This window comes from Cupressus sempervirens, chromosome 2 (genome assembly GCF_028749045.1).
Source record: "Cupressus sempervirens isolate cs-2001-9-10 chromosome 2, ASM2874904v1, whole genome shotgun sequence".
Taxonomy (NCBI): domain Eukaryota; kingdom Viridiplantae; phylum Streptophyta; class Pinopsida; order Cupressales; family Cupressaceae; genus Cupressus; species Cupressus sempervirens.
This window is the reverse complement of record NC_143119.1, coordinates 166,643,903-166,715,991: the sequence shown is the minus strand read 5'-3', so window position 1 is coordinate 166,715,991 and position 72,089 is coordinate 166,643,903. Positions and strand designations below refer to the sequence as shown.

General features: G+C 32.0%; 1 protein-coding gene and 1 pseudogene across 1 annotated transcript; one reads left to right on the top strand and one right to left on the bottom strand.

The window, feature by feature from the left end:
- Window positions 1–36,742: 36,742 nt before the first annotated feature.
- Window positions 36,743–39,807, bottom strand: LOC149571576 (transmembrane 9 superfamily member 7 pseudogene; annotated as a pseudogene).
- A 15,377-nt stretch (window positions 39,808–55,184) lies between these two features.
- Window positions 55,185–57,713, top strand: LOC149571575 (LEAF RUST 10 DISEASE-RESISTANCE LOCUS RECEPTOR-LIKE PROTEIN KINASE-like 1.3). Its single transcript, XM_089813081.1, has 3 exons — window positions 55,185–55,946; window positions 56,078–56,164; window positions 56,420–57,713. The coding sequence occupies exons 1-3, from the start codon at window positions 55,205–55,207 to the stop codon at window positions 57,568–57,570; spliced, it is 1,980 nt and encodes a 659-aa protein (XP_089669207.1). The 5' UTR covers window positions 55,185–55,204; the 3' UTR covers window positions 57,571–57,713.
- Window positions 57,714–72,089: the final 14,376 nt, after the last annotated feature.

The window sequence follows — 72,089 nt, the reverse complement described above, 5'->3', positions numbered from 1 at the left end:
CCATCTTGATTCTTTTTCTCTATAATAGTGATGTTGTATATCTTCTCCTCTATTCTACAAACTAATTATGCAATCCTATCACACTTCTAAGTCACATTGTATGCTTACTGATCAATTCACCCCTTTTCACTTCCTTTAATTCTTTACTTGCATTAGTTCCTCCCATACATATTCACTCATACTAAATTATGTGGTTTTGTCTCCCTTTAAAAAGACTTTGGTGGCTTAGGGTTAGGTATGAATCTACAATTGAGATTCATTAGTTTTCCTAGTTAATTCTTTCAATTTTTCTAATTGGTTGCATGTTAATCACATAGGGAATCCGAATAGATTCAATCTTATCGTTAAATCTTCAAGATCTATCCATAAGTTGGCTCAAAAATTGTTTACATAGTTGTTTGTGCCATCACAAACAACTAGGTCCATTCTATGTTACTTGGGACTTGATAATATTAATGCTTGACACTTACTATAATTTTGTCTTGCTCAGCACTTGAACTTGCTTAGCATCAACTATTCACTCAACTCACTTGAATTTATTGGCACATGAGTGACTTGACACTTATTGCAACTCAACATATATACATATTATACTAGGCATATGTTACGAGCTCGGCATGAACTTGGTAAATATTTTATGTGTGTTGACACTCAATTGTCAAAACCAATCAACACCTTATTTATCATCAATTCCCTTAACTCTAAATGAACTTGAGATATTATTTTAAATATGAAAATAGTTGCATATTATAGTTGGGTTTCTAACAATTTTACATTCTCATTGTAAATACAAGAAGAAGATCAAGTAGTGGCTAATATATCTAAAAGGGCATCTACCTTAATACCTAAGACATCAAAAATATCTTGAGTTACTAAAAATGAGGTGCAAGAAAATACAATCCTACTCTCCTCTTGAGGAAATTTCTTGAAGGATAAAATGGGTATGAAATTCTATCATTTTATTTATCATTGTGTAGAGAATTTATTTGGTAACATAATTCAAATGGATTGGAGAAAGCAAGATAATGCTATGAAAGACCAACTTTTTAAAGATGTTGTAGAAGCATTTGGAGATTCTGGCTTCAATGACAACATTATTTTGGAAATCGCACAAAATTACATTCATTCCAAATTAGATAATCTAAGGAGCAAGCTAAAAAAGGACTTGAGATATCCACATCTAGCTTGGATCACAAACCTAGAGTCATGGGATGAACTTATCAAAGATGCCAAATTCAAGAGGAAGGTGTAGGAGAATCCAAACTATTTTCCATCTACACAAGGAGGATCTAAAAGATTCCTTTGAGGTACAAAAAAAGAAACTCAAACTAGGGTGTCAAAAATTAGATCCCATAGATTAGGATGTGGTGGGTTCAATAGCATTCATGGTAACTTAGTACTTGAATATTTTCATCTTTAGTATTTTCTATTTCATAAAAAATTATTGGTAAACTTGTGAATTGATTGTGTCCTATGGGTAATTAAACCTTCTAAATTTGATTATATTTGTTTTAAGTAGGTTCACTAATTTCACAAGGAGGCTTCAGAGGAGGACTTAAAATATCCCTCATTACATGGTTCCCATGGCCTTTGTCAACACTTGCTAGACCAAGGGGAGAAATTAGTCACTGTTCAAGAAACTAAGGTAATTTTTTTATAATATTCTTTGACATGCAATAATTTAACTACAAGTATTATGTTATTTTAGTAATTAATTTTTTACTTTTTATAGGAACCCCAAAAATCAAACTCATCCAATAGTGAACATGAAGATGAGATAGAGGAACATGTTGAATTTTTGGTTACACACAATGATCCAACTGTTATTCCTAAACCTCAACATGAAACCATCCTTGAATTTCACCAAGTTTGGAAGAGACAATAATGATGATGGTGTTCAATGTGATGAAGAATTCATGCCCATAGTTAGAATAGTTCCTTATAGAAAGAGGACACAAAGGAAGAGGATGGATAAAATACAATTCTAATTTTAAACATCATGTATGTAGTAAGAAGTTACTAGAATATGTCATGTTTTATAAGCTTCTTGACTCCTTGAACTTGAAGATAGATTGTATGTTTTCTAATATATGTTATTGTCACAATTTTTCCCTCAATGGTCTATTTATAAGAAGCCTTTCTTTTCATGAATAGGTTGCTGCTTTTATCAAATAGATTATTGTTCATTGGTGTGCAAAGTACTATAATTATATTCTTCTTTTCATTCTCTTCAAAAAATTCTTTATTCTTCTAATCTGATCCTTTTGCATCATCTTTCTTCCAAGCTATCAAATAAACATGAAGGATGTAAAATGCTTCTTGTTTGGTTGAAAAATCTTGTTGGGCAATTGCATCTACAAGTGTTTATTTTAGATATGCGATGCTGAAAATAGGATAACATCTTTAAAAGGAATTATTTTCTTATAGATTTATTCATAAAAATATATATTTAAATAACAATCATCAATTCAATAGAGATGATGGGTTTTTCCAATTACAAGTTGTAATGCAAGCTTATGCAAAGATACACATGCAACTGAGAATAAAATGTTTATCATATAATTTTGAGTTTAAATGTTCTAATAGTAAATCATAGTTCTATTTTATTATTTTCATAAATATTGAATGATATCTTGTTGCATTATTGTTTACTATTTAAGCAACTTGTAATGTCATGTACGAGTTCTAGCATTTGTAAATTTTTACTTATTTAGAAAAAACTTATAAACATTGGTTAACTATCTTAGAGAAAGGAAGATCAAAAGATGGTAGAAAAATCTTGCTTCATGTATGCAAGAAAGAATAGCTAAGAGCATTGAATAGCAGGATATCTTTGCTTGAAAATTTTTATCCAAATTTACCTCCAAATTCAAAAACTCTTCCTGTGAAAGGTTAGTGCTTTTTTCTCATTTTTGTTACATTATGTGATTTTTTTATTTGTTACTAGTACTATGCATGGTTAAAATATTTCCATCAATGATATAAACAATTCTTACCCTATCATTTGATAGATTTGCTGCATTTTGGGAAGGCATAGAGGATAGGCTACATGAAACTATGTAAGTTTTATTCTAATCAGCATCGAACATTCAAATATTTTTATCATTTTCCCTATATGTTCTTACTCTACTAGCAGATTAGTCATTCAAAAATGTTTACAATTCTAGTGTTTTTTTAGTTGCAATTTAAATCTTCTTACATAGTTAGATGAGAAATTTTCCAATTAGACCACAAACTATTCCAGCATTTTAATTATGGGTCATATTCCTATGCAACTCTAGCAATGACAAGAAAAGTGAGCAAGAGTTGATCTCACAAATTAGTGTTTTCTATAAACAATAAAGCTCCACATGTGGTAGTGTATGGTATTTGATGTACAAACCATTATTTGGTACAACACCACAACTCTTCCCATGAAACGTTAGTTCTATTTTATCATTTTTGTTGCATTATGTAATTTTTTAATTTCTTGATAGTATTATGCATGGTTAAAATATTAACATCAATGATATAAATCATACTTACCCTATAATTTGACATATTTACTACATTGTGGGAGGGCATCGAGAATAGGCTGCATGAAACTATGTAAGTTTTATTCTAATCAGAATTGAACTTTCAAATCATTTTATCATTTTTGTTGTATTTTCTTACCCTACAAGGAAATCATTCATTCAAAAGCCATTACAATTCTAGTGTTTTTTTAGTTGCAATTATCTTCTTACATTGTTAGATGAGAAATTATCCAATTAGACCACAAACTATTCCAACATTTTAATTATGTTTCATATTCCTATGCAACTATGGCAATGACAAGAAAAACGAGTAAGAGTCAATCTCACAAATTATTGCTTTCTATAAACTATAAAGCTCCACATGTCATAGCGTATAGTATTTGATATACAAACCATTATTTGGTACAACATCATAACTCTTCCCATGAAAAGTTAGTATTTTTTTTTATCATTTTTGTTGCATTATGTGATTTGTTTATTTCTTAATAGTATTATACATGGTTAAAATATTTCCATCAATGATATAAACAATACTTACCCTATCATTTCACAAATTTACTACATTGTGGGAAGGCATAGACGATAGGATGCTACATGAAACTATGTAAGTTTCATTCTAATCAACATTGAACATTCAAATCAAAATATCATTTTTCCTATATTTTCTCACTCTACGAGAAAACCAATCATTCAAAATCCATTGCAATTCTAGTGTTTTTTTAGCTTCAAAAATATTCTTACATTTTTAGATAAGAAATTATCCAATTAAATCACAAACTATTCTAGCATTTTAATTGTGCGCCATATTCCTAAGCAACTAGACAATGACAAGAAAAGTGAGCAAGAGTCCATCTCACAAATTAGTGCTTTCTATAAACTATAAAGCTCCACATGTGCCAGTGTATGGTATTTGATATACAAACCATTTTTTGGTACAACATCATAAGGTATGATTTCTTTATCATCTAATTAAAATGTCATGATAGTTTCCATAAAATACATTGGACTTGTATTACATTATATTCAAATGAATTGTTTAACATCTTTGGTTTATTATTTGCATAAAAAAAATATCCAAGTCATTTATTCGACAAAATTTGGTTTGCTAGTGTAGAATAATTTTTTCTTATTACAATTTTATAATTTGTATCCATAGGAATAGCTTATGACCAACCTCCCTCTTTTGTAATGCAAGAAACTTAAACAAGTGACCTTCTAGCTAAGTAGGAAGAACCGTGACTCATTAAATCTGTATTATGGTGAATGATAAATGACTGTTAAAAAAAATTTGATGTTTAGTGCAAGATTGAAGTTTCCACACTCAATGAGGTGAAAGGAATCAAGGTTGAATCTCTTCTAGTGTAAATTGGTCTCCTGCATGGCTTAAATACATGAATTTATGATGATAAGATTAGAGGAGTGCCAATTTTTTAGAGGAGGGTTTCAATAGAAGTGGATGATATATGACCCTACAGTCTTTCTCTTGGATGAACCTACCTTTGATTTGTACAGCACGGTATCTTTCAATGTATTAGAGATGCCACATGGTAAAAACTTCCACAATAATGTATTTCAAAGAAAATGTATTATGTTCTAGAATTATTCAGAGGAATAATCTTGGATTTATTTTTAATGTTTCATATCCAGACTGACATGTACATACTAAAATGAACTGTAGTGATACATAATTCTTTAACACTAAACTTCACGATGATATATGCACAAGAAAGCCATTGGTTTTCTTGCCATTGTTGTACATCATTTCATAAGAAAAAAATTAACTATTTACTTTATATTGGATTATTAACTCTTGAAAGCTTTATTTATTATTAGATTATTATCTATTGAAAAATCCTAAAAGTATTGTCATAATTCAATATTCCAAAAAAGAGATTGGAAAGAAATCTCATTTTCAGGTTGTATGAAATATTATGGTGAAGTAATAAAATTTTCAATTTTGCATTCTAGGAATATTAGAGGCAAGATTGAGAGTATTAAAAGAGAGGATGGGGTGGTTGAAGACAAAATTTGAGACAAATTTTCAATAAATTGTCTTCATTTGAGATAGAAAGAAGATTGTATATTGTCTCCAATATGTCTTACACTGAATGTCTTAAGATGTCATCTTAATATATTGTCTCTATAAGACAATATATATTTCTCTCAAATTTTGTCTTCAACCACCCCTCTTTGTATTAGTGTGATTTTAGTTTTCCAATTCTAAAATTATACTAATTAAAATCAGTTGGCTCATACAAAGGGGAAACTAACATTTAGAAAATGCTCAATCTAGATTGTTGAAATAGAGAAAAATGAAGCTAAATCTTTAATGCAAGAGGTGAATTCCTAGGTCCAGATCCTCATCACCATTAATGAATCTGAATGAAAATAATAAATAAATCCACTCCTACTAGACTTTGTTTGGCTCCTATTATAGTCAGATTTTCACAATGATAGTTGGAAATTAATTTCTATAGTTTGCATGAAATGTCAAGTGGGAAGAATAATAGTTAATGTATAAGCTAAAACTAGTTGTCTAAAATAATTTAGGCATGAACTTACATGGCCATTCTAGATTTTTTCATTTGGATGTAGAATTGCATGATAAAATATTCAAATCTTTGATATTTTCAAGACCTATGTATATATTGAGGTATTTGTATGAAGTTTTTATTTATAATCTATTGACTAGTTTAGCCTTGATCACTAAAGATATGTGTATAATTATTGTTAATGAATAGAATGTTTTATAAACATTTTGATTCATTTATTTTTATATTTCATTTGTTTTATTTGTTGTCACAACCCTTTTGATCATGATTACATGGTGCAAAAATTTAAATAGAAGAAGATATAGGTGCTACAATAAAAGAAGAAAATAAAAGTTAATGGAGTTTCCATTTTCTTCAAAAAGGAAGTCATTGTCTCTTGTCATGAGAAAACTACCATAAAGACAAATTGTTTTTGCATCACTCACCATTTGTGAAGAAATAGCTAGTTTTAAAAATGAAGTAGTCCAAGTTGAAAGGACAAAGATAATCTTGTTATCAATGGAGATGTCATCTCTAAAAAGGTGAATTCAACTATCTAAGAAGGAGATCAAAGAATCCAAAAGGAATAATTTTTTGATAGTGTCAAACCACGTCCATGAAAAGATAAAACTAATCTTCCTAGGAGGAGATTAAGGTCAAAGGAATTAGCAATGCAACTAGAAGACTTGGGGATTTTGTATAACCTCATGATTAATTAAAAACATTGTCCAAAAAAAGGAGATACAACTTGTAAAAATTCATGGTCAATAAGATTAGAATATTGTCATCTTTAAAGACAAAGTTATTCCTACAAGTTTTAAGTTATAGAAGGATTACATATCAAAATAACTTGATTTATATTAAAATAAAATCTAGGTCTTATAAAAGGCTTGAAGTAGCTAGAAGCCAAGAATTTTCCATTCAGATTGACGTTGCCACATAATGCATCATAGTAGGAGAGTATCTCACTAAAGTTGGAATAAAATATAATTAATTTATATTATATGCATCAATGGTTAAAACTAAAGGGTGAAGTGTTGGAAATTGATTCGTGTTCTTTCATGAAGATTTTGAAAGAATAATAGTTAAGGCCTAAGCTAGACCTAGATGTCTATAAAAACAATTGAATGATTATTCAAGAATTTATGATTCACTTGAAGAATTGCACAACAAGGATTGATAATATTTGATGTATTCAATGCCTATATGACTGAAGGAATTTTAATTCATTTTTTCTATGATCCTTTGATCAATTGGTCGTTGATCACTTAGTCAACAAGTTTTTGTAATTATTTTAATGAATGGAATGATTGATATTATTTTTCATAAATTTGTATGTTTATTTAAATTTCTTCAACCATAACTATAACCACTTTTACAATCATTGTTATTTTCATTGCAAATTATTACTTTTTCTTCTTTATTAATGACTAATTATAAATGAGTTAATTTTAGTGACAGTACATTACCAATTGATGTTGAATTTAGTTTTTCAAAAAGAAATGTGTATTTTCTATTAAAATATTATTTATATTCACCTAAGTTACAACATTTTAGAATATTAATCTTTTGGACTCTTGAATTATATTAAAGAAGCTTTACTTCTTTATATCTCTCAATTCTCTCACTTTTGAAGCTTTTGGCTAACTTGTAGTCCTTACATTTTTTTGTTCTCTAGTAAAGGAAATTACTATTCCCAAATTTCAAAGTTGATTGTGGAATAGCCATTTTATCAATGACTACTTTTTCATTTATGATATTGAGGATAAAAATAATATGTTCAAATATTTCTTTTCTTAGATGACATATTGTATGATTTTTTGTTAATTTCTTCAACACGTTGGTTAGATCATTTTAGTAGATATTGTGTTGAAATGACCTTGGTTTAGATGTGCATTATGGTGCATAGATTATTTTCTTCAGTCAAACATGATCTACATGTTCATGTCAATTATATCGGAATGACTCAGGTCCTTAACAATTTTTACATATGGATGTGTGATAAAAATGACTTCTTAAAAAATGGTTTGTAACAAGATCTATTAAATTTTGAGTTGCACCATCTAGGTATTCAATAAACTACATATTTGGAATGTATAAATTGAGTAATATGAATTCTATTATTGACATTTTTGAGATTCAATCTCTAAGTGTTTCGAATGTTCTTGTTAAACATGTTGAATTTGAGAACAAAAAGAAAATGGTTCTAGTTTTTGGCCAAAAAGTAGACTCAAACTCTTGTTGGCACCATCATTTTCTCTTTAATGAAAATTTATTTCACCTCTTTTAATGAAGATTATTATATTATTAAATTTCTTCTCTCCAATCCACTCACTATTCTTCTCATACTCGTATCTTCACTTCTTAAGATATCCATCAATTTCCTAATTCTTTTCTTAATAAATTTATTTAAAACAAGCAAAAACTCATCTCAAACGTCTTAAAGAGTTTCTATTCTACACAAAAAGTGTAAAATAAAAGAGTTTAAAAATCTAGGAAACATACCAAATTATAAAATTATGACATTTAGCAAATTAAAAAAATATTGCATTTATATGAGCATTATTACCAATATATAAGACCACTGTCATGTTTTATATTAAATTTTGAAATGTATAGGATAAGAGGTGAATAAGATATATGTTAAAATGGATGACATTAATAAATATAAAACTAAAGTTAAAAGTTAGAGAAAGAGGATAAAATCTTAAAGATCGATTCTAATAGTCATATTCTTTAACCCTACTTTTTAAAATTTCAATTTAATTTATATTTTTGTTTCTTTATTGGTCATATTTAAAGTGGTTATCCAATTAAATATAGAGGTGTAAAATCCATTTATTGGTGTAGGACATTTATGTTTCAAACCTAATCTTTAATAATCTATTTTTTACAATATTTTTCTTACTTCTTTGGTCATAGTGTAAGTGGCTACCTTATTTATATAAAGGTGTAGTGGTGGCTTATAGGTGTATGAAAAGACATATATGTAATAGTATATTTCCAAAACTTTCATGATCAAATAGTTAAAATTATACATTTGTTTTGATAAATTAAATTAAATTATTTTATAATAACTATAAATTTTTTAACCATCATCTATGTATACATCACATAAGTTGTGATAATATTACTTTCATATTATAACAAAATCACACATATGCATAGATTTATTTTCTAGAATTGTCTGTGTAGATACACACACACACACACACACACACACACACACACACACACACGTATACATGTATGTATATATACATGTGTGTGTGTGTGTGTGTGTGTGTGTGTATACACATACATGTATACACTTGTATGTGTGTATATAAGATTAAGATAATATATAAATGATTTATAAGTTATAATAAAGAGAATCAAATCTTTAATATCAATCATTTTAGGTATATATTTCAACCCTAATCTTTAAGGTTTCATTGATTTTTCTATTTTTCCACTTCATTGATTGTATTGCAAGTGGTCATACCATTAATTTAAAGATGCAATGATGATTTACAGGTGTAGTATATACATGTTTCAAACCTAATCTTTAATATTCTTTTATTTTTATTTTTAAATACTTGCTTCATTGATTTTTTTTAAAGTGATCATCCTATTAATATAAAGGTACAATGGTTGTTTGCAGGTGTAAGGGATGTATGTTTCAATTGTAATCTTATTTATTCTAGTTTGACTATATTTTCCTTGCTTCATTGTTTATATTCTAAGTACTTGCCCCATTAATATAAATTTGCAATGGTGATTTACAGGTGCAAGGGTTGAATATGTATGTAAGGGTGACTTATCAAAGGCTCAATAATCAAATAACTAAAATGCAAATAGTGTCAAAAATTTATGTTTTTAATGTATTAGAAGTCAAAAGCTTATGTTTTGTGGGTACAAATGTGAAATTTTAATTAATCAAATGTATAATTATTGTCTTAAAATAACATGTTATGACTAAAATATTAATGAATAGTTTCTTCTTTATCTACAGGTGCCACGAATCTTACTAACATATTTATCTTTAGATAAAAATTACATATTTGGACATGTATTTAGAATAGGAGACAACCCTCGACATAATGGAAATTATAACAACTAAAACAAAAGTTGATTGTGTTGTATTGTGCCCATTCTATTTTGTATGCTGTCATTTTTCATAAATCAATATGATTTAAATGACATAAACATCTTTAAAATGAATGGTATCTCTTAACATGTTTTACTTATATTATTTATTTATAAAAGACAAAATATAGTACCTATCATTTGAACATTAATTTAAGATCTTACATATGAAAATTTAAAGACGTGCATACAATTTCAATCTCCTAGATATAGTTTTCGATGAAGATACTGGTACAATTGCAATTCCTAGACCTCGATTAAAGGAAGTTTGAATTTTGTTTAGTGACCTTTCTTAACCGTAGCCCAACACCCTCCATCTTGGAGCGGGAAAATTATAAGAAATGTTTGACAGTCGGCTTTCCCCTACCTAATGTTTCATCATTATCTACCAACGAGAGGTAGTCTGGTCTGACAAATGTATGTGAACAAGGGAGGTGCCTCCCAAATGCACTAGGAGAGGCTAAAGTAACCAACCCTTAGGCGCACCAGTGCAAGATAATAACAATAAAAACTTGGGGCAATTGCTACCTCAACGTCGTTTTTCTCTGGTACAGCAATTTCAAGCCGAAAGTGTTTGCCGACGCACACAAAGTGGTTTCCCTGGTACGCCTCCATAAATATGAGTTGCTGACAGCGTATAATGATACAAGGTTTTGAATATTATCTAAGTTGCTAAGTGATGCGGAGCGCACAGTGGTAAGATTAATTGAGTCCAATTAAATTATAAAACACTCTATTAAAAACTATCCAATTTCAACAAAATTTGATATCAAGAATCGATCAAAATAGATTCTTCAATGTTGATTCAAAACAGCAAATACTATAATAGATAAATAGTTTCAAGACAATCCCATCACCATTTTCATTATTTTCTTTTCATTTCATCCTTCTGTCTCTTTACCGAGACTTCCTTCCCCCTTTCTCCATTCTTGGTTTCCCATTAAAGAGATAAATAACTTTTCCACACCCGATAACCATTTTCTAAAACTAACCTTCAACTTCCCCTATTCCAACATACTCCAAACCGAATCAGTTAATTACTAACCACATGATAATATAAACCCTTTATTTATTATATCTAGATTATTTAGACTACTATGATTTTAACTTACATAACCCCCAAAGACATGAAATGGCTTTTTAAGCCACATTACAATGCATAATAACAACATATAGTCTCAAAATATTATTAATTGCCGGATGCTCCCGCATCATATTCCCGAAGACAGAAAAATTCAAGTACCGTTGAATTGTTGTGATCTTCTTCCGAGTTCTCCAATTGTATTTAGGTAATGTTGTCACCATAAGAAAGACTGAATTGATGTCGCTCCCCACAACATGTTGATTCCAAACTTTATAAGGAATACCCTTCATGGTATCTTTGTTGAATCCTAGAACAAATACATTTGCCAACTGCATATCACCTACATAAAAATACCAATCTACATGATACACAATCTGATTTTCTTCCTATTTATATATCTTTAGAGCATCACATTTATCAACAAATACTTCATCCCTATCATTAATAGTCTTCTCCTTAGCCCGTAATCTTTGGACTATGTCCATTATGTCTTGATCATTTTTGTCAACATCTCCATCATCTGGGAAAATCATTTCTTCAACCATACCTATCACCAACTCTCCCTCATCCACAAGAACCTTTTCCTCACAAGCTTCAACAACAACCTCTTGTTGTTCATTCTCACTCTCACTCTCTACACCAACATTCATCTACTATCCATGCCCTTCCAATGGAATGTGTACCACTTCTTGATCCTTGTCTTCATCAACAACTTCATCTTCATCTACTGCTTGCTCCAAAAGCAATGATATCCTCTCCCACTTTGCAATACTCTTATCTAACTCTTCTCTAAGATTCTTGTAACTTTCTTCTTCTTGTTCTTCCAAAACCCTTCTTAGGCTTCTCAACTCCTCTTGTCTCATCCATTCTATTTCTTTCTTTCTTGCTTCTTCTTGCTTCTTCTTTCTTTCTCTTTCTTCTCTCTCCTTCTTACCTCCATACAAGTACTCCTTCAATGCCTTAATCATTTCTCTTTCACTCGTCAAAACCATATTCTCAAACCAATCTAGGGTTCATTAGATATCCAGACACCACCTTGGAACACTCTTAGAGGATAGTTCAACTCCAAGCGTCAACATGGGACTTTCAACCTACCAATCTGATGTAGAGGGATTCAAACAAAAATTCAAATCTACATATCTCAAAGTTATTCTTTTTAAATATTGATTATATATTCAAAAAAAAATTCTACTCCAATCATATAATGACAATAACAATATTGAACCCTTGCCAACTGCCTTCACACTGAAACACGAGGCTTGATCTTTTTTTCCATTACCAAATGGATCTTGAATTACATAAAGGCAAATCCTACAACTTGGAAGTTTGAGACATCGAATAACAACAATCACGAACTACAAACACAATGGACTTCAAATACATCAAAACATTAAAATAAAATAGAATTTCCTCTACCAGTTTCCACCATTCCATTTAGGACTATTATGGGGCCGATTTTATTAAACTAATAAACTTTTTCATTATAACTTGTTAATAAGAAATCCAACTAATCATAGAAGGAATATCATATGAAAATATCGAATGTATTATTATTCATCTCTTTGTATTACAATGACATCCCTCTCTCCATCGATTTATTTTCCCCTCTCTCTTCTATTCTACCATTACTACTCCCGTCTCGCTTGTCCCTTATTGATTGCCTTACATTATTTATAACTTTGCAAAGACTAAATAAACCCAATAACTTCCTACATCCAACTTCATAACCACTATAATAATAAACTAAAAGAAACTAATATAAACTCTCTATTTATTATAACTATGAACACTTAGACTATTATGATTTACCCTTCTAAACCCAATTACATCAAAATAAAATGGCTCAATATAGAATAATCATTTATTATCAAACTATTGTGATGTGGAGCTCATAGTGGTAAGATTAATTGAGCCCAATGAAACTATAAAACACTCTATTAAAAACTGATCCAACTTCAACAAAATTTGATATCAAGAATCGATCAAAATAGATTCTTCAATGTCAATTCAAAACAACAAATATTGTAACAGATAAATAGTTCCCAGACAATCCCATCACCATTTTCATTATTCTCTTTTCATTACATCCTTTTGTCTCTTTACTGAGACTTCCTTCCCCTTTTCTCTATTCTTAGTTTTCCATTACAGAGATAAATAACGTTTCCACACCCGATAACCATTTTGTAAAACTAACCTTCAACTTCCCCTATTCCAACATACTCAAAACTAAATCAGTTAATTACTAACCACATGATAATATAAACCCTTTATTTATTATATCTAGATTATTTAGACTACTATGATTTTAACTTAGAGAACCCCCAAAGGCATGAAATGGCTTTTTAAGCCACATTACATTGCATAATAACAACATATAGTCTAAAAATACTATTAATTGTTAGATGTTCCTACATCACTAAGCATGCATTGTCTTATTTTATTTAATATTTGTGGCAAACAATAGTGTTAAATATAAAGGAAGACCTGTAATGGAAGTCTTATTAAACGATAATAATTGCTTGTGGGGGTTAAAATATTTCAACATTTTCTATCATTTCCTTCAATTTTTTTTTAGCAAATTTACGTCTATGTAAAGTTGCCAACTTTCATTGGGAAATGCACCCAAGAGATAATCAGCTCGCCAGAGGCTAAAAGAGTTTGGAGATTCTTTATAGTTGTAGTCAAAAATAAAAGTAGAGACAGATCAATGGCCTTCTATGGACACTTTGCATTTGCGACAATGTTGTTTCTTATTACTCTCTCATTACTTCCGCCAACATTCTGTCGTGGTTGCGACAAGCTAGCAGGAAAACGTAAGCTCTAATCTTCTACTTCTTAATTTCACATATTTTGAATGTATATATTTCATTTAGAAATAGTGTGAAATTTTAGTCAATTATCGAGTCTAGAAGAATGAAGCAAGCACAACTTCTTTTTTGCTTCTTAATTCCAAATGTTTTGAATGTATTCGTTTTGGTAATTTAGATTTTCTCTGCCTGCAAGAAGTTAATATTTCTAGTTTCATGCTTTTTGCTATGTGCTGCATCATTTGACAGGATGGCATTATGTTTTCCTCTCAGCATGAACCTAGCCGAGGTGGTGTAGTTACTCTCTTGTCATCTCGCCTTCATTCTGCTATTATTTCACACGGTTCTGACCCCATGCATAGAATTATTTGGCTTTTTCTTTCCATTCACAATCATTCTTTTGGAGTCATTAATGTTTATACCTCCAATGATGTTGTGGAAAGGTCCCAGATGTGGGTTTGGCTAGCTGACAACTTACCTCCTACTACTTGGGTCTTGTGTGGGGACTTCAATATGGTTGAAGTGGCATCTGAAAAAGATGGCATTCTACCCCTTCGATGGATAGCTAGGGAAAGAGAAGCCTAGTAGTACATACAAAATAAATTAGGCCTTTTTGATCCCAATACAAACTGCCACCAGAGTAGTGGGGTTTGGCACACTTGGTCCAACTTTCGAGCTAGCTCTGACCATATTTTAAAATTTCTTGATCGTGCTATGATCTCTGCGCAATATTTTTTCTTTTTTTGTGAAGATCGTGATTTACCTATCATTCCCCTGATAGATGTGACATTATCCTACCACTATCCCATCTATTTTTTCATTTCTTGGTAAATAGTTGTCCCCAAGGTGGCCAAGTCTCAGTTCTTCCTCAACACGTCTGTACTGCTTCATGCTTCCACCATCTCGCACATCCAACATGTCTAGAATTTGGAGCCATGTCCGCCATCCCAGCAGGGATGGATTCAATGGTGGAATGAGGCCATTACCAGAACTACTCGATTCCTGTAGATCTATGGGCACCAGCTAGTAGTTTTCAAGAAATGCTCTTATGAAGCCAACACCCTTGCCCTCAAAAAACCCTTTGAGGCTCTCACCTTCAACCCCTTTGATGTGGACTTACAAATTCACCTTGCCAAGCTTCACCATGACAAGAAAATTGCTGACAACTATGCTACCTATGGAGCTCAAATCAAGGCCTATCTCCACTGGTTGGAGGTTGGCAATAAAGCCTCGAAGGAGTTCTTTCAGGCTCTCTAGTTCTGTAATACCAACGTTGGGATTAAAAAGATCAAACAGGGCACAGGTGTTCTATCTAGTCTCCGTGACATCCTGCAAGCATTTGTTCATCATTATGAGAATGTCTTTGCTTCACAAGGAAATTTGGTTGCTCAGGAGGAGGCACTTAGAAAGTATATCTCTGTTACTCCAAACCAGCTTGCGGTTGAGCAATGTGCTTTTTGTGAGAAACTTCTTTCCCTCAGAGACCTTAAAGAGGCAATTTACTCCATGGCGGATGACAAGTCTCCTGGGTGTGATGGCTTTCCCTGTGAATTTTACAAACAACTCTGGGAACAAATAGGTCCTGACCTGCACAAAGTCTATCTCGAAGCATATTATACTAAAAGCTTAGGAGTGATAATAAATAAAGGGAATACCAAATTCATACCTAAAGTTGGTGATCCTGAGAAAATATGAAATTGGAGGCTCATTACCCTTATGAATGTGTCTTATAAGATCATTGCCAAGGCACTCTCTCTCAAAATTAGGCACATGTTGCCTTTAATTGTGCGGCCTAAGAAAACTAGCTTCATCAAGTCCAGATATATTCTTGACAACATCATTGTTGTCTAGAAAGGTATGGAATGGGCTCGCAAGTCCAAGCAACAGGCTCTCTTTTTAAAGATAGATTTTTCTAAAGCCTATGATCGCATTGAATGGCCCTTCATCTTGGCTATGCTTCAGGCTCTGGGTTTTGGTCCCAATTTTCTTCAGTCCATGGAGATGCTCTTTGGTGATGCTAATTCTTGCATTACCATCAATAATTCACAATCTGAGGCTTTTAGACTTTTTTGTTCAATCAAGCAAGGTTTCCCTCTAGCTCCAGCATTTTATGTCCTTGCTGCTGAAGGTTTTGGCTATTTGCTAGCTCATTCTGTGTGTTCAGGGCTAGTTTGTGGCATTTCCTTGCCTGAATCTTCCTCCTAGTTAGTCAATGGTCATTTTGCTAATGATTATTTTCTTACAGTTCTTGAGGATAAAGAAAACATCAAAAATGCTTTAAATTGTCTAGACACCTTTTGTCAAGCCTCTGGCTCTGCCATCCAATGGCATAAAATGCTCTGCTACTACCAGTCTTTTTTGTCAGCTCCACCTTGGCTCAGCTAGTTCCAGTGGAAATGGGTTACTTACAGGGAAATCTTCTACTTTCTTGACTTTCCCTTTCCCTTCCAGGCCTCTCTTGTGGGGCTTTGGAATGATGTGCTTGCCAAGATTAGCAAAAAGCTCAACTATTGGATCACCAAGCCACTTTCACTGGCTAGTAAATTCCAGATTTGTTCTACGATTCTGGCCACCACTCATGTGTACTATTCTTCCTATTGGGTACCCTCCAAAGATTCCTATCTCAAGCTGGAACATTTGCTCAGAGATTTTCTTTGGGCTTCTGGTTCTTACCATCATGGTTTTCACAGAGTTGCTTGGGATTTTTGTTGTCTCCCAAGGGAGTCTTGTGGTTTTGGCTTGCTTTCCACTAAGAAATAGGGCCTTTCTCTTTGTGCAAAATGGGTTATCTCAGCTATGTCTGGGGCCAAAGCCTGGAAAATTTTGGTAAGGCACTGCATTTCTTCTGGCTTCTCTATTAGTAGACCTGCATGGAAGGGGATTGGTTTTCAAACCCTTCTCATCATGCATGAAATAGTGGCCATTTAGGGCTCATTTTTTATATTAAGAGTATTTGGAAAGCCTGAGAAGCTCTTAAGCCATGGCTTCATTGGGCTAGAGATGAGTTTTGTAATGGGCTCTCCTTGAATCAATAGAACATTTGGTGGTCTCCCCTGTTTGCAATTTAGGGTACCCCTCTCACCAAGATTCAAGGTGCCAGTGCTCTACATTTTTTCAAACGTGGCATATGAACTCCTAAGGATCTCTTTTCAAGAGTCATCATGAGTTTTAGGTCATGGGAAGATATGAAAGTTCAGTACTACCTTGTCAGTAGGGACCAACAGATTTTTGACCTCGTGTTGTCTTCCATCCCTGTGCACCTAGTTCATAAGGTGGGTATTTATTCTGTTCGGCCTTGGTGGCATGATTGGAAGTGGTTTCCTGGCACTCCATTTTCCAATTATAAGCCCAATATGGGGTTTAGATGGCTTTTCCCCCATCTTTTGATGGTTGACATGCTTAACTAGTGGTGGCATTCGCAATCTTTGCTTTCTCAATGGAGAAAACATTTTGACACCATTTGGAGTGCTATTACAAAACCCAAGATTGCCCACTTTGCTTGGTGCCTTGCCTTCCAAGGTCTTCCCCTGGGGCCTTGCCTCAAGCACATTGGGGTTCCTGATCCCAGATGCCCCTTCTATGGTCAACCTGAGTCCTTTTTGCATATTTTCTAGTTTTGTAAGCATGCTCAAAATTATTTGCAGTAGATTCATGATTTTTTCAAGCCTTTCAGGCTCGAACCATTTTCATGGCACATGATCCTGTTGGGTGATTCCCTCAGAATTCCTCAGAAATTCACTCAGATCTAGCATACCTTTAGGATGGAAATTTTGTTTTCTCTATGGAAAGATAGGAATGTTGTTCTGTTCACTCACAATTTTTTGGAGGTTAACATTGCTATGTACACTAAGGCATGCATTTGTAACAATGTGATTATGCAGATCTAGGTGCAAGCTAATAAAGTTTCTCTAAAAGTTGCTCACTTACAGGAATTGTTAAATCATTGGGGCAATGCTCCTTGCACCATTGCCAGAGTTCCTCTGGATGCCTCGGCTGATACCTCTATGCCTCGTGGCTGCTATTCTCGCCGCTAGTCCTCAAGCCATCACTTGCACATGTTGCACTCCCAAGCTTCCTGCCATCGCTCTCCTAGTGGTGGCGATGGTGGATGGAGGTGTTGCTCTACTTCCCCACCCCACGGTGGTTCTGGCTAGTCCTTGGCTCCTCCCCCTAGACCTCGATGAGTGCATTCTAGGAAATTTCCACATCTAGCTTTGGCAATTTCTCCTCCACAGCTAGAGGTTAAGGATGTAGAGGCTACCCCTACTCTTGCTGCTGCTGTTGATGGATGGACTATTCCCAATCTGCCCCACAATCCCTTTGATACATGGGGATTTCCTAATAAAGATGATCCTCCTCCCTTGGCTAGCACTACCCTGGCAGCCTAAGGTTCCTTATTCTATTTTTTTTTAATGAACAGTTGTTGTTTCTAGCTGAGGTTGTGTTTTTAAGTCCGGCTTCAGCTGTGTGAACTCTTTCTCGGGGTGATCATGTATCCCCTAACCCCTTTTTTGTGAATTGTATTCTTAGTATATTTTATTAATAGAAAAGGACTATTCATGTCAAAAAAAATTGGTGGACTTTTATTAATTATCTAGTTAACGCAAAGAATTAAGAACAGTTTCTTTTATTTCTATATTTCAAATATTATGAACGAATATATTTTGGTTAGGAATTGGTGAACATTTGCCTATTTAGGCTATTTTTCATAATTTGGGTGAATTGTCTATATAGATCTGATCATGTTTATTAATCAATTGATTATCAACTACAATTCACTTTTATTATTAAAATAAAGTCCAAGATTCATAAAGATATTAGAAAGCATTTACACACATATTTCTAAAAGATGAAGTAGGAGTGCCATTATAAATGTAAAATAATTTTATGAATAGAAAAAAATATAGTTGTAACATGATTTTAGTGCACAAGAGTTTAATATAAGAGATTTATTAATGAAGAATTGAGAAAATATGATGGCAAATGGAAATGGAAAAGTGTTTATATATTTTAGATTTATTTTTAGATGAACTTTTAGACATTAAATAAGGATTTTATGAAATTTTCTAGTAATCAAAGAAATTATTATTTAAATAAATAATTAACACAAAAGCCAAATTAAATTATTGTTAAAAATTTATATCACTTTCTTTCACTTTCACCTAAAATTTTTGAATAGTGGATTAGCTTTAGTTCTAAAATTTGTGTATGCAAAGCTAAATATTTGCATCATTGGTTAGCTCTAGTTATAATTAGCATGTATGAAAATAATAATTTGAAAAGTAAATAGTTTTAGTTACTAATTTCCATTATTTAAGAGATGTAAAATCTATTTTTATCTTCTATTATTTTTCTAATACAGGGGGCGAGTTAAGTATGGAAAACTCAAAGGAACAACATAATGAGGGAATAACTAAAATTGTTCTTATAAACTCTACTACTGCCCAAGCTCTATCAAAGGTTTTCTTAGATATCAATTTTATTTCCATTTTATTTTAGTTTTCCAATTGTAAAACAAGGCTATTTGAAGTATTTTATTTCAATTTCAAATTAGTTGACTCATCCACATATACAAGGGGAAACTAACATTCAAGAAAATGGGCAGTCTAGAATGTTGAGACAGAGAAAGATGAAGGAAAAATTCCAATCTAAGAGACAAGTTCCTAGAGGTCTAGATCCTCAACACCATTGAAGAAGCTCTATTAAAATAAAAAATAAATTTACTCGCACTAGAATTAGTGAAACTAGTTTTTTTGTGTCCTTTTATAGTCCACTAACTATGACGATAGTTGGAAATTAATTCCTCTAATTTGCATGAAATGTCAAGTCAAAAGAATAATAGTTAATGTCTAAGTTAAAACTAGGTGTCAAAAAGAGTTTTTGCATGAAGTTACATGAGTATTATAGAGTTTTTAATTTGCATGTACAATTTCATGATAAAAAATGTAAATCTTTGATATGTTCAAGACCTTTATGTATTGAGCTAGTTGTAATGAAATCTTCATTTATCATATATTGACTAGTTTATCCTTGATCTCTCAATCAAGAAGTGTGTATAATTACTTTGAACGAATATGATAATTTTTTCCACCTTTTGAGTAATTTGTTTTTTTATTTCATTTTCTTTATTTGTTGTCATGACCTTTTTAGTCATGTTTACATCGTTACATTTCTTAAAGAAAGGAAGATATAGGTAGTGCAAGCAAAGAAGAAGGTCATAGTTTATGAAGTTTCCATTTGCTTAGTAAAAGATGGCATTGCTCTTGTCATGAGAAAGCTATCATAAAGAAAATTTCTACCCAAAGAAACTAGTTAGTGTAAATGTAGATCGGGTCCTTGACCACGTTTGAGGAAATACCAAGTTTTTAAAAGGAAGTAGTCTAAGCTGAAAGGACAAAGAAAATATTGTTATCAATGTAAATGTCATCTCCAACAAGGTGAAGCCAACTTTCAAAAGATAGAGATCGATGAATTCAAAAGGAAAAACTTTTCTAAAGTGTGAAGTCACCTCCAAGAAAAATTAAAATGAATCTTTATAAAAGGAGATTGGAGTCAAAGGAATTAACAATATAACTAGAAGATTGGGGATTTTTTATAACCTCACGATTAATTAAAATTTGTGTCCAACTTGTGACAATTCATGCTGAATGAGATTAGAAGATCATTATCTTTAAAGACAAAGTTATTCGTACAAATTTTGAAATTGTGGAAAGTTTCCAAATCAAAACAAGTTGATTTGCAATAAATTGAATCCAAGTCTAATAAAAGAATTGAAGAAGTCAAAAGCTAAGAGCTTTCCATTCAAATTGAATTTCCCTTATAATGCATCATGATAAGAGAGTATCTAACTAAATTTGAAACAAAAAATCAATATGTTTAATATATGCATTAGTGGTTGAAATTAAAGAAGGGATAGGTAGAAATTGATCTCTCCACTCTAATAAAGAGTTGGAAAGGAGAATAATTAATGCCTAAGATCAAACTACATGTCTAAAAATATTTTTTTCATAAATATTCTAGAATTTATAATCAGCATGTAAAATTATATGATAAACATTAAAAATATTTTATCCATTCAATGTGTCTATGTATGAAGGCATTTGTAATGCATATTGGTGTCTATGATATTTTGATCAATTGATATGTAATTACCTAGTGAATGAAATTCTATAATTATTTTAATAAATGGAATATTTTATGTGTGTTTTGATAATTTTGTATGTTTATCTTAATTTCTTCAACCATAACTATAACTATTTTACAATTATTGTTATTACATTTTAAAGAATAGTTTTTTGCTTCTTTATAATGATTCATTATAAAGGAATTAATTTCAATGGTAGTGCATTAACAATTCATCTTGAATTTTTTTTTTCTATAACAACTATGCAATGTCTATTACATTATTAGTTATATTCACATAAGTTACTACATACATTATTAGTTATATTCACATAAGTTACTACATTCTATAATATTAATCTTTTGGGCTCTTCAATAATTTGATTAAAATTTACTTCTTTCTATGTCATTCAATGTGCTCACTTTTGAAGCTTTTGGTTAATTTTTAATCCATACAATTTCTCATTCTCTAGTAAAGGGAATTACTTTTCCCATCTTTCAAGGTTTTTTGTCTAATGGTCATTTTATCAATGATAATTTTTTAAATTCTTATAGAGGATAAATAAAATATGTTCAAATATTTTGTTGCATAGATTCTTTATTATAGGCATTTTTTACTTGCTTGAACAAGTTGGCTAGACAATTTTAGTATAATCTGGGTTGAACAAAGGACCATTTCTTTTAATACCCTTTTCTTTTTAGCTTTATCTTGCTCTTTGAAAAAAATTTACTATCAAGATTGATGAAAAAACTTAACTATTGAACTAAGTTTATTTTCTTCAATGGGAAGTTTGAATTTTCCTCCAAAATCTCTTTTTCCATTCTTCTCAACAACTCCTCAAATTTAGTTCTATCAATAAATTCTTATATGAAAGATTGAAATGCTACTTTGTGATTTCTCAAATTTTCCCAGGATGGTCACCAGATTTATTATTGAGTTTCTCTAGGAGTATTTCTTCCCTTGTATATATATTTTAGGGAGTTGGTCATCTTTTAGTCCACCATCAAAAAAATTCATTTTGTAAACCATAGAATGAAATGAAGCCTAAAAATGTTAGTAGGAGGTGCATAAGATCTTCTTTCTATTAGGTTTGCCTAGGAAAATATTTATTTGGGAACTCGTCTCTCCATGTGAGAGCCCATCTAGTTTCAAAGCACCTTTTCTGTCAAAAGTGTTTATAAATATTAAAACCAATAAATTCATTGAATTATGGACAAAAAAATACTTATTACACTAGTGTCTTTGTCAAAAAATATTTTATAAGACATTCTCCAATTACTTATTTTTAATAATTTGAACTCTATTTAGGGTGTCATGGATTCATGCATTGAAGTAATTTTAAATTATTGCTAGCATTAATTCATCATACCACAAAGTATTTTCTCCTTCTCTAGAATTCAGAAAGAAATACAAGACTATCAATAAAATGTCAAAAGATTCCTTTGTCTATTGTCTATGTCATCCTTCCCAAATTGATATGACATTTGTGTGACATCAAGGACAATATTATCAACACTATAAATGAGAATAGAGTAACTAAGAGGGGGAGGGGGGTGAATCAGTTACTCAAAAACTTTCACAGTCCCTAAGATGTCTGAATATCTCCTTGATCTGATTAATATGAAATGCTAAAATTTGATAATGCAGCAAATGACAAATATTAAGAACTAATATGTTATCATGCAAAAAGCAATTTAGCAATTAAGAACACAAGAGACATCAAATTTAACGCGAAAACCCAATATGGGAAAAACCACCAATGTAACTAGATACTTTTTTTCACTCTTCTGAACTGAGCCCTATTAGGAGCCAACCCTGTTAAAGGTTACAAAAACACACTGTTAGGTGTGACCCTGCTAAAGGATTTAATCACCCTGTTAGGAGTGGCCTTGCTAGAGGTCTTTAGAACAATTCGACTGAACTATCACCTTGTTAGAGGATTTATTGAATGGCTGTTAGACTAACTCTATTAAGAGATTTTGAATTCACTGTTACAATGGTTAGAAAGCAACAATGAAGTGATCTGATATAATGTACAACTTATCTTTGCTGATTATAGATCTCTGTTATGTTTGACTGGATCCTTATTCATCAAATATAACTTTACAGCTCCTTCAATACATCTAATCCTTCACCAGACTTTGCTCAACATTCGCCTTTTCATTTCATACTATAATTCGCATTCATAACTTCTTTTTCATAATCTCACACTTTAATTCATAACTTGAATGACCATATATACCTTTCAGATTATCTTAGTCAGCTCGAATCACCTACTAAACAAACAATTACAACAGTCGGGTAGAAGTAATTAATTTGCAAATCCCTATACTGGCCGACCCTGCACGGTAAACTTTGTCAAAAAATAATTCCTGTGTTGACCGACTGAGCTCAGTTAATACAGCGAACTTCATGACAATCCTTCAATCACTGGGAGAACTCGGTAAGTACTGAGTTTCCTGAGAAAACCGAGTGAGCTCAATGAAAACTATTCTTTGGAGACCGAGTGAAACTCGGTTAACACTGACTTCTCCATAATTCCTTTGATGACTAAGTGAGCTCGGTGGAAACTTCCCTTTGGAGACCGAGTGAAGCTCGGTTAACACTGACTTCCTCATTTCCTTTGTTGACTGAGTGAGCTCGGTGATCACTGTCTTTCACCTTTCCTTTGTTGATCGAGTTGGCTCGGTTAACACTATCTTCCACATTTCTTTTGATGACTGAGTGAGCTCGGTTGACACTATAGATTGCATTGCAAACTATCTAAGCTTGGTGAATTTGAGACTAATGATTGATATGACATTTGTGTTACATCAAGGACAATATTATCAACAATCTCCCTCTTTGGCATTGATGGCAACACAACATGTCATAACAGAATGAAATTTTGAAAACAAGTCCAACAAGATAACAGACTTCTCCCTCTTTCAATAATCTCCTTCTATTAAGGGACTTCATGACAAACTTACAAACTTTTCAAATTTCACAAATTTCATAAGGATATGACAATAAATCTCTCCCTCTTTGACAACACATGCCAAAGACAACAGAAGTTAAGTGAATTGTAATGTACCTTTAGTACTAATTCATATGCAATGATTTATGATTAAACTGCATCAACAGATAGATCTTCAATCTTTCATGCGTTGATGCATCACTAGAACTCATTTTTAGTGGACTTTAGATAGGGGAATGACCCCTAACTTACCTCTGAGATACAAAAATGCATCCTTAGGTAAAGGCTTTGTGAATATGTCAGTAATTTGTTCCTTTGTATGGACATATTCCAGTCTGATCTCTTTGTCTTGCACCAATTCTCTGACAAAATGATATTTTATTGCAATATGCTTGGTCTTGGAATGCATCAATGGATTCTTAGATATGTTGATTGCACTAGTATTGTCACAGAACATGACAACTGGTTCTTTGATTTCCATCTTCATTCCTTGCAATAATTGCTTAAACCAAACAATATTTGAATAGTTTACTGCTGCAACAACATACTCTACCTCTACTGTAGATTGGCATGTACAATTCTTCTTTTTTCTTGTCCAAGAAACCAATCTTTTTCCAAGAAAGAATGCTCCTCCACTTGTGCTTTTTCTGTCATCAAGGTTTCTTGCCCAATCAGCATTAGTAAACAATTTCAAATCTAAATTACCTCCAAATTTGTACCATAAGCTATAATCTTTAGTTCCTTTCAAATATCTCATTATTCTTTTGATTGCCATCAGATGAGTTTCTCTTGGCTTTGCTGAAAATCTTGCAACAATACCAACTGCAAGGGCAATATCTGGCCTGGTATGAACTACGTAATTCAATTTTCCAATCATAGATCTATACAATGTTTGATCTATCTCTTTGGATTCATCATCTTTGGTAAGTTTCAATCCAGTACACATAGGAGTTCCAACAGGTTTACAGTCCTCCATACCAAACTTTGTCAATATCTCCTTGATGTATTTTGATTGAGTGATGTAGATGCCATTCTTATTTTGTTGAATTTGAAGACCAAAAAAAAAATTTATTTCACCAAAAATAGACATTTCAAATTCCCTGTTCATTTGTTCTGAAAATTCTTTGCAAAGATCATCATGCCCTGTGAAGATAGTATCATCTACAAATATTTCTGCCAAGACAATCTTATTATCTGGTCCTTCCTTTATATACAAGCTACTATTATCATTAGTTCTTTGAAAACCAATCTGAATAAGATAGTTATGCAATCTTTCATACCATGCTCTAGGGGCTTGTTTCAGACCATACAGTGCTTTGTGTAATTTGCAGACCATGTTTTTTTTATCTGGATCAACAAAACCTTCAGGTTGTTCAATGTAAACCTCTTCATCTAGTATTCCATTGAGAAATGTTGACTTGACATCCATGTGATAAACTTTGAATCCTTTGTGAGAAGCATATGCAAGTAAGGTTCTGACTCCTTCCAATCTTGCAATAGGAGCAAAGGTTTCTCCATAATCTATGCCTTCTTCTTGAGAGTATCCTTTGTATACTAATCTGGCTTTGTTTCTGGATACTTTACCATCTTTAGTCAACTTGTTTCTGAATACCCACTTGGTTCCAATTACATTCTTATTTTTAGGCCTAGGTACTAGAGTCCATGTCTTGTTCTTCTCTATCTGTTCTATTTCCTCATTCATTGCTTCAATCCAACTATCATTTGTCAATGCATCTTTAATTCTTCTAGGTTCAAAATCAGCAAGTAAACAAGTATTTTTCAGCTTGCTTCTTGTCAAGGTTCCTTCAGACTTGTCTCCAATGATCTGATCTGGTGCATGATGTCTTCTAACATATTTGGCTAATACAGGTTCTTTGCCTCGTGAATGAGCTTCATTACTATCTCCTTGTGCTTCAATTTCATGTTCAGGCTATTCTGGCTTGGTAAGAATTGGCTCGAGCACTTTAGACTCGGTAGATACTTGCTCGGTAATGTCTGAATGTTGTTGTGGCTCGGTTTGAACTTTTTGTAAATCAGTTACTGATGACTCGGGAGTTGAGGATTCTTGAGTGAACGGTATGCTTGGTATAGTATCAGGTTCAATGTAAACAAATCTTCTATAATCTTTAGGTACCTTTTTTCTTTCTTCCTCAGATTTGTCTGCAAACTCATCAACTTTCACATGTGCACATTCTATGACTTTGTGAGTGGATAGATTTAAACATCTTTATGCTTTGCTTTGCAAGAATATCCTAAAAATATTCCTTCATCATCAAATTTTTCTTTTCTAGATTCTTTCAAAATATAACATTTTCTTCCAAATACTTTCAAATAACTTACATTGGGTTTGTAGCCATACCATAATTCATAGGAAGTTTTGAATGAGTCCTTCAATTGTACTCGTTTTAAGGTATGAACTGCAGTGCTGATGGCTTCCTTCCATTATTTGATAGCAATGTTCTTTTCTATCATCAAGGTTCTTGCACAATCCATGATGGATCTATTTCTTCTTTCAGCTATTCCATTTTGTTCAGGTGTTCCTGGTGCTGAGACCTATCTTTTAATACCTTTTTAAATGCAGAAGTTGTTGAATTCATGTGAGATGGATTCATCACCTCTATCTGACCTTAAGGATTTTAGTCTTTTTCCTGTTTCTTTTTCTACTCTTGCCAAATACCATTTGAATTTCTCAAATGCTTCTAATTTATTCCTTAGATACATGACAGTCATCATTCTTGAGTAGTCATCAACAAAATGAATGAAAAGCTTTTCTCCGGTATAGCTTTCTATTCCAATGGATCCACATAAATCAGTATGCACAATTTCTAATATATCTTCAGACTAATAGTTCTTACTTTTAAAACTAGTCTTTTCCATTTTACTAATCTGACAATTCTTGCATAGACCAACCTCAGGTTTCTTAATGTTAGGAATGCCTCTCACTTTCTTGAATTTTCTTATTTTTACCAGATTATCAAAATTGACATGACACAACCTTTTATGCCATAACCAACTTTCTTCAATTTGAGCAATAAAACATGAGCATTCACCAAGTTCTAGATAAAACAAGTTACCTTTAGTTTGGGTGCCAGATCCTATCAGCTTTCCTTGCTCATTCAACAGTCTTTCCTTTCCATGCATGAATTCCACCTTGAATCTAGTATTGAGTAACTGTGCCACACCTAGAAAATTATGTTTAAGACCTTCAACCCAATAGGAATTATTACATACAATTTCTTTAGTTAGACAGATTCTTCCTCTTCCTTTTATGAAACAAGGTTCATTATTACCAAACCTTACACTGCCACCATCATAGTCTTCAAATTGATCAAACTTAGTTTTATCACCAGTCATATGATGTGAGCAACCACTATCTATAATCCATGTATGATTCTTACTTATATCAGAAACAAGTGCCATTTTATCTTCCTCATCACTATCAAAATCATCTTTAACAACAATATAAACAACTTCATCTTCATTATTATCAGAATCTTTAGAATTTTCAGCCATGAAGCATGATTTCTTACCATTATTCTTGGATGATTTAAAGTCTTTCTTGCCATTCCATTTCTTTTCATCATGGTTTTGCTTGTTTGGACACCTTGCTACAATATGACCAATTTCTTCACAAGAAAAATAGATTAGGGGAACTTTACCTTTGTATTTTCCTCTGCCTCTAGAATATTTATTTTCTAGTAGAGCTTCAATCACTTTGAGGTCACTGTCTGAACTTTGGCTTGATTCATTTTCACTTTCTGATTGAGATTCCTTCTCCTTTTTGTTTTTCTCCTTGAGTGAGACCTTGGCTTGAAATGCTGATTCAATGTTCTTGGAAGCTGGAACATAGTTGTCAAAGTTATCTAGTTCAAATGCAGTTAGTCTTCCAACTATGGCCTCAAGATTTATCTGATGATTTGCTTCACACTTTCTTTCCTGAATTGCAGAAACTCTGATTGCATAAATGGGAAGCAAGGTTCTAAGAACTTTGCTTATAACTGTTTCTCCTTTGATATCACCTCCAGATGCTCTGATTGCACTCACACATGCTTTAACTCTTTCAACATACTTTGCAATGTTTTCATCCTCTCTCATCCTCATTTGATCAAATTGTCCTATTAGACTTTCTGCTTTTGCTCTTCTTACATTATCATCTCCTCCATATATTTCTTTTAGCTTGTGCCACATCTCAAAGGCAGTTTTGCAGTCCTTAATGTCATCAAATTCTTCATAACTAAGAGCGGATGCTATGTCTATCATCATATTATTGTGAGTCTTCTTTTCAGCAATGTCGTTGATAGACAATGTGCAAGGAGCTTCTTCATATTTTTCTTCAAGGTATTTTAGTCCAATATCACCAACAGTAGTCAGATGAAGTCTCATCAATCCTTGCCATGCGGAGAAGTTATCTCTGTTGAGTTTTGGAATTTCTCTTTTGTAAGACATCTTGATCTTTGGCTTAGATCCTTGAAATCTCTTCTTGCAAGCAACAAATGCTTTGATACCAATTGTTGGAAATGAGAATAGAGTAACTGAGAGGGGGAGGGGGGTGAATTAGTTACACAAAAACTTTCACAGTCCCTAAGATGTCTGAATATCTCCTTGATCTGATTAATATGAAATGCTAAAATTTGATAATGCAACAAATGACAAATATTAAGAACTAATATGTTATCATGCATAAAGAAATTTAGCAATTAAGAACACAAGAGACATCAGATTTAACGTGGAAACCCAATATGGGAAAAACCACCAATGTAACTAGATATTGTTTTTCACTCTTCTGAAGTGAGCCCTGTTAGGAGCCAACCCTATTAAAGGTTACAAAAACACACTGTTAGGTGTGACCCTACTAAAGGATTTAATCACCCTGTTAGGAGTGGCCTTGCTAGAGGTCTTTAGAACAATTCGACTAAACTGTCACCTTGTTAGAGGATTTATTGAATGGTTGTTAGACCAACTCTGTTAAGAGATTTTGAATTCACTATTACAATGGTTAGAAAGCAACAATGAAGTGATCTGATATAATGTACAACTTATCTTTGCTGATTACAGATCTTTGTTATGTTTGACTGGATCCTTATTCATCAAATATAACTTTATAGCTCCTTCAATACATCTGATCCTTCACTAGACTTTGCTCAACATTCGCCTTTTCATTTCATACTATAATTCGCATTCATAACTTCTTTTTCATAATCTCACACTTTAATTCATAACTTGAATGACCATATATACCTTTCAGATTATCTTAGTCAGCTCGAATCACTAACTAAACAAACAATTACAACAGTCAGCTAGAAGTAATTAATTTGCAAATCCCTATACTGGCCGACCCTACACGGTAAACTTTGTTAGAAAATAATTCTTATGTTGACCGACTGAGCTCGGTTAATACAACGAACTTGATGACAATCCTTCAATCGTCGGGAGAACTTGATAAGTACTGAGTTTCTTGAGAAAATCGAGTGAGCTTAGTGAAAACTATTCTTTGGAGACCGAGTGAAGCTCGGTTAGCACTGACTTCTCCATAATTCCTTTGATGAACGAGTGAGCTTGGTGGAAACTTCCCTTTGGAGACCGAGTGAAGCTCGGTTAACACTGACTTCCTCATTTCCTTCGTTGACCGAGTGAGCTCGGTGATCACTACCTTTCACCTTTCCTTTGTTGACCGAGTTGGCTCGGTTAACACTGTCTTCCACAGTTCTTTCGATGATCGAGTGAGCTTGGTTGACACTATAGATTGCATTACAGACTGTTTGAGCTTGGAAAATTTGAGACTAATGACTGATATGACATTTGTGTGACATCAAGGACAATATTATCAACACTATTTAGGGTGTCATCGATTCATGCATTAAAGTAATTTTAAATTATTGCTAGCATTAATTCATCATACCACAAAGTATTTTCTCCTTCTATAGAATTCAGAATGAAATACAAGACTATCAATAAAATGTCAAAAGATTCCTTTGTCTATTGTCTATGTCATCCTTCCCAAATTGATTCATGAAAATAGGGTGAGATCCTACCAGCCAGGGTAGAAATGGTTCACTATATAAAAGCCTAAAATCATTCATGTCCAAACATATTTGATTTTAGTCTATTGTATGTCATTAACTAAATGTATGTTTATTATTTTATTAAGTATTTTACCCTTTGTTCCTTTCTACCCATTTGGTTAAAACTTATTTTCAATAGTTTCTTCATTGGAATGTTTTTGATGAGAAAAATAGGTTTTATAGAGATCCTGAAACCCAAAAGTTATTACATATCATAGGGCTATAAGTAAATCAACAAAAGCCTAGAACAATACTATGGCCAAACAAGAGGCTAGATTGAAAGATAGACAAAAAGCCAAATAATAAACCTACTAAACCCATAAGACCAAAAGAAAGAAAAAGATATACCTTACTCTTCCACTTTCCTTTCAAGGTCCTACAATGTTTTTGCCACTTCATAGGCTTCCTAACAATCCTCATAAATTTGCTCCTATTTCTTCAAGCAAGTCCTATCTACCTGGCTATGAGATATTTCCATTATGGTTTCATCATTTTTCATGTCTTCATCTCTATACCCTCATTATCCTCCAGAAGACCCCTAGCTTTCAACTTTCCAACAAGAGTAACAATGTTTTCATTGAGAGAGTTTAGAATGGAGATGATTTGGTTAGCCATGTTATGGTTGTAAGTCTTCAAAATTTTCATCATTTTTTCAACCAATCTAATAGCACCCCTCTGATCTGTGACATTCCCTCCCTAAAATTTCTTCCCCTAGCTTTCCAACTATCTTGTTCTTTCTTTAACTTCCTCCAGTTCATGAAATAGCCATTTAATTGATTTGAAATTATCTATCATACTATTTATTGTATTATTAAAGAGGTTCATTCCCACTTCCCTTACGTTATTAGTTATAGCCACCAGTGTCGGATCGATAAGATCCTCCATCTGGAACTTTCCCTCATTGTCTTCTAGGATTTGTGGATTCATTGCTTCCCTCACTATCCCCATCTTTGAAGTTCTAACTATATAATTTTTTCATGCCAAATGTGTATCTTTTATAACCACTTCACCACTTCCTTCCTCCATTTCTTCCTTTTCATACTCCTGAGGGAGACTTGGAGAGGGTGGGAGCACTAAAATTTCTCCTCCTCTATTTCTTCTTAGGGTTTTCAACTGTCTTCTCCACATCTTCATCTTCCTCACCCTTATTCTCCTCATCTATATCCATATCTTCAGCTTCTTTTTGACATGGGAGGTTGGAGAGAACTTGTGTAGAATCATGATAGGAAATTTAAATTTGTATATGGAGTTTATCTTGTTGTGCAAAATTCTCATTTTGTGGAGATTGTGTTAGCCTTCCATGACATCTATATAGCTAATAGCATTGAGTTAAATCATGTCATAATTGAGGATGGAAACTAGAAGTAATATATATCATCTCCTAAATGGCAAGCCCAAATCTAGAATCTTATGTTTTACATGTGGTTAAAGAAAAAAAATTAATTGTTGGATATCTTGCTAATCTCATTCGAAAAATAAATGATTTATATATTTGAGAGGAGTAGTCCTCCCTTGTAGCTAGCTATGTTCAAGATCATGGTGGGAAAAATTTTTCCCTCTAGTGGAAATCAAATTTCGTATAAGCGGTGTTTGGAAAATTAATGTAAAAGTTTTAATAATTTATATACATTGTACTAGAAAAAAATGTAACAATAGAATCTACAAATATTAAAGTTTAGTTCTAAAATATTAATTAGGTTTTTAAAGATATCATTTCATTCATGAAAATTTAAAATTTTAATATAGGAGCATGAAAGTTTGAGGAAAATGATAAAAAATAGGTATATGTATGGTTGACCTAACCTTGATAAAATGATAATATTATTTTATACCATTCATTGTATAATTATAAGACTTGTGCTTAGATGTGATGCATGCACATTTTATTGTAATATTTTCCCCAAGTAATGAATTAATTATGGGTGATTTACTAAAATGTATTTTTAATATTAAAAAAGTATATATCTGACCATCGTAACTTGGACTAAACTTTAATGAATACATCTTTCTATTACATAGCATGTGAAGAATATGATGCATGTTTCAAATCTAAAAAAGGTTATATCATTGGATAGTTGTAGGTTTTTGGTTTTTTTAACTACCATATCAATAAAGAAATTAGATATAATTGAATTAGATAATAATTAATAGTTATTTATTATAAAGGGGAAAATAATTGTAACCTATATGCTACCAAATTTAGCAAATAAGGTTATAATGCCTACCATTAGTTTTTAGTGGAAACTATGTTGAAATGGACTTGGTTCAGATGTATGTTGTGCATATGTTATTTCCTTCATGCCAATAGGATCTACATGCACATGTCAATGATATAGGAATGAATTGGGTCCTCAACAATTTTTTCATATGGATGCAGAGAAAAATGAGGATATTTTTGGAAGTCCAAATGACATGGATTTTTAAGATGATGGGCTTACCATAAATATTTTCACTCTTAAACATTTTTTTTTTTCTGATTGATTTTATGATACACTTAGCAAAACCTTCTTTAGAAATTTCTACAAATAAATCTTTATTCTAGGAAAAGGAAATGATACATATACTTATACCAATTAGATTAAGCATATCAAAATCTTAAAAAATTTCATGTGTACTCATTGTATGGTAGCAGAATAAGTGATTCATTTTCCTATTTACTAAGAACACATTCTATAATATAATCTGAAACCATTTACCCATTCACATTGTATTTTGTGCAATATTGTTGTAGAGTAAAAAGAAGAACTATGTTTACATAGAGGATTCATCCATGTTATATGAAAGAGAGTGGATGATATTATTCAACCAATTTAAGAACTTTATATCTTATACATGCAATATAGTGGCTCTCATATAATGCCCTAATTTTTAGGAGTGATAAGATAAATGAAATACATAACTATTCATTTCTTTAAATCATTTAAATATGAATGTGGTACATGATTTCATTTAGAAAAGGAAAGGAGGATGTTGTCAAAGTTTTCTAAGAAGAGTTTTGCACCTTCTTTCATCTTATTGAAAGATTGGCAATGCTCTTCATTATTTCCTATGTCTAGGATTTCACACATTGTATCCATGTCTAGGACTTAATTTCTAACTATGATATCTTGAAAATATGTGTGCCATAGAATTTAACAAAAAATCATCCTCCATTATGCTTAAATAGACATTGATTCTTTGTGTAAAGGTGTAATTCATTTTGAACTAGTGAAAAACTTTTAAAGTTATTTCAATAAATCAATTTTATGGATACCTTGCAATCATTGCAATATTTGAGCCCACAACAATGTGTCATAGATTATGTATTGACCTATATCATGTGAGAAAAAGATAAATGGAAAGTGATCTATCAGATCAAAAGTTATTTTAGAAAAAGAGTCATAGAGTTTAGAGAAAGAAGCAAATATACAATTGAAAAGGAAGTGGATTTGTACTATATTTTTTTTAGTGACAATTATTATTGCCATGCATGTTATAGTTTTAGTTTAGTGTTCTCATATTTGCCTTCATAGAATGTTTAGAAATAAATTCAACATGTTATTTTTAGGAGTTTCAAAAAAATTTAAGTCATAAAATATTCAAATATAAAAGAAAATTCTCATTTATTACATGCATATAGTTTGTAATATAGGTATGTACTTTTATAGTTCACTATGCTAAGAAGATGGTTTCATACTAATTGGAATTTGTTCAAAATGTGTACAAAGTGTATTAAAGGTGATAATTATTTTAAGAAAGGACATCTATAGTAAGGTATTTAAAGATAATTATATTTTTCCTTTTTTCCATTTACAAATGATTAAGTTTTTCTAATCATTAATTTTATGGTTACAACTTCCAAAACTCAAAAATTGAACTTAAGTAAGCTAAATTTGAGGATATAGGCACTAGAAACACTACTTACAAGTTGTACAAAACCATCTAAAATAGAAATTTATTTTCCTTATTTCACATTTAGCTAGATAAAAATATTTTAATAAATATCATTATTATTATTTTTTCAATAAATATTATGAGATAGTCTAATTTTTTAATTTTTTAATCTAAGAGAAGACCAAAATAAAAATAATTTCACTTAAATTATTTGGTTTGCAGGCTTCTAGTGCAAATATGTACATAAATAAGTGATTATTCACGTTGAGGATGAATGAAGGTGATAATATTGCTTAATATATATGAAATTTTTAATCACTTCTTAACCAAATTACAATTGCGAACTCTAAAGGTAATGATGATGACACCCAATCAATTCTACTCAATGTTATTCCTTCTAGTTTTGATAATATTATTTTCACTCAAAAAAAAATGAATTCTATATTGTGAAGAGTAATTTATTCTTTAATTGATGAAGGAAGTAGAGCTAATAAGGGCCATCAAATTACTAAGGAATGTACTTTGGTTGCTAGAAAGAAATCTAATATTTTGATTTGAAGATAATTTAAATTTGTTATTTTTAGAGAATAAGAATGGGTAGATGAATTACATTCAATGAGAAGAATCTAACATCAATGGAAAGTTGAATAAAACTAATTTTTTTACCACAATTAAAGACAAAACACACTTTTTTGTATTTTTCATACCTACAAATGACTCATCTGATGATGAGAACTCGCCATGAAATATTATAATTAATGAAAGATTTATTCTTTAGAGGAAAAAGAAGAATCAACAAGAGGCTAAAGGAAATGGAAGGATGGTACTATTCATCCTGAGATAGCTTCTTAGTCAAAGTTGATTTATTGCATGAGAAGCAACTTATTGTGTTCCTAAAAAGTAAAGACTAGGAAAATTTGTTCTAGAAGAAAAGAGTGGACTTAATATATTTGTGTCCCTCAAGAGAAGAGGGGGATTAGTATCATGATTGTCCCTTCAAGAAGAAAGGTGGGGTTGGTTTTGGTTGGTGGTATGTCAAGAATTTAAGGAGGCATTAAACACACCTGAATGAGATGGAATTTTAGATGAAAGGTATCTCATGAGAAGGCATATTGGGGGTGATTATTTTTAAAATATTGTTGGTAAACAGATTGTTCTTTGTTAAATAAACTCTCAAACGCCCAAATTTGAAAGAACAATTAGATGCCAACAGTTGGATAATCTATCATGAGGTTGATAGATTTCCTCTGAATTGAAAGGTACAACTCCTATATGGAATGATATGCAATGAATTTTTTTATTTCCCAAACTAATTGGATGTGTTTTTAACCTAAGAATGGAAGAGGAGAAACCAAGCTAATCCTAGGTAGGACTAAGTTAGGCAGATTTTAGATGTTAAGACTAGCCAACTTCGAGAACTCACACATCCTATGACTCCCCGAGATTGGTAATGCAAGAATGTTGTTAGTTATGAAAATGCAGCAACATGAAATTAAAATGAAAGCTAAATATCTGAATCTTTGCAACAAGAATAGATGAAAGTACTCTGATCTATCACCCATTCACCATTTGACTAAGAATGCAAGAAAGTGCTCAAAGCTGACCATAACAATACTCTGATTGAAAGTAATCAAAAAAGTGATGCCTAAATGCTCTGATTCATAACAAAATCTTCCTTGTTTTAAACACAATGAAAATAATGCTCTGATTATGTTTGCTTACAATTTATAGCCAAATCTATTACAAAGAACAAAATATCAATCTTAGATGCATGAATGAAAATGTAGAAACTAAATGCTCTCCCCTCTACTCCAGCTCTCCGACTATATGCAGAAAAAGCCAGACCCTTCCATCCTCATCCAATTCTTTATTTAATGCCTTTTCATCTTCATGACCCTTCAATCACCAATATAACTAATTCTTTCTCATCCAAGTCTTTAATCATTTCTGAATGGTAATCTATCTTCACTCTTTTCGAATCCTATTCTTTTAACTTTTAGTACCTTCACCATTTTAATGGTATCGTTCTTTATGAATTCAATGTAAAAGATTCCTTAGAGTATTGCAACAGTCTTCTAAATATCATCACTATTGGGATTATTTGACTCTTCATATCCAAAATCTTATTGGCTTGGAATACTCTGCCTTTTTTTTTAGGAATAGTTGTGTTGAGTAGCTCAATCAATCTTCACTGATGAGTATATCAGAAACAAGCTTGGTGATCTCCAATTTTGGGAAGAAGTAGAATATTGCATAGAGAAACAAATAGAGTGCTGATGAGCCTGAAGTTGGATATGCTATCCACCACCAATGATAATCTTCACTGCACAATGGGAAGTAGCAGATAACAATAGTGATCTTGGCACAAGTGACCAAAAGGGCGATACAGATGATGAACAAGAATCCAAAGATATAGTAGAACTAATTCAACCATATGGAAGACAAAATGAAAAATAGCTCAATGAAAACAGCTCAAAAAGGTAAGATGCCACCAATTAATATGGAGAAAATTGGCTACATGTACCAAGCCTATTCTGGAATTTGCTTGGGGGTCTTGTTTGTCTTCACTGGATCCTCAATGGTGGGTTTCTTGAACCTAAAGTAACTGGAAACATAAAAGTAGACTTCAGGGTATATTTTTTTATTCTGTGCCTTTGAACATCTTATACAAACGAGCTGAAGAGTAGCCAACAAATAAAAACATAAAGTAGGCTAAAGTGACTAGGAGGCCCGAACACATCTCCATGGACCAATTTCTATCCTATTTCTTCTTGGGCTTCATCCTGTGTCTCCAATTGGTTGTATTTTGAAATATCCCTATACAAAGTTCTCATCATGATCATTGCCACCATGCCAGAAAGGAACAACACAATCATCAACGAATTAATTATGGAGAACCAATGGATCTGATCATCTAACATTAGCAGATATGTATCCCATCGAGATGCCCATTTCATAGAGCTATCCTTTAAAGTGACATCATAACTGCAGATGACCTCTTTACCTTCCTCTACCTCCTAGGGAGCATCAGAACTTAAAACATAATGCTTAGTGTTTGCATTGCAGGTTATCAAATATGGATTCTCGGGTTCCTAAGGCTGCTCATATTCTTTACACTAAAAGGTGTGACTTCAAAACTAACAATACATGCAGTATCAATCTCTACATCCTTGTGCTACTTTACTTCAAAGTCCAAATGGTTGTGGATAAAATACTTCTCTTCTATACTCCCTGCATAGCTTGCAACACGACTCTGAGCTTGGGTTTATTATACCATGGCACTTGTGCTATTGCTTGGTAAACAACAGGCATTATCACATAATCCCTCTACTGGTGGGATTTCATAGTTTTGTGTAAAACATATTGTGTATGAACATATCATAACTATCTTCACATGACCATGGGTCTTCTGTGGTCTTCAATGGCAATCCCCAAGACACTCAGGCTGATTCATCTCTTGTATGGCCACAGAGCTTCTGCATCTTGTTTTCAGCATTTGGTCAAACATATTTACCATGTTTTATTTGTCACAAACTGTGTGCTTTTTCTTCACTCTCCAAATAGAGCTCAGCGGATGTTGTCTCTTGTTTGCATGTGAAAGGCTTTTGAGACTTTTACTTCCTTCATGACCACCAAGTCTTCACTGGCTACGAGTATATTTTTTCAGACATTAGCATAACAAAATAGAAACTTCATATAGGAATGTTCCCCTCCTTTATATCAAGTTTAGACATTGGGCTTTCACATCTGCATTAGAACTTTGATCTTTATCCTTCATAGAAACATGGTTAAGAAAATTGGAAACAATTTTGGGGAATTCTTATGGGAGGTGACTTTAAAAGTTTTGGAAATGGTGTACTGAAAGTGCACCTAGAAGTACACAAGGAGGCATTAAACACATACATAGGTGATGTGTACTTTCAAAAGAAAGGTCTCTTATGTGTAGTACTAGAGGATGCATTAGAAAAACTTAAAGGAGATATAGAATCCTAAAGGAGATGTGTTTTATTGTATAAGGGAGTTGGGAATATTCATTTTTTATAGACAACTTTAAGTTTCTTGGTTAAGATATACACTAGTGTAGTCAATTCAGTGTTTTTTAAGTGTGTGGGGAGGATTGGTAATGGTGTTTCATCAAAGTATCTAGAGGGTTGGGTTTAAAACCCTTGTAACCTCCACTCTTGTTCATATTATTGTAACAAGGGGGGAATGTTGGAGATTTTACATTAATACATTAGTTGCTAGGTTATTGTATATAAAAAATAAACTAATTAGTTGTTAGAAGTTATTCCATTAAGGTATTTTTGGATAGTTAATAACATGAAGGAAATGCTTTATAACAATTTTTCATTTGGCATTGTAAGGTATCCATATTTTATTGAATCAATTCAGTACATGATCTTTTATGTAATCTATTTAGAATTAAGATTAAGTAGAAGATGGAAATAGAAAATGTTAGTGTAAAAAGACAAAGACATGTATCTAGGACAAAGAAGGGGATATAGGGCTAGTAATATATTTACATGATATAAAATATATAACATACAATACTATTTCTTGATAAATAAATATTTAATTTATTTTGGAATTTTTTTGTAATAATGTTTAGAAATAGAAGTATAAATAAATCTACTAATCATCCCAAAGGACACAAAATGTATATAATATTTTTTTACTATCTAAGAATAACAATTTATTTATATTGTACATTATATTTAACATTTTTACTAAAATTCTAGATGGGGGTTTAAAGTTCTATAGAGATAAAAAGTTGTCTGAGAATGTGGTTAAGGATTTCACCAATAATATAGAAGAGAAAAAAGAACTGGTGAAATGTGAGACCTACTATGAGATGGATTCAATTAAGAATCTTTGGAGGTATGTGTTAAGGGCCATTATTGAGTATATATCTCTAGATACAAGATTTGATAGGGTTAGAACCCATCATTTTGTTTTTCTTAATCAATTTTTTTATGGGGTTAAGGTTTTCTTTCTATTTTATTTGTATTCTTCCATGCATAAGAGAATTTGGGCACAAGAAAAAATCTACTTCTAACCTGGCCCTACATGAGGGTTTACTTATCTTGATCTATGACCATTTTAAGGCTCAATCTAAGAATAAAATCTTGGCTCATGCAGGGGATGCTTCTGAGGAGACAAGGAGTTCAGACTTCTCCTTGGATTCAGAAGAGGTTCAGAGTATAAACTCGAATGAGGATGAAGATTATCTCTCATTTGGAAAGAAGGAAAGGGGGAAGATAAGAAAATTCCTACTTCAACTTAGGTTCCATGTAGAAAAAGCCCCAGAGGTCTTGGGCCCAAAACTGCTAGTCAGGGGGAAGAAGAGTATAACAAAGAAGGTGAAGACATGGATATAGATGAGGAGAACAAGTGTGAGGAAGATGAAGATAGAGATGAGCTGGTTGATCACCCCAGAAAGAAGCAAAGGAGGATGAAAGAGGAGGGCATACCCTTCGAGGGGGAAATTATTTTTGGTCTAGAGATTTCAGTGCTTCCTCCCTCTCCAAGTGCCCTATAGGAGCATGAAAAGAGAAAACAAAGGAAGTGGTGAGTTGGTTATAAAAGATAGGCATGTGGCTTGGAAAAATTTTAATGTCAAAACTTCAAATATGGGGATTGTGAGAAAAGTCATGAATCCCCAAATCATTGAAAAAAGAGAGGGAAAGATCCAGATGGAGGAACTTACTGATCCAATGCTGGTGGCCATCACTAACAATGCGAGATAAGTGGAAATGACCCTACTTAACAATGAAAGAAATATCATGATGGATAATTTTAGATCAATTAAATGGTTGTTTCATGAATTGGAGGAGGTTAAAGAAAGAATGTGATAGTTGGAAAGCCAAGGGAAGAAATTTGAGAAAGCAATTTGATACATCAGGGGGATGCTATTAGGTTGGTTGAAAAAAGGATGAATAATATGGCTAACCAGATGATCTGTATTCTGAACTCTCTCAATGAAAACATTGTTACTCTTTCTTGAAAGGTGAAAGCCAGGGGTCTTCTAGAGGATAATGAGGGAAATGACAAAGCTACAGATAGCATGGATGACAAAACCATCATAGACATAACCCATAGCCAACTGGATTCGACTTGCTTGAAGAATTAGGAGATATTGGTTGAGGAGTGTCAGAAAGCCTATGAAGCAATGGAAACTATGCATGACCTTGAAAGGAAGGCAGAGGAGTAAGTAAAGGATTATCAATTTTTATCATTTGGATTTTTGATTTTTATAGATTTTTTGTTTAGTTGTTTGCCTATCTTTCGATCTAGCCTTTTTGCTGGTAGTAGTTCTGTTTCTAGGCCTTTCTTATTCTATTTATAGCCCTCTGATATGTAACAATTTTTGGGTTTCAGGATCCTTGTAAAACCTATTTTTCTTATGAAAAACATAAAATATAATAAATTATTTTATTAATTTTCTTAAGATAATTGTATATGATTTTACAATTTATATAATAGATTTAGTGTTTCAATGATTGTACATATTTATATTTAATACTAAAAAATATTTGAATAATGTATAGCATGTGGCATTATTTTACAATTTAAATCATTTGTATTTATAATTATATCTTTTAAATAGTATTATTTGAATTGATTTGTAAAATTAAATATAATTTTTATAAATAAATTATGCTAAAAAGAATTTTTTAATATAAATCTAATTAAGTTTTCAAAATATTCGAGTTTTATTATGATTTATTTAATAAATAAAAACAATAGCAAAAGATATTTTCAATTTCAAATACAAGTATTGACTTTATTACTTGTCAGGATGTCATTAAAGGTTTATGAGGTGAAAGAATTATTAACATTTTTGTATTTTAGGATAGTTGACATGTGGTTAGAATTATTACCCTTCCTCCAAATCCACCCACATTTGAAGCTAAAAATTTTAAAAGATCTATAAAGTATTTGGAGTTTCCAAAGGCATAGGCTATCTAGCATCGCATCAACATCTAAGCCACATATATGTGATGTATTCCTTTGATTACAAGTCTTATTTTGGGGCTTATAGCTAGTCCATCACCTACCCAAAACAAATTTGACAAACGAGCTTCGAGTATTACCCAAAATAATCTTATAGAAGGCACTTCAACTATTAAAAGAACAAAATGTAAGAACTTGACCCAAGTCTATTAAAAATCAACTTTGCACATGTCTTATCTATGGTTCCAAATCATGCGCTCTCTTCTAACTATGGAATCAGAGCTTTCATATGCATTAGATGCTAATATTAATGGCTTTAGATTACCCAATAGAAAACTATGCAAATTTCTACAAATGGGTTGTTTGATGTAATTAACAAATACTAGTGTGAGAACTAGTTTATTATCAAAAGCCTTTGAATTTGAAAAAATAGGTAGTTTATTTTGATTTTTTATTTTCTATTAGAAAATTTAATTTTTAGTGTTCTCTAGTAGGAAGTATGTAACCTAAAGGAAGAAAACCATTTGCTTTTCTTTGTTTGGAAAAAGATAAGCATGCTTTCTAATTTTATGTTGAAAGTTATTTCAATTTATTTTAGTTAGAAGTGGTGAGATAGATATGTAATAAATATATTCTGAATTTTTATTTTCAAAGCTGAGAAATTTTTCCATAATTAAAGACATTGGAGTTGGGAGGACTAGATAAGCTTCATGAGCACATAGACATATGTCATATATCTGATATTGAGAAATAGGTTTATCTACAAGACCTTGTTAGGAAATAATGAAAATGTGAAAAATAAAAGTGAATATGCTTTTGGCTAGTAAAATAGTATTGTAAGAAAATAAAAGGAAAAATTCTTTGTGAGTGATGAAAGAGTGTACTGTATCCCTCATGAAAGAATGTTCTATTAATGTTTGGTAGCTTTAGTAGGATAAACTTGTGAGAAATTCACACACACACATGTATGTATGTATGTATGTATGTATGTATCTGTGTGTGTGTGTGTGTGTGTGTGTGTGTGTGTGTGTGTGTGTGTGTGTGTGTGTGTGTTTGTGTGTGTATGTATGTATGTATGTAGATATATGTATATATGTATGTACATATGTATGTGTGTGTGTGTGTGTATATATATATATGTATGTATGTATGTATGTATTTATCTACATATATATGTATATCTATATATACATATATATGTAGAGATGCATATACATACATGCATACATACATACATACATATATTTGTATGTATGTATGTATCTACATATACATGTATACTTACATACATATATACAACACACACACATTCACATATATAACAATAGTTAAGATTATCATTATATCAATGAATAGACATGTTCCATGAAGAGACATGCCTCCTCTTGGTTTATTCCTCTTACAAATACAAAATGATCACTATCATTTGGAAAGCACATAGCAATAGGACAGTACTCAGTACATTGGCAATGATCCTTAATAACATGATATCAAGCTATTGTTTTATTTAATGTAATAGGTTCTCTCTTTAAGGTGACAATGTCATATTTAATGGAAAACATAGTTTCAAGAAGTGTATATACTATATGCCATGAATTTCATCTAATTTGATTGGCAATATATTTACTTGTCTTTCATTCCAGAAGTGTCATTGGAGAATATTTGATTTATAGAGTAGATTCTATTCGGTGGAATTGAGGAAATGAAAGAGAGATGGGAATGACGACATCCTATCCATATGGTTTCCAATGCAATTCTATGTTAGATGTCATTGATGTGAAGAATTTTTTTTTTCTATCATACTTGTAGATTGGTCTTAGTAACTATAGAAATTCAATGATGCAACTTAGTCCTTGGCTCAAAGTTGAAGAGATTTTAGGCATCAGTGGCCTCGTATTGGGTCACTAAAAAGTCTACGTGGTACCATTTTCTAGTTGGTAGCTCATAGGCTTCATGCCTCACTAGGTTGCCTCACAGGTTTGAACCCTCTATAAAAAAAGAAAAAGAGTTTATGAAATAAAAGGGTGAAGTGCAGTGTGCATAGTACCAAAGTTTGATGTTGTGAAGAACGAAAATGATAGAGGTTCCCAACTAGAGTGGGAAGTATAGAGTAGGTTGGAATATTATTCATCTCAGCATGTAGACATGGCTCTGAATGGAGTATGAGGTCAACTCAGAGGATAAACATTGACTTAAGGAAGCATGGATCCCAAAAAGCATCAAAAGATTAGGTCCCATACACTAAGTAAAATAAGGAAAATGGGAAAGGATGAAACCATACATCTGATCACATTTTAGTAAAGTTTAATTGTAAAAGTGGCTAGTAAATATAATCTTACATTGTAATAGCATTCCACGTTGATCCCCCCAAAGGAGAGATCTAGCCCATATATATATATATATATATATATATATATATATATATATATATATATATATATATATATATATATATATATATATATATATATGAACTAAATATCTTAGAAGATACTAAGAGATCATATTAAAGAGGATGATATTCCTATTTTGACCTACTATACAAACAACTTGAACACATTGTAAAAAAATTGTAATTAAATTCGAGTGTTAGAGTCGATGATGCTTGTTCCAAGTTAATGTAGAAAATTAAAATGTGACATAAATTGAAGTACCTCCAACACATATGATATGTTTGGGCTTTCTTGGACCAACAACGTCTAAACAATAAAGTGTCTCCTATTTTCAAATATCTAATTGATGAATATGATATTTTTGGGCTTTCTTGAACCAACAACCTCTATACAATAAAATGTCTTCAACTTTCGAAGATCTAATTAATGAATAGGGGAAATCTTAATGAGTATGAAATAGCACTAATTGAGTTTGACAAAGGCTTGTGGCATGATGCATGTCCTTCATAACTAGGTGATAGGATCTTTATTAGAGCAACTTGCATTAGGGATGATGTTGTCTTGCATTTTCTCCTCAAAGTTATATATATATATATATTTTATTCTCTCTAGTATTTTATTTTATTTTCAATACATACTATAAGAGCTATTTGTCTTGATATTTTTTGAGGATGCTCTTGTAGGAAGAGGGAGATTGAGATCTAGAGAGAGCTTGACCTTTATTAGAGTCAACATTGAAAGAGTGGGAGTAGGTAGAGGATATGATTCAATCAAACTTTGATGATCTCAGCCATTATCACTTAAGGAAGCAAGGTCAAGTGAGAATATGGTTTTAACTGAGTTAATTGTAGCTATTGGAGTCTATTCACATCCTTCAACTTAATCCTGAGAAATTAATATGAGTGATGAAAAATCACCAATATTGAACATTCAAATGCCTCAACTTGTATAGTATGAGTAAATTAACAAACATTTAGAGATTTGTTCAATTTTATAAATTAAAAAATAATATCCTTAAGTAGATTCATAGGTTTTTCTAGGAAACTAAATTGGTGTATGCATTACATAAAACCATGTAATTGGTTGAAGTTAAAAATAAAGCAAAGAGAACATAAGAATTCAAAATTTATAAATAGTGACTATATCTATGTAATTAGATGTTCTTGTCTCATCATATCTACCATAGTACATGTGACAGATTCCATATGTGCAAATTTAAAGTAGATTATTTTATAAAAGTTTTCAACAAATTGGACAAAATATGCTACATTAGAGTTTAACAAAGTAGTAGTATTTCAAAATTTCTTCAATGATAAAAATCTTGAAGGATATTGACCCTGAGTCCTTCTATAACTGTCCCAATATTTTTGTACAATTATCTACAATAAGTTATATTATTTAGAATGGAAATAACTACAACAATGTTGAATCCATTATTTTACAAAAAACAAGACAATTCAAAGGAAATGAGAGTAAGAGTGATGAAGATGATATTCGAGGAAACAATCTAGATGTGTGTTTCACTCTTAGATAAGGTCTAATTAGGGTGGAAATCCTTGACATTTTGAAACATTCCTACATAAGCATCCAGAATTGGCAAGCAGAAGATAGAAAAGGGGAAGCTTCTAGAATGAACTCATAATGAATCTTTTAAATCTTTTGAATTGTTAAAATGTTAAAAACAAAAATTTAAAAAAATTAAATTTACAACTTCCTCTAACCAATAGAAATTTAGATATATTATAATATTAAATTATTTAAAATAAATATTAATAATAAAATTTTATATTTATGTCCAAAACATTTAATTTTTTACTATTATTATTTTATTTAAGTTGATAGGCTTATATGTGGGAGCTTTGCTCCCAGATTTTGCAATTTTTGCCAAAAATTGTTAGCCATACTAATAAATAACCATTTCTAGTTATTCGTAATTATTTTTTAAAAAATAGAATTTTCTTTTATTTCTTTATATTTCCTTTAAATAATTTTCTAATTTTTTTGTTTTGGATAATTAGTTTATGTGATTTATTTCCATTTTTACCGATTTAGAAACTTTTGCTCAATTTTTTTGCATGTCACATTGCTAGCATTAAGATAGGTACTAATTTACATTTTTCAAAAGGATTTAGAAAATGATAAAACTTGTGGATCTCCTCATAGTGAAGAGAAAAATTACTTTTAGATTTGTGAGAGAGCAAGAAGTTTCGCCCATTATTAACTTTATCTAGCACGAAAGTGAGCATGGAGAATAATATGTGGATATAAAAAATAGATTGTCCTCACAAAAAGTATTAATAGCAAAAAAATTTCCAAGAAGACTTATTCTGACAACAAATTGAATGGAGGGATTACCTTAAAACAAATGGATGGAGAGATGTTTTGAGTGGCCAGTGCTTGAACCCAATTAGCAATTTTCTTTCTTCTCTTGAATGGGTTGATTTGTAGTGGTTTTGTCATCATAGGCACCTAGTTCATTAATGGATTTTCTAAAATAGTCACATAAATACTTCATTTTGGTGCTCCTTATTCTTGTTGTTTGTAGGGATCACAAGGAGGTAACTACACTCCACATAGATAATTCACTAGTTTTTAAAGTATTTAATAGCAACCAAAAGAAAGGGGAGATGACCCTAGAGTACAAAAAGGCTAAAGGATCAGCTGAAGGTTACGTCCCACTTATCTAACTGATACCAGTTTTATACTTCAAAAAATAAATAAAGAAAAGCTCCAAACCAGAGCAATCCCTATCATTAGTTCTATTACTAACCGACAAATAAAATGAAAAAACCTACTAGCAACAAGGGGACATATTGCTACTATTAACCCAATAATTGATCATATACATATATAATAATAAAAACCCTGTAGGGCACCAAGTTCAGAGTGATAAAAAGCATTAAAATTTATTTTTTAAAAATAGGTAGGGCTAGCTGCCCGCATTTTTTCTTTGTTTTTCATTCTTCTTCTCCTTACATTCTTCCCTATTTAAGTCCACTCACTCCTCTTTGACAGGTTTGTCTAGGAGTATCTTTGACCAATCCTCTACTAGGAAGCCATAAATGGAGCCGATAGTTTTCCTCTCCTTTCCCAAATCCTTCTCATCCTTATTCACCTATAGGAAATAGAGAGTAATGGTAGTTGAGTGAATGAACTTCATGGAGGATTCAATTATAGTGTTAATTTTTTGACAAATGCCAATGTGGTTATCGGTCATCTCCCTCATCAATTGCTCTATCCCCTCAAGCCAAGCCTTGCTTTGGCTCTGGCCATGGCTATGTTTCCCTTTCTTCCCCCCACCTTTGGGAGTGACTTTCATGGGGGAGGTGATATCCCCCCAGCTTATAGTCAAGGACGAGATACTTTACTAGTTATCACATTAGATTTTATTGTTTTAAAATTTATCAACATAGATTTTATAATTTTTGGGTTATCATTTGAAATGGGTATTTGAAAATATGTTCTGAATATTGGTTTGCTCAAGTGATTCTAAAGATACATTGAATTCTGGTAGTAATTTTCCTATATTTTTTGTATTTGGTTATTCTATGTCTGTAGGTGTAAGGCTATTTTGAAAAATTTCCATAACTCAAAATGTTTTCATTTTGTTGAAAAAATAATAGTCTATTTTGAATGGATAAAAAAACTTGTTTTAATGAACATATATGAGAGAGAAAGTAATTCGTTGTAGAAAAAATAAATTAATCAAATTAAATTTGTTGAATTTTAGCCTATTTTATTTCATCTTGAGTCTTTATAGCAACCATTAAATTTAAGTGTACTTATGTAGCTAGGATGATGAATATAAATGTTAGGATTTCCAATTATATTTTGTAAGGAAAATTTAACAAAATATTAATTAGTTGTGAAGTAGTTCTAATTAGTTCCATAAAAATGTTTAGATATGGAAAAGAAATTCTTAATGAGTGGTATAGTATTAAAATATTTAAAAGTCATTGGGCAAAAAGCTTGTGAGTGATATAGTATTAAAACTTTTAAAAATTCACTATCTATTGTATAATTTGATTTTTTAAAATTTAAAATTTTAATTTTCTTACAATTATTTTTTATATTTATAAATTGATTGTAATTACTTAAAAAATTTATATGGAGCTAATTTTATTAAATTTTATTTTGTTTTATGTGTATTTATTTAACTTTAGTTCATCATTTTAATAATCAATCCAAAGTTTCTTTTAATTTTAATTTTATATCATATGCTTAATTTTTGAAAAAATATTTTTGTCCTATCCATATCCTAACCTAACCCAACTCAACAACTATATTACAAAACTAAAATTCATTATGACAATAAAATTCAACTAACTAATTTAAAAATTAAAAAATTTAAAAAATTATAGATTTATATTATTTATTTTCATCAGAATTATGAAGAAATTGCCTTAATAACATATATTGTACATATGTTTGAGCAAGTACTAGACATATAGCAACAATAAGTCTATTAGTTGCTCGTATGTTTTTCATTTTTATATGCTTGTTACGAATAGGGATGATGACATGAACTACTCTGGTTTGGAGCTTTTTTGTATTTGTTTTTAGAAGTTTAAAACTATTATTAGTTACATAGGTAGGTGGTAACCTTTGACTATTTTTGGTCAGCCTTTTTATACTCCAGGGTCAAACCCCCTTTCTTTTGGCTACTATCTAATACTTCAAAACATATATTATACATAATATAAATCTTAACTTTGAATATGAATTATCTAAACTAAAACAGAAGTTTCCTTTCTAAAATAGTAATTTCTATACGACAACATCTCCTCTTTACCCATCAAGGAATCTTGGAATGACCACATCATTCTTGTGAAATTTTTATTCAATATGAATTCTTGTTAGTTCTTTACTGAAAACTTTTGTATTTTATATGTTTTTCTAGCAATTGACATTTATTATTTTGCTACTTAACTAGATTTTTTGATTATGGTTTCATTGTACCTCAGGGACATGTCTTGTTTTAATTATGTTTAATCTTAATAATTAGCCAATAGATTTTGAAATTGCATAAAATATTGTCACTTCCATATTTTTTGATCTTCTAATATTAGCTTAAAACATGTTTCTAGAATATTCTAATAATAAACCTTTACTTTTTTCCAATCATGAAACTTTCCCTCTTGGTTTTTTGGATGATTTTAGCATTCTAAATCTCTAATAATGAAACTCCTCTTCTTATTTTTAAATGATGACAAGTTTCTAATTTTTACAATTTATTTTCATCTTAATTAAGGTTTTGATTTCTTTCTCAAATTTTATTAGGGTTTATAGATTTCTTTTATTTTAGGTTATGGATTAAATTTGTATGAAGAGTTAATGGGCCCTTGGTCTATTGGTGAAGTTGAATGGATCACAAAGAACCTGATAGGGATCAAGTCTTGCTAAGTGCAATGATTGAAGAAAGTATAAGGGATGAGGCCGAGATCATGCCCCAGGACAATTCAGCAGCATGGATGCTCCTTAGTCCTTGGCTCTTAGCCAAAGAGGTTTTAGGTGCATGTGAGCCCATATCCGGTACCTAAAACTTGTTTGTGGATGACCTCCATTATATATATATATATATATATATATATATTAATATATATATATATATATATATATATATATTAATATATATATATATATATATATATATATATATATATATATATATATATATATATATATATATATATATATATATATATATATATATATATATATATATATATATATATATATATATATATATATATATATATATATATATATATATATGAAAAAGGTTTCTTTTTCATTTTACGTGGTGAAATTAATAGCTTCAATGGATTATCATATTTTTATTTGAGATGCCATCAATGTATTGCCCTGCCATGTGACCCAAAAGAAGTTAACCTAAAGTTTTACTAAGTTTGACAAACAATTTTTTTATAAAGATTAAGATATAACAACAATTATAGAATAGCAGAAGCAATTAACATGCACTCATACATCAATAACACACACACACACACACACACACACACACACACACACACACACACACGCGCGCGCGCGCGTTACAAATCTTAAGGGTCCCATGACAATGAATCACATTTAATTTTAATTAACACTAAATCCAATAGAGAATAAATCCACATCAAATAATAATATACAAGTAAGAATCCATTTATATAATATATGATCATCTCGAATGCCACTTGGTAATAATCATAATGCACCATCATCCACTGTACAAGTCACAGGGTTTGAAGGGCTAAAAGAATATACATCACAAAAATAGATTACAAAAACATCTCATAAGATCAATGAAATCAAATACAATGCACTAAGAGTATAACCATCCATCATAAAAATGCAAGATTAGATAAAAAAGAACATCTACACAAACACATCTAGAAATGACATCCAATGGTTAGATCTCAATGGTATAAGAAAAAGCACTACCACCCAACTTTGTGGAACCCAAAAAGGCCCACTCCCATCGCACTGACGAGATAAACTCAAGTCTCAAACGAGATAACAATCTCAAAAGTCAAAACCAATAGCTAGGTTCAAGGAATCACTTGAAAGAAAACTATCTCAAGGGTACCAAAGAACAAGTATCAACTAATCTCAGAGGCAACATAGACACATAGGAAATCTACAATGCATGTGGGAAAGTGTCATCACACAAGCCAACTCTAGGGTTACTCGGCTAGTCTTTTAATCCTCCAGTCCCCTAGTGACTCTATGCGACACTAGTAGCATTTCATACTGATAAGGCATACTAACGAAGCATGGTTGCAACTAAGCATCCTCTCTACTCCCATCTTAGCCTATACTAGCACTTGGGGTATGGGCAAGGAAAAAAATGACTCTTATTAATTCATTTTAAACCCATTTAATGAAATTTTATCACTCACTAAATAACCTACAATGGGTTTCTCGTCAGCCTCTTTAGGCCCTTGGCCTCCATTGCAAGCCACTTCCCAACATGACATACAGATAACCTAACCTAAGCTTAGTAAATCAAAAAGATCTCAAAAGACCACATACCAGACATCAGTTCTTAAACAAGCAACTGACACGTATTGAAAATCATTGATCATAATCATAGATTCCACAAATATGATCATCCTAATAAGGTTGATCCCAAAATCAAGTACACATAAACCACATCCATGTCAACATGACACCACCAAGAAAAAATTATGCAAACACCTCAGTACTATGTAAGCAACTGGAAAGCAATCCAAATATAACTGATCTAAGACTCAAAGGTTATATTAGATAGGCCACACCATTCACCTCAATTTCACTCAAGAACACTAGAAAGCAATAATAATCAATAGATCGAAACACCTCATAGATCATACAAGACACATTACCATGGTTGAATATAAAAGATTATGACCAAAACATCATCATAACATCTCAAAACAAAACTTCCAAGCCTCTCATATAAACAGCCTAATTTGGTCAAAGCACTAAGTCAACCCGACACCCAACAATAAAATCACATCTCATAAAAAGAGTACATACAAAAGTTACTTTCACAATATATTAGGTTTAGAAAACACAACAGTTTCATTTTAACTTTAAGGTTTCAAGTTTTTTTAGTTTTCATTATCAAATATATCAGTTTATAATGTTTTTCGATCTAAATCCTAGTTTCAATTTTCATTTCTCTAGTTATCAAATTCACTATGGTTTCCAAGTTCACTAGAATTCTAGACAATTCAACAATCATATAAAGTTGTTTAAACATTGTTTCATAGTTCAATTCATTATCAAAACATACGAGTTCAATGATCATACATATCAAAATTATCATCTTTTTAAAGTATGTTAATTAATAATGTTTTCGAACAAGAAAATTTTCCTAACAATAAAAATCATTTTCATATAAAATCGAATCATCAAGCACAACCCAAGTTTACTAAAGATAACCATTAATTCTCCCAATTAATTTATTTTATTTTCAATTTACTTTAGAATTATATTTAAATAATAAAGTAATAAATTAAATTTTCAAATAATTAAATTAAAAATTTTAACAATACTTATTAAAATTATTTATGATAATAACAATTAATTATTACCATAATAATTTTAAATTAATTAAAGCTTGGAAAAAATTTTCCAAAGGGGAAACCTGCTAAAAATAGAGACTTACTTGAAATGGAAACTTGCTAAAAATAGAAACTTTTCCAAAATAGAAACCTACTAAAAATAGAAACTTTCTCAATATAGAAACCTACTAAAAACATGAACTTTTTAAAAATAGAAACTTACTAAAAATATAAACTTTCCAAAAATAGAAGCTCGCTAAAAATAGAAACTTTCTTGAAATGGAAACTTAATAAAAACATAAAAAATTTCAAAAATAGAAACCTTCTAAAAATAGAAACTTACTAGAAATGGAAACTTTTCAAAAAAATTACTAAAAATGAAAACTTTCCAATATAGCCCTAATATAGAAATCTAAACCAATCAGTCAAATTTTACAAAGCTAAATTTGTTTTCTTTTCAGAACCCAAAACCCAATTTAACAATTTCATATACAAAACCTCAATTTAACAATAAGGGTTTCAATTTAACTCTTTCACAGATGTATTCAACAACAAAGAAAAGTAAATCTTAACATGAGGGTTTTCTAGTTTCCAATTTGTATATAGATGTTTCTTGAGAATGATTAACAGCCAAATCCACATAGAAGGTTTTCAATCAATAAATTACTTATAGAAGTTCCTAAAAATGAAGAACAATAAATAGAAAATAGAAACACAATAGACATAGAGAAGACATGAATTTGAAGGATGAAAAACCACTATACAAATAAACCATGAGATCCTACCTAGATATAATGCTAAAACAACAATCAAACAAAGCACGCAAAGCAATCCCCTTTCTCTAAAAACTTCCTTCTCCAAAATTGCTCGTCCAAAGCTTGTGTAATTGCATAATGAGTTCTAAATATCTGATAAAGAGTTCTCCCTTAATTTGGGGCTTTGATTGTGCAATCACGTGATCTTGATAAAAAGTTCTCCCTTAATTTGGGGCTCTGATTATGCAATCATGTGAGGGAACTTGCTAATCAATTACTATTTATTTTGTTATCTTTTACCTATTCATGCACAAACTTTTAGATATTTAATTAAAATATTTTTATTAAATTTATTAGCTTCTCTCTTTAATTTAAATTATTATATTTTAATTTCAAGCATATTCTTTATTCAATTTAATTAAAATAAACTTATTTAAATAATTTCTTAATCTCTTATTAAATCACTAGAAAAATTTAATATAATATTTATTAATTCAACTAATAATATTATTTAGAATAAAACTCCTAAATAATAATAATAAAATTCAGTAAATATAATTTCACCTAAATTAGAACCATAACTTTATGTTTAAGTTTAATTCTTTATTTAATTAATTCAAAAGTTTTTAATAATATATCTATTAACTTAATTAATAACATTATTTAGAGTTTATTTTTAACTCCTAAATATTTATCATTAAATAAAATAAATATATATATGTCAAAAATAGAACTTTAATAAAATCTCTTAAATTTAATTTATTTTATTTAATTAATTTTTCAGTTAATTAAATATAATTAAATATCAAATTTCTTTATAAATTTTTTATTAAATTATCTTTTAATTTGATTTAATTATAATAGAGAATCACAATAGAACCACAAAAGGAAAAAATGACAACTCAATTGAAAACAAAGGACAATATCAAATTCCATGATCAAAATCACGAATTCACATCACTTGACAAATTCAAACAGGTAAACTAACTGAGGTACTTGTACCTTTTTTTAGGAAAATTGGCTTAGGGTTTAGGATTCAGACTCAAGAATTATATTCTCACTTATACCATTGAAATACTACAATAGGGTATGCTTTTCCTAGTAATTTAGGGAAGTTGATACCTAATACCTGCAATCTGCATAAAATCCATGCATGTACAAACACATATATTCTAAACTAAATAGGCAATGGCAGAAAGTAGTGCATCGTATAGATCCCAACTAGCAAGTGACTATGACTACCTTCCTCAACCACATCAGAAATGTCAAACATAAAGAAAACATACACACACACACCATACACATGCAAGTATGGGGTAAGTATCCATAGAAAACACATATAAATAATCTATCATGAAATAAATGAAATCACTAACTGAACATGCATATATCATCATTGAAACAATCATGAAATAACTAGAATAACTTAGTACTAAAGTAACTCAACACATATATTAATTAAATATGAAATACAATTAAATCAATTCCACTAACAGGGCATTGCTAATCATAAAACATAATCATAGAATAGGTCTTAAAGAATCTGGTCAAAACAAATTAGAAAAGTAAAGTAAGGTTAGGCATTACAATCAATTAGTTTTTATTGTGCTTTGAAATAAATGAGATGAAATCCACTTAAATTATGGCAGTAATACAAATATGACCAAATATGGCCTTGTTTAGGAGAGTTGATAGTAATTACAATACCATATATACTTTATTTAATCTTTTAGCATGTATCATTAGATTTCTAAAAATAAAATCTTGATCTATTTAGTTTTTTAAAAGAAGAACTTTAATTATTTAGAATGCTATTCATATATAATTAGAACCAAATCAAAATAAACCATTTACATTGTTTCCTTCATGTTATTGGGCTCAACTTTTATACTACTAGTGAAAAACATAATATAATAATTTTTTTCATTAATTTCTTTTGTAATACAAGAGAAATTGCTCCTATCAACTAATCATTGCAAGTACAAAAATATACAACTATTAGTCTACTCTTATTAGTTGAACAAATAAAAGACTTTAAAAATAAATAAATAAATCATTAAGTTTTCCTTTTGTATGCAGAAACTAATAATCAAAATGGTGGTGTAAGAATGGAATCGATTTTAAGTAAGGATCTATAAATCTCATTCACAACGTTTGTACCTTGATTTCATTGTGGTTACCCAAACATAATTTTTTAGAATCTTAAAACATTGAGAAAATGACAAAATACACTCAAATAATGCAAAATGGTGGAGCATTTAATTGCAATTTTCTTCGCTCGTAAATTACACCTTGTTTTGCCTGCCTTAACCACGTTGCATTCTTTTCTTTTATCAATCCCATTCTGAGCCAAAATCAGACGAAAAGGTCGTCCCACTCGTTACAAATGTTCTCCTCCAATTGACAATGATAGGATTCAGTGTTCAATTCACTTCCTATCGGTACAACATTTTCTTATTTTTTCATGGGAAAAGCTCTAAAAAAAAAAAATTTAAATAACATTGTCCAACAATAGTTAAAAACAATAGAAATGGAAAGCCTAGGACCCACAGTTTGATCGATGTAATTGCCCTTTAATCGAATGATTTTCGTGGAAAGATCCCAAAATAATTTAAAATGACCTGCCATCATCGAGTCTAAGTCAATCTAAACGTAACTTTCGCGGAACCCCAATTCATCCGTCAAAGAAAGCGCGTAAAATTTTGTGAGACAAAGAAAACCGCAATTCAATTGTTGAACCTTTTGCTATTTATCAAGATTCAACTGCCTCGTTGGTCAAACTGCGGTATTGACTGACTTTTACTTTCGCTCCGGGACGTAAGGTCAATTGACGTATTGACTTCAAAATCTTTTCTTACGCCTTTTCACACAACTCGTCATTTTCTCGCCTTCTTTCTTCGCTATTAAACAGTCATTCATGCTCCTTTTTTCATCTCAATTCTAGCTGTTTTCTTCTCACCATTGTAGCCGAGATGAAAATGGAAGGACTACCTCTTCGTCTATGCCATTCTCACCATTTCAGTCTGCCCCCTCTATACCTCTTGCGCTTCTTCTTTCTAATTGTCTTCACAATATTCATGCCATGCCTCACCTCTTTATCTCAAGCTTGTGCTGAACCCTCTAAATGTGGGGATCAAACCTTCGATGCAAAGAACAGCGGCTGCGGTGAACCTGTGCTTCAGCTTGAGTGTGATCATACAGTGAATATGCAACTACTTAGTATCAGTGGCTACCAATACTATCTACTCGAACCTTTTGGCAACCTAAAAGAGGATGCTGTCACGAATTCTATGAGAATAGTTTATAGAAATATGTGGGGAGGCGCTTGCGATCCATCGACCAGTAATCATACAATGGAATTATGGTCTAGCCCTCACCTTAGCATTTCTGATGAGTACTATAATGTAAGTCTATGGGGAGAGTGCGGAGAAGATATGGAACAGTGCTTGCATGCTGAAGCATGTTATGCTTTAGAATGCAATAATAGTTGGTATTATTCAAACTTGAGTTTGGCTACATATTGTAAGACATTAGTGCAGCTACCTGTCAAAAAGTCCGAAAGAGATAATCCACCGTTGTTTCAAAGGATAAATGACGGGTTCACAGTAATATGGAACTTCAGCGAAGCCTGTGAGCATTGCGAGTCGAGGAAAGAAATTTGTATGTCCGACGCCCACAATCTAATGCAATTCAGTTGCGAATCGTTGAAGCCCGGTAAGAGTTGTAATTCTCTTTCTATTTGTTGAGTGAAAAGCATCAATATTTTTTTATTTTTAAATCGTCTACATTTCCTAAGCAGAATACTAACAATTACCTTGCCTTTATTGATATATTAAACCATGCAGGCGGGTCGAACACTGTTAATAAGACTGATATTGCTCTAAACCATGCAGGCGGGTCTAACACTGCTAATAAGACTGCTATTGGTCTAGGTAAGCATCCCTTCCTCTTCAGTAGTGGAAGCTAAATACGTGTTGGAGTTGGAAACGCCTTAGGTTTGTTCATCTGTCAATTATTTCAATCATTTTTATAGGATTATTCTTAATTTATAAGCATAAAAGGTCATTATTAAATCCCGAATACTTAAAAACACGTTATTATTTTTCGATCAGATAAAATGTCTAACTTACTATTGATCGGGTAACTATAATAAAACTGTAATATTTAATCAGAATACTCTAATACAGGTAGCTCTATGGGTACAGTCGCACTACTTATAGCGGTAGCAGTGATATATATTGTGTATGTCAAGAGAAGAAAATGCCCTCATTCCGGCGGGATTGGTGGCGATTACAGTAATTATCGACGGAATGACATGGAAGCAGGCCACATAATGCATATGATGGGCAGTTTACCAGTATTTCCCTATCAAGAGCTACAGAAAGCGACAAGTTTCTTTAATGAAAGGAACGAACTTGGAGACGGAGGGTTTGGCGTGGTGTACCTGGGTAAACTTGAGGACGGACGAGCTGTGGCAGTGAAGAGGCTGTATCAGGAGAGCTCTAGAACAGTTGAACAATTTATGAACGAGGTGCAAATATTGTCATCCCTTTGTCACCCGAACCTGGTTCGTCTCTATGGTTGTACGAGCCCGCAGAGTCCAATGTTACTTCTTGTTTACGAGTTTCTTCCAAATGGGACCTTGTCTGACCATCTTCATGGTAGCCGAAAAACTCCCACGGGCTTGCCTTGGGTAACTCGTTTAAACATCGCCATAGAAACTTCTGAGGCCTTGGCGTATCTCCACACCATGAATCCGCCCATATTGCACAGAGATGTTAAATCCGATAACATTCTCCTTGACGAGCATTTCAGAGCAAAAGTTGCAGATTTTGGGCTTTCCAGATTGGTGCCTCTGAATGTGTCACATATCACAACTGCTCCCCAGGGAACGCCAGGGTATGTTGACCCAGAGTACAATGAATGCTTCCAGCTCACTGACAAGTCTGATGTTTACAGCTTAGGAGTTGTTTTGGCGGAGATCATATCTGCCAAAGTAGCAGTAGACATTATGCGAAATAGAAATGAAATCAGCCTCGCTAATATGACAACCGACAAGATAAGAAGAGGCGTTTTGAATGAACTGGTCGATCCAGATTTGCAGATTGAAAGAAATAAGGAGACGAAGGTCAGTGTTAATGCAGTTGCCGAGTTGGCGTTTGAGTGCCTTGCGATAGAAAGGGAGTGTAGACCAGCCATGAAAGAAGTTGTTGTCCGTCTCATAGAAATAAAGGAGATGCTGCAGGAAAGCACGGAATCTTTCAGCTCAGTAAACAGCACGCCACCATCTTCGTTAACATCAATGCAGGAAAACTGGCCAGGCATAGCTTCGGATTGAATTGCTGCTCAGATTGGGTTATTGTTGTTTGCATTTAGTGTTACTTTTATTGTTTAATGTGGTAATGTATTGTGCTAAGTTCAAAATTTTGTAATATAATTTTGTATATTTCTTTTATATTATATATATAAAAAAGTTATATATAGCTAAGTTTTATAGATAAAATTCGACATGATTTTTTTGTACATTTAATCATATAAAGCGGCCACGTGGAGATACTGTTACAGATTCAGTCAAAGCCAATTTCGCATTTCAGCGTCCTTTTGTCTGAGATCAAAATAGAGGACTCAAACAGATGAGAGGCGGCTGAAGCAAAGTTTGAAGGAGACGATTAACATATATATTTTGCTATTTTTGGCAGGCTAGTGCTGCTATGCAGTTAGGTTGTTGTGCGATTCTACATTTCTACATTTTGAATCTTTTTGTTGGCTTCATTTTATATCATTTATGTAAAATTTATGAGATAATGCTCCTCTCATTCTAATGTAATAGAAAAACATTGAAATGTGAATGCTATTTATTTATGAATATGATGGATCAATGAGGGTACAATGTCACAATCAAAATATCTGACCTTGGTGAATACAATAACAATATTATGATGCCGTCATGAAAGTATTCTATGGATGACTTGTCATAATGTTATTTTTAAAATTACATATTTCATGAAAGTATCCTATAGATGACTTGCCATAATGCTATTTTAAATATTACATATTTTATTCATTTTATAGTTCTACTTTTTCTAATTAAAAAATAATTATTGGTTTGAATGATTACTTTTTTTATTATTAGTCATAGTAACTACATGTCTTCCTTGTGTATTGTGAGATGAGCTAATACATTTCAATATAATGAAGAATACATAAGAAATTTTCTGTAAAACAACTACTTCATTTTATTTTAAAAAATTAAATCAATAACAACAATTATATTAAAAAGGTGAAATTGATGGAATGTCAATGGCTAGTCAAAATGTGTATGATGTAAGTGATAGACCACGGTATGTGTTCAAGAAGCATCCATTTTTGTCGTTGTTGGATGACCTGTTGGACACATTTTTGCAAGTTCCAAAGAATGTGCTACATGTTAAGGATTTCAGAAGTTATATTCACTATAAGGTAGAAAGTATCAGTGATGATGATATTCATCAGAATTTGGGAAAAATGTGTAATAATGACCCAACCTTGAAGTCTGGGTATGTGCAGCTAGATAGCTTAGTTCTAGTGAAGTATATGTTCTGTATGGAGTTTGACAATCATAATTGGACCTGAATAATTCTTAGTAGGGTACATGATGATATGTTGTGGCTAGGTGATCCCTAGATTGTTATTGACATTGACCTAATTGATAAGGTCAAGAGATTAAGTGATGAATGTTTTAATCCTATTAATGCTCAAAGAATGTCAGGAATATGGTTGAGACAAACTTGAATACAAGGTTTGACAGAAGAAACATGAAGGTAGACTCCATTCAAGACAAAGGAGTAAAGCTACTAAGAAAGATATTAGTGTACAAGTTCAATCGTGGATTGAGGGTTAATTAGAACTAGCAAGATTTTTGCATGCTACTTATGTAATGGTAGTACAAGGAAGAAAAGTTAATCTGTGTGAGATTATCATATTACAATTATTTGATAACATTGCAAAGTTGAAGAAAACAAAGAGTATAATTTTCAGATTTGAGTCCCTACTAACTCATTTATTCTTTTACGCTACAAAGAAGTTTCCTAAAATGACAAATCGGGATAGCAACAAGTGTGCAATGAAGATGATGACTCAATGCTATAGATCAAAGTTAGAAAATTTTAGAGATAATGGCATGAACAGGATGATAAAGAACTTTTAGACTGAAACTAAGCAGAGGTATAAGATACCTCCCTCCATGTTGGAGAACTATAAGGATGAAATATGCTTCATGGTGGAAACTAATAACACTTGTATGGAAGTTGAGGAGGGTAAAGTTCATAGAATCTATTGGATATAAGATGAGGGCAAAGCTCATAGAAAGGTATGGACAGATCATACTCTAGTCAAAAAAGGACACAGAGTGCCCTAGATGGGGGAACATATAAGGAGAAAATGAAAGTAGTTCAGTTAGAACTACACAACAAGGAGAGCAAGAAGAAGGTAGAAAAAATTATTCATTCTATTTTAAAGGAATCAGGAATGACAAGAGAAGAGTTTAATAAGGTCAAAGGTATTACGATGGAAATGAGAGCAAGCAAAAAGTTTGAAGTGATTGCAACAACTCCTATTGATGTGGTAGGACCTTCAAAAGGTGTGACAATGGCACAACCATGTGCACAAGCCCCTATTGCACTGCATGCAGTAGTTGTGCAAGTGTAACTTGTGAGAACCAAAAGTGATTAGTCAAGGGAGCAACCAGAGGTGGAAGCACCTATAATGTAGAGAAAATTAGAGAGATTGGTGAAGGTGAAGCAAGAATCTACACCATCAACCAAGAAAAGGGTCAAGAAGACCACCAATGGACTAAGCAAGAGGAGAAAAATTATGCAAGTAAGTGATTCATAGAGTTTTGAGGATGAAGTTGGAGATAGACCAATAGTACAAGATGCTTAAGAAGGTAGAACTACAGCTAGAAAAAGAGCATCAAAATAAAAGGTAGAGAACCTTAACATGCATGTAATAAATGATGATAATTTTGTTCAATAGAATAAGTATTATAACTCGTATAGTATTATGGGTTGAAGGTAGTTAGAAAATGCCATAGTGAGAAATATGATTTTGAGGGATAAGAAATTTGAGAATATATAGAATAAGATACCAGAAGATCTATATAATAGGCTTATAAACATAAAGAAGAGAGTATTGGAAGAAGATCTGAATATAAGTATCTCTATGATAAATAAACTATGTGAGGTTGACTCCAAGGAGGAGTCAAATGGAATTTTGAAGGGTATTGAATCCTTGTAAAGGAACAAACTATTGTTGGCAATATTATAGCTTACTCTAGCTTAGATGATCATGGAGAAGAAGAGAAGAAGAGAGAATTAGAAAGAATAGCAAAGGGAAAGAGAATAAATGAACAAAAGAAACAAGAAGAGGAGGAGAAAAAAGAAAAAGGAAGATGAGAAGAGAAAGGAAGTAGAAAACAAAAAGAAAGAGGAAGAGGAGAAGAAAAAGGAAGCTTCTAAACTTAAGCAGAAGCGGAAGATTGTAATGCAAGAATCAACATTCTTGCCTAATCTAAAACATGTGGAGTCATAAATTGGGAAGGTAGTGTTCTAGCATGAGGCTTACATACCTTATATAGCCCCAACAATTATATCTATTACAGTACTAGTAGCTAGCCCATCGACAATAGTATTAGATGATGAAGATCAAAAAGGACTAATGAGCCCATTGGGAAAGTTGTTTGAGAAAAATAAATCAATAAAGTCTTGGGAGAAGACATTAATGGAAGGCTTGGACAAAATGCAAAAGATAGTTACTACAACTATAGCAAATCAAGACTTGCATTCAAAGGCGAAGGAGTTGGTGAAGTATTAGTTTGTGGTAACTAATCAGGGAAGTATTGTACATAGAAAAAAATATTTGGGCTACTATTCACCAATGGTGTTATGCTATTCACCAAATTCTAATATTCACCAATTGGCTATTCTTTATATTCGCCAATTTATGGCCAACACATTGTAACTAATTTTAACCCTAAAGCAGGAAAACTACTTGTATAGAAGGGCTTAGGGTTAGGGGTTATTTCATAATGTGTGATGAGAAAATTGGTTCTTGTGGTGGTATTGAGATGCAAGGGATTACGGATTGTAATCATTAGATAATAATGATATTTGACTTCCTACTATGGACATAGCCCAAGGATTGGGTGAACCACGTTAAATCTTGGTGTCTTGTGTTCCTTTTTATGTGATCTATCATTTTTTGATATTATTTATATTTTCATATAATTTTTATTTTTCTCCATGGTTAAATCCTAGCATGAAGATCTGTGATGAAAATTTCACAAGTCTCGTAGAAGTAGCTTTAGCGCAAGCATGAGCAAAGCATGATGCATCATTGTTTGATATAGTACATGCACTAATGTGAGAAATAATTTGGAAGCACTTGATGGAATCATCAAGGAACTCAAAAAACATAATGATGAAGGGAAGAGATTGTATGGATAGTGCATACTATCATACAAGTACATAACTAATTTTGAGAGAAATATAAAGGGTAAGTTGAGTGAAGTTGAAACACTCACTACTAAGTTACAACTTCTAGGGACCAATATTGAGGACTATAAAATAGAAGTTGAGAAGATAAATGATGCAATCATAGGCTTGGAAACTAATAAGGAGAAGGCAACAAAAAAATTCTATAGTCTTAGAGAAATTTCATCCAAAAATCAGCATTTTGCAAAGGCAATTAGACGAATGTCTTGCAGCAAAGACTTCCTATATTAAATTTACCTATACTAACTTGAGCACAGTTGAAGTGGCACCTTACGCAATATGCACACTAATTAGTATTTGAGATATATCAAAGGAAAATTAGAAGAAGGGATTGGAAAGACTGAAACTTGTATATGCAGATTGCTTTTCCAAGATATCAAGTTAATTAGTAGCAAGCCACCTAGTATTTGTTGATATAGGTTTTTTTGGACACCTTTGCCATTGATGTCAAAGGGGGAGTATTATGTAAAAGAAAATTATATATTTTTATATTGTATATGTAAGGGGGGGTACACTTATGTATTAATGTAAAGGAGATATAACGAATATAGTGATCTATATAAACATGAATAACATTATTTTTTATTATGTATGAAACCATTTTGGGACTTAGTCAATTTTCTCAAGTGTTGCCATTAGTGCAAAAGGGGGAGATTTTTGGAAATATGGTCCAATAGATGTATTGAGTGTTGTCATTTATGGTAAAATGTATTATAGAGAATTGTCTAAGTATTAGATAGTTTGCAACAGCATATAGAGAAGATGTGATGTGTAAAAACAACTCATTGAGAGTTAGCTTATGTTCCGTTAAGGAAACCTCTATGACCATGGCATGATGACATGTACCAATGTGTAGATGTGTATGAATAGTATGATGCAAGTTATGAATGAAATACCAGTATGGGCATTTATCAGTGCAGAACAAAGCATAGCATAGAATTGAATTATATGACTTGGGGAATTATTTTGGAGAAAAAATAATTACTAAGTCATGATGAGCTAACTATTTGGATATTATTCCATAAAGTATTTCATATTATTCCAAGCATGTGAAAGCATGAAGGGTGACTAAGTAGTAAATTATGAAGATGTGAGGTATAAGTAAGATCTTTTCTTGTGAAGAAAAGTGTGGAAGATGTGTGTGATATGTAATGAACTATGTGACATGTATGATCTATGATAGATATGAATTCAATGATATCCAAACTACATCTGATATATGATCAGGGCAAGTGTGAAATACAATAGACAAAAAGTATTGTACGTATATCTATTATTGTGAAGAATTGAATTGTATATTTTAATGTTATGGTAGTGTGCTCTTCTTGCATACATTGTATTTATTCTACCAACTCATAACAAGGCTTAGTCCTCTAACAAGGATTTGAGACACTATATGTACTTCATAGACTCCTAACAGGGTCAATATCCTTAATAGGATCCTATTGTTTAGTGAATCATCTAGTGGATATCATCCCCACTAGGAATTTCTCTCGACCATTATAAGTTGTCTATGTGCATGGTTATATTTACTATTCAACATTGTTGGTTTAATTTCATATGCAAGTTATAAAGTAATTAACAATATTGAGTTGTGGGAAAAAGTTTTTAGAATACTTATTCACCCCCTTCCCCCCCCCCCCCCCCAAGTACTATATATTTCTAACACCTTTATCTAACCTTTTTTTATACTCTTGATTACTAGTTTCTAGATTCTTCTTTCCTTCTTCATGTAAATTCTTCATGAAATCCATAATTTCCTCATCTTTAGCACTCCTCTTCATTTCAATATTCAAATCCCTCAACTTAGTAGTTACTTTAGGATTCATTCCATTTACTATCTCAAAAGGAGTATTCTTAGTACTCTTTTTTGCTGAATTATTATATGCAAATTCTTGTTGTGCCAAAACCAAGTTCCAATTAGTAGGTTTATTGCCAACCAAACATCTCAACAAGTTACCCAAACTTTTTTTCACAACTTTAGTTTGTCCATATGTATGCAGATAAAATATATAGAACTAAACTTAAGCTCAATATCCAAATTTCAAAGTATCCTCCAAAAAAAACCTATAAATTTAGTATCCCTATTTGAAACACTGGTCTTTGGCAACCCATGAAATATTATGACTTCTTTAAAGAATAATTCAACAACATGTATTACATCAGATGTCTTTCTTACAAGGTATAATGAGCCATTTTAGAAAATATGTCAACCATAATAGAATATAATCATTACCTCTCTAATTTCTAGGTAAGGCAAGCACAAATTCCATACAGATATCTTCCTAATGTTTATTTGGTATAGGCAATGGTGAATACAATCCCAAATTATGACTAACTCCTTTTGTTTTTGACAAATTTTACAACTCTTAACCCTCTTCAAAACATATTTATATATCTAAGGCATTAATGTCTATTAGAAACCATCTTCACTATTGTGTAAATTCCAAAATGTCCAGCAAGTCCACCACTGTGTTTCTCCCTCATGATGTTTTCCCTCATAGATATGCACAATTGAATCTCTTTAAACAACATGTCTTCTTGAATGAAACAATTAGTCCACTTATCTTCTTAGAGGACTTCCATGGTTTTGTAAAATTAGGATTAGATTCATACAATTGTTTCAAATCATCAAAACCAAGTACCTCAATTCTCATTTCTATGAAAAATTCCTTCTTCTTCTCAAAGCATCAACCACTTTTTTTGACTATCCACTCTTCTATTTCAACATACAAGAAAAGTTCTCCAAGTACTCTACACACTACATGTGTCTCTTATTCAACTTATTCTATTTTCCCAAATACTATAAAGCTTTATGATCAATGTAAAACACAAAATTCTCATGCATTAATTAATGTCTCCATTTCTTCAAAGATTGAACAATTACATAGAACTCATGATCATAAAATGAAAATGTTTTCTTATAATCATTCAACTTCTCACTAAATAAACCTTAAGGTCTTCCTTCTTGACTCTAAACAAGTCCAATCACACTTCCACTAGCATCATAATCAACTTGAAAAACCTTAGTGAAATCAAGAAAATAAAGTGTAGGTAACTCTGCCACCTTTTGTTTCAATGTTTTTAAACTCTTATGTGCTCCATGTTTCCCTTTGAAATCCTTTTTATCTCCTATCATAGTCTCTTTCATGGCATTACATACTAAACTAAAATTCTAAAAACTTCCTATAGAAGCTTTCTAGACCATGAAATGATCTAAATTCTGCAACATTCTCATGTGTATCGCACTCATGAATAACTTTTACCTTTTAAGGATCCATCTTCAAACAATCAATAGAAATAAAAGAACTAAGATACATAATTTCTTCCTTCAAGAATGATCATTTCTTCAAATTTATCAGCAACTTTTCTTCTTTCAATCTTTGTAACACTTGTCTAATATGCTCAAGGTATTCTTTCTTAATCTTAATAAATATTAGGATGTCATCAAGGGATACAATTACAAACTTACCTAAGAATTTCTCCAAAACCTCATTCAATAGCCTCATGAAATACTAGATGCATTAGTTAAACTACAAGACATATAACCAACCATTCATATAAACCTTTTTTTTTTTTTTTCCCTAAGAGTTGTTTTTCACTCATCTCCTTCCTTGATTGTGATATGTTGATACCCATGTTTCAAATCAATCTTGGTGAAATGTCTTTCTTCAGTCAAATAATCCCTTATGTCATCTATCTTAGGTAATGCAAACCTATATTTCATTATTATCTTGTTTATATCTCTAAAATAATTTTGCATTATTTTTAGGTGCTAATTCTATTGGTACAACTTAAGGAATCAAACTTTCCCTAATCAAACCCTTACCAAGAAATTATTTCACTTGTCTATTTAATTCTTTATTTTCAATAGGTGTTGGTCTATGTGGTTTTTTATTAGGTAAACTAGCTCGAGGTATCACATCCATACAATGACTAATACTTCTTATAGGAAGAAAACCATTAAGTACATTATTAGAAATGATATCTTGAAATTCAATCAACAAAGGTTCCATCTCAGGTGCATTTTAATTTCATCTTATTTCTCACTCTTCCTAGGAATCAAAGAAAAAAGAGCACTCTACTCCTTCAAATCCTTAATAAACTAACTTCCTTCAATGAAACAACCTCTTGCTACATATGGTAAAATGGTTCTCATTAGGTTTCTCTACCAAAGGAAAAAATACTTGTTGCTTCCCATGAACCCAAATAGTATACTGATTAAATCTACCATCATGCAAAGCTTGTTTATCATACTACCAAGGTCTATCCTACATAATATGACAACAATTAATAGATCACACAAAAAATCATCATAATAATTTCCAATCTTGAATTTACTAAGGCATTTTTCACTTGCTAGTAGCTTATGCCCCTTCTACTTCTAACCAATATAATAAGGCTAAGGGTGTCTAAACCTATGCAAAAATAGTTTGTTAACTAGGTCTTAAGAAGCCAATTCATCCAAACTACCACTATTAATGATTACTTTGTAAAAATTTCCTTCAATCTTACATCTTCTCTTGAGTAAAATTTTCCTTAGAATAGGCCTTCAATAGTTTCCTCATTCCATGAGATTCCTCTTAACATTAGGCTCTCACCATGTTTAGGAATATTCAATGATTCAAAAACTTCTACATAGACCAAAGTGTTTCTACTGATACCTCCATTTTTTTTCTAGAATTAGTACATTCAAAATATCTATGTCCTTATCCATAATTGAAACAAGTACACTTAAACAAATATCTCTCTTTTGTTTTACCACTATTATTATTCCTAGAGTATCTAGTATAAATACCTCTAGCATAATTACCTCTCTTACCAATATGCTTCTCTTTCCATTATGTTTTTACTCTTGTCTTGTATTGTATTGTATTGTAAGATATTCTACTTTCTCCATAGGTTTTTCCTCTAATTATTTAAAATCTACCACCTCTTCCTCTTTATCATCGATCATGTTGCTTCACCACAAAATCCTCACCTTTTAGCAACTATTGATATGTTTCTTCCACTCTATCAAACTTAACAAAGATAATCTCACCATGAATTGAAGTCCTCAAACCATTTAGGTATATAACTACTTTCTCAATATCATCATCCACATGACTAGATTTGATGTGCAATTTGTAGAATTCCTCAGTATATTCTTTTACAATCATAGCCTTTTGTCTAATATTTTTCATTCTTCTCAATATATTAACCTGGTAATCTACATGAAGGATCTTCTTCTTCATATTTCCAATCATATTTTCCCATGTCTTCATCTTATCTTTTCTACTTCATTTCCTTTCAATCTACAAATGATTCCACTAAAGTAAAGAATGACCCTTCAACTTGGTGAATGCTATCTTTACCTTTCTATTCGTAGGAGTCCTTTTATACTTAGAGAATTCATCCAATCAAACAAAACATTAGTCTCAATCCTTCCATCATAGAAAGTAACTTTAAAAATGGGTTTGCAGTTTTCCCTAAATAAAACTCTCAGAAGTCTGTGCTCATCTTGTTTCACTTTAGGTTCAAGATTAGGATTAGGTACCACTTTATTTTCACTAACATCCTAAAGATGTACACCTCACCTTTGTGGCATATCAACAACTTCAAGTCTCAGAGTAATCTTCCTCAACATATCAATAATATCATGATTTTCATTCCATCCACCTTGGACAATCTTGATATTAGTTACTACAATATCGCAACCTTCTACAAGTTATACGTAAAAGTCCATATCTACCACCCTACAACTAATTCAATTGAGGTTCTCCATGATCCCAAACTCACAAGGAAAGAAAAATTTCCTCTAATTTCTCAAGACATAAGGCTAGTAGGGGAAAGGAACCAAATTCCAATCTCCTAACACATTTCCACAAGTACACATGAGATAAAACACATATTCAGAAGAAATGAACCAATTTACTCATGAATAGATATTGATTGATTAGATAACTCACATGATAAAATATAAATTCAACATGCCCAATTGTAAGGCCTTCCAAGTTATGCCCAAAATAATGAATTACAACATCAGAGATCAAAGCTCACAAAATTGAGTCTTTTTAAAAAATCTATCTTCCTCTACCTCCGAACTTACTATACTAAATCCAATCCAAGTCTTTATGTAGTGAGCAAGACCAAAATTCATCCTAATTACAAAATAAGTCTTTCCTTGGAAGATAAAACAAATAATTAACAAAATGACCAAAAGAGAACTTATGCTCTTAAGGATAGGTCTACATATGATCCAAGATATGCCCCTCAACCATGTAAGATGCACATCTTCATGGGAAACCACATAGATTGAAACTCCATGGCATGCTAAATGAAACTAGTAGCTAATGATGAGCATAGAAGGAGGCATAAAAATCTAAGCACAAAGAATATTAGATTACGCACACTTATGGAAATGATCAACCATGGGTCTAAATTAAGATGCCAACTATACACAACTTGAAACCACAAGCGAAAAAATCTACTCTATGAACAACAATATGGTATAGGAATATAGAAATGTTTTTGCTTGATGCAAGATTTCTTATCGACCTAAGATGATACTACATAAAATCCACTAGGAGATATCTCATATGCCTAGCATATTTCAGATGGGTTTCAAAGTAGTAACAATTACTAAGAATGATAGGAAAGTTGTTGGTAATATTGGGAAGAGAGAAGATCCTAAATTATTCAACCCTAAAGCACCAAAACAAAACAAAGATGTGGAAAAAATTGATAAGTTGTTAAACATGATCAAATATTTACATGCTAAGAAAAGAAAGAATGAATCTTTCATGTCTAATAGCAATGATAGATTTTACAAGTTCAAATTGTAATGAATGCAATAAAACATTGCTTGGAAGGATGGAAAACCAATAAGAAATGATGAAACCCCTAATCCTCTTAAGATGAGTATCAATTTTGTGGAAAGTGATCCATGGTGTGAGATTTTCAAGTTGCCATAGGCTCTTGACTAGTATTAGATTTCACACAACATATTGGAAGAAGGAAGGAAGCAAGATGAGTAGCCTGCTTTGAACACATTATCATCAAAACCACTTTGGGAAGATTATGACTCCTCAGAAGATGAGCACATTCCTAATGTTGATATGATTTTAATAAGACAAATTTTTTCACAACAAGTCTTTTTCGATGAGAAGAAGAACCCAAGGGTTAGGAAATTAACTAATGAAGAGATACAAGCTTATACAATTGCAATAGAGTAGAAATCCATAAGAAATTATAGATTCAAGAATGGGACTATTGTTGAAATAATGGGTGTTGCACACATTGCATAATATTGTTATTTTATTATTTTATTTTATTATGTAATGTTGTACCCAGATGGACGTGCAACATGTAAAGATTCCCATAGAATATTCTTGATGAGTTGTATTGTAACATTACGATAATATTTTATGTAATTATTTAATATTGGGGAAAAGAATTAAATGCCCAATATTAAATGTGGAGTCAGTGGGTTAGGTAGCACATGGTTTATGTAATACCACTTGGTGGTTTTGTGGGACTTGCTACTATATAAGTAGCCACAAGGGTAGTTGTTGTAGAGACAGAGAGTGACAAAGAGAAGACAAAAGGCAAGAGTCGAGCGGGACAAGGCTTGACAGGTTAGCCAAGGGAGCATTTGTGAAGGTTGGAAGCATGGCATGGGATGTGTGGATTCATGCTTGTTCACATAGTTTGCTCGGTTGTGGCTATGGCCATGAAGGCTTCCATGGTTGTATGGCAATGGTAGTTTTGCTAAATAATACATGGTGATGGATGCTTTTGGAGGCTGGGCTTTTTCCTCAATGAGGGTTTTCCAGGGTATATCTTGTGTCACAATTTTATGGGTATGTTGTCTATTCTCTTGCATGTGGATTTTAATTTCGTATTTATTTCAGATCTATTATGGGTTATGTGGAAATGGTTATATTCTTTGTTGCCAAGTTTCCTTACAAGTGGTATCAGAGCTATGGTTATATTATTGTAACCCTAGATTGAATCCATGGGAATGCATGAGAGGATAAAAAAGAAAAGGGCAAGATATATGAATGATTTATTGCAGATCTGAGGGTTTTGGATTTTCTGTTATGATGGTATGTTAAAAGATTTGGGCATGTGAAATTGTTGGACAAAAATATTTTTTCGGATGTTTCATTTAAATGAGGGTTTTAGGGGGTAGCATGTAGAAATGACCTCCTGGGTAAAAACAGACCTCACCACTAGATCCGGGTCAACATTTCTATAAATTTTGATATATAATATGCCCTAGTTTGGCCATGTTTAGAGGAAATGAAAGAGTTTTTTAGTTTCAGCCCATGATGGCCGTCAAATTTAATCCCGTCGGAATTTTCGTCACTGAAAAAAAATAAAAAATGAAAAATCGTACTAAAAATGGTAAAAAGACTGTCTTAGTAAAACGGCCATAACTTTCTCTCAGAATATCGAATTTTAGAGTTCTTATAGGTGTTGGAAAGCTAATTTAGAGCACTACAACATGGTGTAGGTTTGATTCTATGATTTTGAGATTTTGTCAGGTTTTAAGAGCCCTAAAGTCAGATGTTGTTTAGTTTGAGCACGGATTAGGGCATAACTTGAGCATACGGAGTCGGATTTTGAACTTCGAGTAGTCAATGGAAAGCTCTTGGAGAGCTCTACACATTGGTTCAGATTTGGTGTAAGTTTGACATGATTTATTTGTTGATATATTGATCTAAACAGTTTATAGGTATATTTTGACTATGGTAACATTGTGAGTTTATGGCATTGGAGATTTAAGATTTGATGTCATTGTATACTCAGTTCATATTGGTCTCATGATGATATGGTTATCAGTGTTTGGTTTGGATATGCATGATGAATTGTTGGGTCTACAAGTTGTGCAGTGTTGTAAGCGGTCTATACTTACAGGTTGCTTTTATGGCTTGGTTATGGGTTGTCTTTGCCCATTGATCTTTCATTATTGATGCATATTCAGATTGGTAGATTGGATTTGGGTTGTCTATGCCCTAAGTCACATGATTTACTATTTTCTTCATGTAGAAGGGATGAGATGTTGTTACCAGGGACAGTCATGGTGGAGGATTGTGGTTGACTATGCTTACAAGTTGGACACTTTGAGAGCCAGATGCTCAGTTCATGGATGTGATCATGGTGTCATAGATTTTGGCATGACATGATTGGTTATACAGGTACATCCTTGATGTTTATTAGCTTGGATTCAGATATGGTGGTATATCTTCTTGATTAAGGATCATGGTTATTTGATTTCTTTTGAGGAGCTCATGATGTGCACTTTGAGTTCTTTGATGGTTTGATGCCTTGGTTGATTCTCATGGTTAGAAGATGGTTTTTCATCATTATGTCATGGATAGCTTGGATACACGGTTTAGTGGGAGCTTGTGACAGTGATGGGGTGATAGTGCAGGATTAGTTCCTAGTTTGATTTGGATCTTCATGTAGGAGATGGATTTTATGATGCCATAGGTGACTTGGTACCACGGTTGAGTGGGAGTTGTTGGCATTGATATATTTATTGAGTGTTTGTAGATGTTGGAGGTTTGTCTTAGATCCTGTTGCTGCAGAAGCGTCTTTAACATTTGCATGGTGCACTTGTTATCTTCATGGTGTTTGAAGATGGTTAGATCTTGAGGACTCATGGAGTTTTTGGTTATCTTCATGGTGTGTGGAGATGTTTTTCTTCATGGTGTGTGGCGATGGTTGCATCTTGAGGACTCACAAGGTTCTTGGTAAAGGTGTGGTTTATACTTTTATTTGGCATGTTATCCTTGGTGTAAGGATGGTTTCATTATTATGTCATGGTATACTCTTGATACGCATTTAGCTTTGTGACATGTTATGGTGTGTTCATGTGGAGCATGTTATCTCTTTAGTTGAGATGGTAAGATCATGTTGTCATGTTTATGTTCCTAAGGCCATGGTTGGAACTTTGACATTGATCTTGGTTTAGTTTTTTGGTATTGAGTACACTGATCATAAGCTGGATACTTCATGATATTGCTATGTTGCATTTGGAGTTGGCATGGATTGATTGGTTACAGGTGCTCATGGATACTTAGAGATGGTGGTGATGCTGATTTCTCTTGGATTAGAGAAGTATTTGTTGGGACAGTTGATGGTTTCAACAGGAAGTCTAAGGGGCAGTCACCTGATATGGACTTGAGAGAAGATTGTTCTTAGATGAGTCTTGGTTGGAGACTTGGGTATCTTGATGAGAATTCTCATTCCCCACTCTTGGTCTACTCGGCGGTTTGCTACTTGAGAGGTATAGTCCATTATTTTCTCTCAGTTGCATTATATTTATGCTTGTCTTTCA

Bases quoted from the DNA above. Each gene is read 5' to 3' on its own strand.
- LOC149571575 (XM_089813081.1), top strand. From the start codon at position 55,205: ATGAAAATGGAAGGACTACCTCTTCGTCTATGCCATTCTCACCATTTC. The intron at 55,947-56,077 runs GTAAGAGTTGTA...TAAACCATGCAG, and splicing joins TTGCGAATCGTTGAAGCCCG to GCGGGTCGAACACTGTTAAT. The intron at 56,165-56,419 runs GTAAGCATCCCT...ACTCTAATACAG, and splicing joins TAAGACTGCTATTGGTCTAG to GTAGCTCTATGGGTACAGTC.